Genomic DNA, 72,089 nt, shown 5'->3' with positions numbered 1-72,089 from the left:
TCAGTCATCTTGTACATTAAAGCAGTCTGTAGATGCTACCTGTTCTAATACAACACTGAACATGATATCTATATGATTGGTGGCTTTTCTGTCTCACTCCGCTCTGTCCGTGCAACGCGGCCACAGAGAGCTTAAACAACTCGGCACATCCACATAAAAAAACGACAAGGCATGAGCGAGCTTTCTTGAAGACTTTTACTGGATGTACCTCGTTGTAAACTGAAATATATACAAAAGAAACATACAGGCATTTACAGGTGTACAATCAAAGACAATAAAGAATGATTTACAAAGCAATACAAGGCAGACTAAGTGTACATTAAACAATAAAGCTTTAAAAGACACTTACAAGGCGAGTGATTTCCACAGTTGGATCAAGACAAAGAGAAGCGTGTAGACTGAGGTTCAAATTGCTGCGTACCACAACTAACCAGACCTACTGGTTTATATACCTTAAAGATTCACTTCGTATGTGACTGAAACAAGAGATAAAAGGGGTGCCTATGTGAGACACATAGGGTGCATTGTATTCAAATGTTTATTATGGGACCTACATGTTTTATGTGAGTTTCATAGACTTTTATAGCACCACTGTGAGTGTGGGATGTGACTGACTGATGTGTTAATAAATGACAAGTTGAAGGGGGAGCATAGCTCAGCAAATAACAGCTAACAAGATGTGGGGCAGAACAGTGGCAATGAAAGTACTTCATGAAATGAGGATTTGCTTGTTATGCTTCATTCATAATCCAAGTCTAGTTTTGCTTTAAAATCCTATATAATGCAATGCCCATAAACATAAAAACAGATGCAAAAATTTAATTAGTGATGGATAACATACTTAAATTAATTTAAAATGTGTTTAATATAACTTTAATCTGAAATATGTTTTATCTTATAAAACAAGAAAGTTTTAAAAAATGAAGAATTTATAGCACATTGTACAAAGTACAACAATAAGCTGTTAGACAGGCATAACAGGGAAATGCCTCTCCCTTTCATATGCATGTATACTGTACATAACGTTTTTGCTTCTCCATGCTTCTTGAAGTAATTAGTGAATTCAACATTTTTATGTTCCAGATCCTCCTCTGTTTGACTTATTTCCAGCACAATAAGGGGGTGACCCTAGGATATGATGCCACAGGACAAGTGGAGCGAAACTTGTCACAAGAAATAACAGGGTCAGACGACACTGCTAATGAAGTCATAGCAACTGGTGTAGAGAGCCAATCAGGAGAGGCGACAATCTGTAAATGAGGATATAATTAGTGGAGAAAAAATACCATGCATAGACCGGATTCTGAGAGCATTGGTAATGAAAGGAATTACTTGATATTGTGAAAAGAAGATTCTTCCAGATTAACACAAACATTGACTACAAAGAACTCATCTAATTAGCAACAGGCAAATCTGCCTTTAGTTAGAGAGAAACATGATTGAGCAGCGTGAAGCAGGCTTTATACAAAAATGATGCAATTTCACACAGCCAAGGATTCACATAACCAGCACATTACTGAACAGGGTTATAATACTTGAGGGGTAAATATTTTTCTGTGATGGTGAATAATGCTTTTCTGGTCTGTTTTTCTTAAAGAATATTAATGAATTAGTATCAGTACCACTCACTCTGTCTTTAGGAAACTGAAATATATATTTGATGCTGAACAGAAAATAATGTGTGATGAATTTAAGAGAGTTTCACTGTATTCTTAGTATATTCATAATTTTGTACATAGCATTTGTCATATATCAGGTGATATTCTCTGATTTCCAAAACTTCCTTGCATTGCAACCATTCCATTATTCTTATCTCAGATTTGAAATGAATTAAAAGTATATAAGCACACTACAGTGGTGTGAAAAACTATTTGCCCCCTTCCTGATTTCTTATTCTTTTGCATGTTTGTCACACAAAATGTTTCTGATCATCAAACACATTTAACCATTAGTCAAATATAACACAAGTAAACACAAAATGCAGTTTTTAAATGATGGTTTTTATTATTTTGGGAAAAAAAAAATCCAAACCTACATGGCCCTGTGTGAAAAAGTAATTGCCCCCTAAACCTAATAACTGGTTGGGCCACCCTTAGCAGCAATAACTGCAATCAAGCGTTTGCGATAACTTGCAATGAGTCTTTTACAGCTCTGGAGGAATTTTGGCCCACTCATCTTTGCAGAATTGTTGTAATTCAGCTTTATTGAGGGTTTTCTAGCATGAACCGCCTTTTTAAGGTCATGCCATAGCATCTCAATTGGATTCAGGTCAGGACTTTGACTAGGCCACTCCAAAGTCTTCATTTTGTTTTTCTTCAGCCATTCAGAGGTGGATTTGCTGGTGTGTTTTGGGTCATTGTCCTGTTGCAGCACCCAAGATCGCTTCAGCTTGAGTTGACGAACAGATGGCCGGGCATTCTCCTTCAGGATTTTTGGTAGACAGTAGAATTCATGGTTCCATCTATCACAGCAAGCCTTCCAGGTCCTGAAGCAGCAAAACAACCCCAGACCATCACACTACCACCACCATATTTTACTGTTGGTATGATGTTCTTTTCTGAAATGCTGTGTTCCTTTTACGCCAGATGTAACGGGACATTTGCCTTCCAAAAAGTTAAACTTTTGTCTTATCAGTCCACAAGGTATTTTCCCAAAAGTCTTGGCAATCATTGAGATGTTTCTTAGCAAAATTGAGACGAGCCGTAATGTTCTTTTTTCTTAAAAGTGGTTTGTGTCTTGGAAATCTGCCATGCAGGCCGTTTTGCCCAGTCTCTTTCTTATGGTGGAGTCGTGAACACTGACCTTAATTGAGGCAAGTGAGGCCTGCAGTTCTTTAGACGTTGTCCTGGGGTCTTTGTGCCCTCTCGGATGAGTCGTCTCTGCGCTCTTGGGGTAATTTTGGTTGGCCGGCCACTCCTGGGAAGGTTCACCACTGTTCCATGTTTTTGCCATTTGTGGATAATGGCTCTCACTGTGGTTCGCTGGAGTCCCAAAGCTTTAGAAATGGCTTTATAACCTTTACCAGACTGATAGATCTCAATGACTTCTGTTCTCATTTGTTCCTGAATTTCTTTGGATCTTGGCATGATGTCTAGCTTTTGAGGTGCTTTTGGTCTACTTCTCTGTGTCAGGCAGCTCCTATTTAAGTGATTTCTTGATTGAAACAGGTGTGGCAGTAATCAGGCCTGGGGGTGGCTACGGAAATTGAACTCAGGTGTGATACACCACAGTTAGGTTATTTTTTAACAAGGGGCAATTACTTTTCACACAGGGCCATGTAGGTTTGGATTTTTTCTCCTAAATAATAAAACCATCATTTAAAAACTGCATTTTGTGTTTACTTGTGTTATATTTGACTAATGGTTAAATGTGTTTGATGATCAGAAACATTTTGTGTGACAAACATGCAAAAGAATAAGAAATCAGGAAGGGGGCAAATAGTTTTTTACACCACTGTATATATTATTCCCTGATAGAGTTGTGTTTATTTATGTTTTAATTTCTCTACATTTACTGGTGCCTTATATTACTGCTTTTCAATATCTTACTTGCAGGATATTGAAACCATTTAGATCTTTACATAAAAACTCAATCATTCCAATTAGGTAAAATTGTTCTGAATGGTACAAAGTTCTTAAAAGCAAGATAGAAGTATTTAATTATATAGAGGCATAGTATGATATACTAAGTAACAAACATCTAGGTGTCTTTTCCAGGGAGCAAGATTGGTCTGGGATATCTAGTACAGTTTTTCTTAACAACTGGGTTGCCACCAGAGTGGCAGGTTATCATCATGGTGGAATGCAATTGTTCGTTCAAAGCGGGTCACGGTGGGTAACTAATGGGCTACGCATTCGATAAAACACCAAAGGGAACCCAAATTTCATCAAGGGAATTGTGTGCAGTTGTTTCTAGTTTGTCAACACTATTTTTAAAAAGGGACAACTGGGTCACAGGACCTTAAAGGTTAAGAAACACTGATCTAGTATACCAGCTGAAATTCCTCTTCTGATGTCAGTTTCACAAAAAACATTTTACTGATATTCTGAAAATCACTAGAAAACTTGCAAATACAATTAAATGTAACAACTATCATTCTGGTAATCGCTAGAAGACATGCAAACAGAATTAAATGTAACATCCACTAATGTACAAATCTGTATATGTGAAAGGAAATGGGAAATATGTTTTTTTCTTGGTGTATAAATGTTTTGAAGATAATTACTTTGTGTATGGCCTTGTATGTTAAATGTATACGGTAAGTGAGCCTACTTCGTTACTTAAGAAAATAATACCCAGAGTTCTGTGTGGCTGAAATATGAGACGATTTACACAAGAAGATAGGATAAGAAGAAGCCATATATTGTGCTGTGTTTGCTTGCAGCTGCAGCATGAGAGAGTGAGCGAGTCAGTGAGTAAAATCCTGTATTTTTATCAGTTTGAGAGAGGTGAATACCAGCTATCTGGAAAAAGAGGTCATGATCTACATTAACCACAGCTTCCCTGGATCCACTTCAGTTTGCAAAATGGCATAACAGAACTTTGGATGATGCCATCTCCCTCACTCTACACACTGCTCTGGAACATCTAGAATGGAAAAACATCTAAGTCAGGATGCTGTTCATCAGCTATAGCTCTTCCTTTAATACCATTGTGCCTACTAGTCTGTGTTGAAGCTCAGAGACTGTGGTGTTAGCAGCTCCAATTGCGATGGTGTTTGACTTGCTGACAAATAGGCCCCAGTCAGTATGGACTGGCCATAGAAACTCCTCAAAAATGTTCACCAACATCGGCATTCCACAAGGCTGCTGCCTCAGTGCACTGCTAAACAATCTATTCACCTGTGATGGTAGCAAAGCATGAGGGCCACAGTATCATTTAGGTTGCGGATGACACCACAGTTATTGGCCTTATCAGCAATGATGATTAGGCTGCGTACAGGAGCGAGGTTAAAGATGTAATTGTATGGTGGCATGGCAGCAATTGGCTCTTTTTCCTGATTTGGCTAAAAGCTTTGGGGTGGGAACCACAATCCTGGTGAATTTCTACCAGCGCACTATTGAAAATATCCTGGCCAAATGCATTACAGTGTTTGGCAAACAGACTTGCAAGAACAGAAAGCTGCTCTAAAGGATTGTCCATACTGCTTCTAAAATCATTGGGTTTGTCCTTCCTCAGTGTCATTCCACCTGATGTCTGAGGAGGGATGAATCCATTCCACTGTTTCTGTTGCCAGCCATCCAGCCATGTTTTCATTTCTGCCTTCTGGGAAACACTACTGGAGCCACACAACAAGCTCCACCAGCTTCAGGGACAGCTTCTTACCCCAGGCCATAAGGTCACTGAATTCTTGGTAACCTAAACTTAACTGCCCTGTACTGTACCTACCTGCTGGTGTATGTCTAATACTGCTGTAAGTTACATGTGTTCTGCAATCTGCAGTTTTTTTTACTGCTGTTAAAACGAGGGATTTTTATATATGTAGAGTTTGCTCTATGTACATTAGCCCATTCTTCTGTTACTCTTATTTATTGTACTTATTTACTTATACACTGTAATTACTTTCCTGCCCCATCCACTCTCTGCAACTGTGGCACAGGATTTGTCAATGCACAGGATTTCATAAATAATGCTTACAAGGGAGCGAAACCAAAAATCTCTGGCTTGTAAACAAAAGGCAACATAGAATGTTTATAAAAAGAATGTGTATTAGCAAAAATAGAAAACAAAAACAAAAGAGCCCATAAAGAGAAAAAGTTATAAAATCCAAAGGATGGTGTGCCTTGTGGCAATGAAAAAACTGGAAGATAAGCAGAAGTCAAAATAAAGAGGCCAAAATCAGTACTGAGCGATCAAAGAAACTAGCGACAAAGCCTAAATGTGAACCAAAATCATAGTTGAGAGATACAGAAAGAGAATTCAAAAACCAGGATCTTAAGTAGAATGTGAATGCAAACTCATGTAAATAACACTGGGGAATGATCCTTATACCCCAGAACCCTCAGAAGTCACTCCAGTGATGTTGCCTAAGGCGATGCCTGTCAACCATAAACAAAGCAAGTCTGAATAGTGTCTCCCTATTGGAAGCAAAATGGTAAAGAGGAAGAACAGAATACACTTCAAATCAAAGTACAAAAGTTTGCAACCACCTCCAAAAAGTAGTAATAGCTCTTGCAACCATTTTGGAAGATTAGAAATCATAACAACAAGAAGAATCCAAATAAAGTCAGTCACCAAATGAAAAATCAGTGCTGACAATACACGCCAGGCTTAACTCAATGTTCCTCTGCTGTGTTCGGTTTCTGGACAACTTTTAAAGCTGTGCTGTCAGGGTGGACCTGGATTTTGAGGTTCCTCCTACGAAGTACACAGAATGGCCGCACAGTACATAGTTAACATATAATGAACAAAATGAATAGAAATAACACTAAAACATGAGAAATAGTAATGAAATTTAGAAATAGTAATTCACAACTGACAAAAATGGCAATAAAACAGAAAATAAAAAGTCAGGGAATAAACCCTAGCTATAATATAACAATGCAAACTCACACACATCTGGAAAAAATGTGGCTTTATAGGAAATATTTCAGCTTCTTACATCAAGTACCAACCAGCTAGGAAACTAAAACTATTAAATTTGATTCTGGTAGCATAAATTTTGAAAAGAAGTGGAAAAAATTAAGAGACAGTGTGCAGACAGTCAAAAAGCATTGGGGCGGGATTTTACATGCAATACAAGACAAGTTAATCCTGAAAATTTAGAAGCAATAAGAAATTATGTTGGGTTCTCCAGAAGAGAAAAAAGGACCTAACAAAGAAATTACAAAGGAAACTTCAGCAGTATAATGCATACACAACAACCAGCTCTTATAGGCAAATAAGACTAACCATTGGAAAGCTATTAGAAAAGAAAAAAGACAGTTGTAGAAAATAAAAAAGCTGACTCAAAGTGATTCTTTTAATAATTTAGTAGTAAATAAGTATTAAGTGTATAAGTGAACGTAAATATAAAGATAGCAGCAAATGTGGTAGGTTAACTGTCACATGTGAAAAGGTCGATAATCTCTGAGCAGGTACAGAGACTATTAAGGAAGTACTGAGTGGTTTGAAAATTGCAGACAGTGAATAAATGAGGTTAAAATGAAATAAATAATCGGTGCGACAAAAGATTACTATTACACATTGTTCCTGCATGTATGCATTGAGCTATAGCACAGAGAAGATAGTTGCATGTAAATCATGGCGGCAATGTGTTTAGGCTTTAGGAAAGTAGTATGGCAACAGTTATGTTATGATTCAAGAGTGTATTCTTAAGGTACAGTAGAGGATGTGGATTTATTTTAGTTTCAGTCAAAGAACTGGAAAAATCAAAATGGATACCACTTTGAAACAGCCACCACTACAACTATGCCAACAATAAAAAAAAATTACGTAGGACCTAATGATATTAAATGGGAATTTCAACCTCTACATGGACCTTGCCATGAACAGTATAACGGACATAAGGAAGGAAAAACACTTTTATTTCTTGATTGGAAAAAGAGAGGTTTATGAAACTTTGTTCTCAGCAGACTCTGCCACTAATTTACTTTGAGTGTGCTGACAGACACTCTTGATGTGCATTGTAAATAAAACATAAAATGAGACTGTTGAGTGATTCTGATTCTTCACTAACCTGTATGACCTGGCAGAGTGGTGGCTCTGAGACTAAGAATCTGCGCTGGAAAGTTGCAGGTTCAAATCCTGTTACTGCCAGAAGGGATCCCACTCTGTTGGGCCCTTGGGCAAGACCCTTAACCTGAAAATTACTCCAGGGTTGCTGTACAATGGCTGACCCTGCACTCATTTTAATTTAATCAATTGTATCAAATCAAATGTTATAAACCAATGGAGACTTGCAGCTATTGTACCTCTAGTCTGTGGGACTATTTAGTGATATCATTCAACATGGGAGCTCTCATTAACTCACATCTGATTTTTAAGTCAAAACAACATTGCAAACTTTGTGAGTTTAGTTTAGTTCTTTTTTCTTTTATCCTTTTTTTTGTTATTGTAAACATTATGCAGTGTTTAGTGAAGCATGATGTGCCTCATCCAAGCTTCTTTAAAGTATTATTTTCTATCTTGGCCTCTCTTTTCTAAAGATGTTACTTCTAGATCAACTTCTGTGCTTCTGAACCACTTGACATGGTAGTTGATATAGAATGAAACAAAAACAATGTGCTGTGTTTTTCTGCCCATGCATGACAAAGACAAATTATTCAGAAAAAAGGTGAACAAAGTACATTTTACTTTGAACAAACAAAATGTACAACAAACATTTTACCTTCCAACATAAGGCATTACGTTTGCATAGCAGGAATGTACAAAAGGGTACCATAAGTGGGTAATGATTGAATATATATAATACAACAGCATATTTCCTTTTGCTGGCTTTCCTCAATAAAACCATTCCAAATATAACCTGTGGGAGGATTCACTTTATATTTTTTTATACCTGTTTCACAACTAATTCATTAATCTTGCTGCATACATTAGTTTTTATCATGTTGAACAATAATACACACAAATATGTATTTTTACTCAGAAGAGTTACCTCAGAATCATTGTAGCAGCTGAAAAGGACACTGTTCTGTTTATCATATCCCCTTCTGGTTGCTGAAGTTTAGTTTCTGACATTCTTCATTTGAATGTTTACATCCTGACAAGTGTTTATATTGTCCAGCCCAAACACATTCATTGTCTGATTCACTTGTAAGACATGAGTGACCTGTTTAAAATTGTGTGTTACAGATAAAGACTCAAAATGCCCTCTTTGTTAAAGAGAAAATAAATAAAATAATGAACATTGTTATTTAAAGAAACTTATAGGAAGAATGAACCTAGCATTAAATCAAGCATTATAAACAATGGACTCAGAGATTAAAAAATCTTCTAAGGGTAATAATCTATAAGGGCAATTTTATCTTTAACTTTGCAGAACTACATTCCTTACAGTTTATGACATTTTTGTGTGAAATGCACAGGATCAGACAGGAGAAGGAAGGGAGAAAACTGAAGCCATGCAATTAAAATGAACTTCAATTGAATACAGAAGGTGACGATAACTGAAAACCAGACAATACAAAGTATCCCTAGAGGAATGGATGACAAGGTTGCTGAAACTGTAAAGAACTCAAAACAATGGAATTTCACCCCCTAACAAGAACTGAAGACCTCTCCCCACAGCCCATTCTTGTTTTGTAGCCAAAGCCCAATAAAGCTTCAAACTGAGAAAACATTGCCGTCATCATCTTCTTTCATTGTATAACACAATACCCAAACTACTTGCAGTAAATAATTAAACCAGTAGTAAAGAGTCAAATCAGTTATAGCAAGAAACCATTATTTTGTACTTGCCTGAAGAAGGGGCCTGAGTTGCCTTGAAAGCTTGCATATTGTAATCTTTTTAGTTTGCCAATAAAACGTGTCATTTTGCTTGACTTCTCAATGTGTACTTTCCAAATTATAGTAGCAGGACTAAAATATAATTTTTATAATATAAAAAATAGTCAGATTCAGTAAGTGGGGAGCAGTCTGCTAAGGCACCTGCCTTCCAAGCCACAATGCATCAGACCCTTATGGCTCCAACTGCAGGTGGTGGGCCCACTGGAAGATGGACCCATGTTCATCCTTCGCATTATGCCTGCTGACAAGCCCCTTGCCCAGGCTTTACTCCAGGGTAGGGCCCCAGTTTCCCTTTCCTATGAGAGTTTACTGTGTCCTCAATGTAACTATCCATGGAAGGCAATATGAACCAAGGTCCCTCACCTAGGACTAATTTTCTTTGGGTGACCCTACCAGGGGCAATTGCCCCAGATAACTTAGCTCCTAGAATCAATGACACATGCAAAGTCCTCCACCACAATAGGGTGGTTTTTCACAGAGGGGACAGGATTAGAGATAGGGTGTGAAGTGAAGACAATCAGGAGGAGCTCATTCTAAAACTGCTCCCATGCATCAAAAAGAGCCAGGTGAGGTGGTTTGGGTATCTGATTAGGGTGCCTCCTGGATGCCTCCTTGGAGAGTTGTTCTAAGCAGGTCCGTCTTATCATGCATTCCCAACTACCCTTCCATTAATATGGCATCCCTGTCAAGACAGGTTATTATTGACCTCCCGAATCAGTATACAGTAATCTGGTATCCTTTCCTTGACAATCTTTATAATTGGTATAACTATAGATAATTTTGAAGTGGTACTTTGTTTTTTTTATAAATTTTATTTGAAGAAAATAACATTCCATACACTCATGCTGAACTTACACAATAATGAAAATAACATTACATACAATCAAGTCAAACGTAACAATTCAGAATTCAATGCCTACCTGAACTGAAGAGGTACTTTGAGCTACAAATTGCATTAATTGTCAGTCAGCAGGACCTTTCATGACCTTTGAAGTTGAGTATATTTGAACTCAAATCCATTTGAGAAACAGATGACATAAGAACATTCACGGGCATCAGTGATCACCATGCTTTTGTATAGCAATGGTTTTGGCAATATTGCATTATTAAGAATGTGCCTTTGCAGAGACGGAGGTTTAAAGGGGTCACAGAATACAGCAGAGTCTCATTCTAGAAGGGTAACAAATTGGGCTGTCCCTTTCTGTGGTGGTGGTAGTTTCGTAAACAGAAGAACTATACAATCATGCCTGCCCCCCACCCATCAGTGCACCTGTTATCCTAGTCATTGTCTGGAAACCTGGCAAGACGATGAGATAAAGTCTGTTAGAAAGACAAAATGAAACATTTTTAAACCATTGTGTGTGGAGGGGTCCTCCATGTGACTACTTTGAGTGCACTTATCTATTCTTTTTCTATAGCAAACACTAACAATAAATGGGTAAACCACCTGGTGCCCCAGACCTTTTTCTTTGTCAAGACAAGTTTATTCTTCAACATGCTACAAAATGAAGTGCGTCTTCTTGCTTGTTTCTCTGGGCAACAGATAATTCCTGTGTTCCAAAATCTCGACATGCTACCGCTAAAGGGGTGACCACACAGCTTTAAGGAATTGAGGTACCAGAAAAACTTTATTCTGTAACTTCAAAGACAGCAGTGCTGCCGTATAAATGTTTGTATAGTCTTTTCTTCTTGTAATACACATGAAAATAAAAAATATTGTATGTTATATATTTCATCATGACTAAAGAATCATAAACAATTGTAAAATGTCTTTGCCTAGAATTTTGGTTTACGTAGGCCACCATAGCAATCCCTGTAATTAATCAACTATGAGAGATAGAACACTTAATTTAAAAGAGGGTCTAGCCTACAGCAAAAGATATCAGTCAATCAGCCAGCAACTGCTTTCTTGTCTTGCGTGTCTTGCCTATGCCTAAGGAATTAGCCTGAACTGCTGCTGACCACTCGTTGCTGACCAGTCACTGTCATAGGGATATGGAGAACAATGCTGAACTAGTGTACAACAAGGTCAACAAAACCAGAGTAAAGTGTTAATGGTGATAGTGAAGTATCATAACACAGTGAGCTAAATGTGCTTATTCATAAAAGAGAGCGCATCACAATTTGTCTGCACATTTTCATCAAATTAAAACAAACAGTAAGTTGGCATATTGCTAACAATTGCTTTTTTTAACAGTAAACTTCAGTAAAGATGAAACTGTGTGTTTGTTTTTTGTTAAGTAACATAAAGTATGCTTATCTCAGCAGCACTGACTGAAAGGCAGAAACCAACCCTGTACACAGTGTCACACAGGGTCAAACACACACACAGGGCTAATTTACAGTGACCACTTAACCTATCACACACATGTTTGGAATGCAGAAATAAAACTGGAGTATCTGGAGAAAACATTTAAAATCCACACAGACAGCAAACAGGGATAGGTAGGCCTGGTTTGATCTGTGATGCAGCATCACTCACCATTCCAACTGCTGAGCCCCTAAACTGGATTAAGTGTGTTTGAGAATTTTTTGCTGTAGTTAGTTTACATTTTTGGAAAACAATCAATTAAAGTTATCAGGCTAGTAAATCAGTTTCAGACCGTATGTTCATACCTAAAACAAAAGGAATACTTGAAAGCTTAAGCCAATGTCACATTACAGAACCTTTAGTCTGAAGGGATGTTAAAACTGATGACTGCAGTTGCTGATCTCATCATCTGAGTATGTCATATTACACATCTTTACAATTGCAAGGTATGTTAAATTAGACAACTGCATAACAATTTTCCAGCACAATATTCCTTTTCCAAAATATCAGAAGCTCCATCCTTTTTTAACAGTCAATAAGGTGCTGCCTGTCAGAGTTAAGGCTTTGCAGATATGGAAAGTACAACTTTGGCCCTTTTTATTTTACTTCCATTCTGTTGTGTTACATAGAACACGCAACATCAGATAGATGAATCTCTCTTCTGATTGTTACGTCCAAAACTCTTGGCATTCCTTATTCCTCATAGCTGCATTATATGCATTGAAATTCTGCTTGAGCAGTCATTGATTGTGAGCTCTCATACACACACAAGCCTACCCCTATGACTTAAAAAAATGTCAAACTTGTTTGATTTGCAGAATGGTGGGACCAGTCACAGGGTATGTCAGACTACATGACAGCTCTCTGACTCACTAAGATTATGTAAGTAAAGTTCATGAGTGAAAATCGCCTGGAAAAGTGTTATAATATGATTTGGCCTTTAGAAGCATGGTAACAGCTCAATATTGGTGTAACTGGCATCCTGATGAAGCTTAGCATGACCTGCATATATGTTTAATGCAGTCTTTGCACTGTTCAAGAAGCTGCAAAGTTCCAGGAGGGCAGGTCCCAAACGACGTCGGCTCCAGCGCTCGTCGGGGCTTCGAGCCTGTAAAAAGAGAAAAGGGAGGGCCAGAAGCACTGCCAGGACACTCACCCCGAGTGTCCTGTCGGTCTCTATACCGGCAGTGCCCCCCCTATCGACAGCCCACGACTTGCCTGGTTGGCTCCTCTGCCGCTGGTTCCATGCCCGTCCTCTTGGTGTTAGTGGAACCGCTCTCGCAGAGGACGGCCAATCACCTGATGCGCGCACCCAGCGACACGTCCTTTCCTGTCGGAGGAACCGGCATTCACCCCTCGGTTCCTCCTTCTCCTCTTGGACGCCTTGACGGTCTGGGTCTGAGCATGGCGAGAGCTCAAATCCAGCCTTGTCTGCGTCCCTGCAGAGCGACAGGAGACTGGGCACTCATCAGCCCCTGTCCTACCAGCCCCTGCGTGCTCGCTCTCCTCGCTCCACCGGCCGTCTACACCGCCGCGTCCGCTGTTGGGGGATCGCCTACTCGATGCCGGTCCTCCTTAAGAAAGTCACGCCCTTGTTCGGCGAATCCCCCTTCATGCTTTACGAGGACGGCAAGACCTACCTTCCTCGCAGTGCTCTGCCGGCCGAAGGCTCCAGCGTCGCGCCAATCCTCCGTGTCCCACGGCATCTCTCCCGACGCGACCGCCTTCCCCTCCAGCTTTTCCAACTGGACGGCAAGAGCACTCAGCAACTGTAATAAAGCCGACTCGGCGGGCCGAAGGGACTCCTCCGGCTCACGCCGAGCCGCTGGTGAAAACAGAGAGACAGACGTCGGTGGGCTTACCTGTCGATCAGCCCCACTCGTCGTCTGCCTCCTGTGGGCCACTCCCTCTGGCCCAATCAGGTCTCTCCTCGACCCGAGACTGGCGTTCTTTGGTCCCGCCTCTGTACCGTCATTGGCGGGCACACAAGACACATGGGCCAATCCCGTGCCTGTCAGCGGGCGGGACATCCGGCCCGCGGCCATCTTGTCTCCCTTGCTCTGGGTGCAGTGACGTGCCTCCTGGCAGCTTCGCAGCTGCGGCGATTCCCCGAGCTACAGCGGCTCCAACTCCATAGCCTCCTCCGCTGCCGCCCTCGCGCTGTCGACAGCCCGTGGCCCAGCGTGCTCCTGCCACGGATGCGGATCTGGATCGTCAATCTCTGTGGAAAACGAGGTAAGTACGACCTCGAAGGGCCGATTACTGCAGGGCAGGGCACTCACCTCCCGGATCCCGTCACTCCGAGGCCCCTGCCTCGGTGTGGCCTTCTGCGTCGCCACGCTGGCTTTGAGACGGCCCATCTCTCGGAGCCCGCTGCACTCGGGCCACGCCCGTTCTCCTTCCTCCACACCCGGGGATGGCCATTCTGCAGTCCGGCGGCGGTCTCTGGGGTAAACTGCTCCTGCGGGGTTGTGCACGGTCCGCTCCCGCGGCGAGTGTGTGGGATCCGCTGCTGCGCCGGGTCATCCACAGAAATTTGTTTTAATGCAGGTCCCCACCTTGACCCAGGTGGAGCATCCTGCCGGCTACGCCACTGTGGACGCTGGCCCGAACACACACAGACGGACATCGTTATTCACCCAACACACTTTTATTTATATACAATATTTACAAAGTTTTACTTTAGTGCACTTCCCGGTGCCTCCTGCACCGTTCCCCCAAATGTCCAGGTCTCACAGTCCTTGTGCCTTTCTCCTGACCGCCTCCAATCCTCTCTCCAGCTCTGTCCACTTCCACCTGACATCCACCAATGACTGGAGGGAGGTGGCCCCTTAAATAGGAACCCGGATGGGCTCCAGCACTCCTCAGAAGACACGCCCCACGCCCTCCTCTGGTCCTCTTGGGCGTCCCGGCCGGATGCCACTATATATATATATATATATATATATATATATATATATATATATATATATATATATATATATATATATATACAGTATGTATGTATATGTATACTGCATATATATATATATAATATATTTATATATATACATACACTTGCACATACATATACTATTGTGAAAGATGACAACATGTCTCTTTTGTTCTTAATATTTGCTTTTTACTTATTGACCTTACAGTACAGTATTACAAGGTTCATTAGGTATCCTGTTCTGTAGTTTATCAAGGAATAGGCTAAACTAATGTAACCAGAATAGTGTTCAATTGTCCTTGAAACGTGTTGTTAAATTTTTTCTAAACATTAAGTCCACAGACTTGTATGTGTATTATTCATTTTCCTGGACTGTCAAGTGCCTTGAGAGTATGTGCGGAAATATGCTAAAAATATCAGAGTATTTCTATAATCATTTAACTTGCCTTCAGTAGAGTAGCTGTTTTAAATTAAGCACCGTGTCAGTGTTGAAAGTTGAAAGAGCACTGATAATGACTATTTTCTAGGGAATACAATAAAAAAGCAACTAAGTAGTTGGAGGAATCTGACAACTGTATTATTCAGATAAACCTCTACACAAATACATAGTCTTCTCAGAACAATCTTACAAATACATGTATGAAATATAGTTTACATTGTTTATCTATTTAAACTAGTTTTGTAGACTTTAATGACATTAAAGATGATCCTGCATATTCATCAGAGGACACACATAAATTATTTTTTTTGATACATGAATTTAGCCCGTTTATAGATTGGTGTTCCTAAAAGTCCTTACATTTGTAACTTTCTATATTATAAAATACAAGAATATACGGCTATATTCAAATTAACCCATCTATTGATGAAACTAATTTATGCAGCCATAGCATATCCAGGCAGCACTGATGTTGAGGCAGGATTCAACCACAATCTTGGGGGCCACACTCACACAAGGTCAGTTTAGAATTTTCGCCACATCATTTGGGATATTGTGGAAAAAAAAAATGAGGAAATAAACCTGGAGACTCCTTACAAACAGCATCTCCTACGTCCTCCTACAGTTGTCAGCCAACATCACTAACCACTATGTCGCCCATATTCAGACATAACCAATTCTTGTTCTAAAGGTCTTTTCCCTTAATCTTAGTATAATGTGCTTTAAATTCATTTTCACTTTTCCGAGATATTGATTTTTTTTCCAAGTGTATTTCTTTAATCAATGAATGAGCATATGTCAGTATTTAAATTTTGTACAGAATATACACTTTAGATTAAACAATTTTAAAGAAATATTTTGCATAAAATCAAAATTTTACATTTTGCTTCTTATCTTTTGTAGCATAGTATACCAGTGGCTAATGCTGCAGCTTCATGGATCCAGCACCCCCAGGTTAGAATCCTACACCTGGTTGTTGTGTGTGTGTCTTGTACTCTGGTCTTCTCCTCACATCCCCAAAGATGTCCGTGTTAGTTAATTGCAAATCTAAATTGTTCCCAGTGTGAGCCTGAATATGTATGTATGAGTGAGTAGACCCTGTGAGGGACTGGTGTCCTGTCAAGGATGACTACTGCCTTGAACCCAATGATTCCAGAATAAGTTTCAATTTTCTACAACCCTAAATTGGAATAAGTGAGTTTGAGAATAAGATTATTTCTTATCTTGTATAGGACAGAGTAAGGCCTCACTTTTCAAAGCAGTTAAATTGCTTTTTCATTGTCTTGCTAATTGCCTCCAAGAGAATGTCCTGCAAACACAACATTCAAGCTACTAAACAGCATGATTCTGTGAAAATGTCTTTATGCTAACAGTTGTATTATGTTTCCCCAGTCTTAGGCAAAATGAGTTACTAGTTATATCCATTTTGAAGCTAAGAATACTTTTGAGTTTTTGGGTGATACCATCTGCATTGGAAGTTATGTCACGCCATTTGTAAATCAGCCTGTACGAGTCTGTTATAAAGTGCACAAGTAAGGTAACTTTGCACAGTGCAAAGCACAAAAGTCACTTGGATTGATTTGATGTACGTTCACAATTGCCAAAGAGGCTTTATTTTCTGTTTTTCAGGGGAGGGTGAACCGACAACTACAGTAGAACCAAATTTTATATCCTGGTCAGGGAACAATTTGCTGTGGGGTAATCATCTTTCTATGAAGTAGTTTAAATATTACGACTTAGGGCTAGTAATATATTTATATGTCCATTGTTCATTTTCTGTTTATAATGATAAGGAACTTGTCAGCTGTATGCATTCCAAAAAATGCACAACAACATTAGCTTAATAATTATTTTCTTACCATAACTAACCAATATGTTATATTAGGTTTCCCACACCATTGGGTTAACTTGTGAAATCCTTATTAATGAGGTGCCAACTCTGGTAGGCTTATTATATTCATCAGACTTGACAATATTGTGTCGAGCAGAATTAAAATGTCGAGTTGGTATCAAAGTCCTCTTATTTGTTTTACACACTTATTAAAATGTTAATCAACTCGTAAAATAAATAAAACTGTTACATAAGTAAAAAAAGGCTGTTAATTGCTATTAATAAAAGTAGTAAATGACACTGCTGTTAATTGCTATTAATAAAATTAGTAAATGAAACTTGAAAAAATAATGCATAAACTTTGTAACTGAGCTTTATTTTATACTAGCAGAAATACCCAGCGTTGCTGAGGAGGAAAATAAAGTTTTCCTTTTTTTAAATTGTTTGAGAAAAATATCTTTCTATTTTACAAAAAAATCTTGGGTTGAGACGTGACCTTCTCAGAAAGACACTTTGATGACCCGTGAGAACAACCAATTTAAAACAAGATCACGGACATCTAACCTTTCAGTTGTTGGAATGCTTTTGGCAGACGCACTTCATGTGCTCTCAGCTCTTAAAAATTTTATACTTTCTAAATGGCATGTCAACGACTAATCGAAGGAGAAAGAGCAGCGCATCAAAAAGAGACCCAAAAGCGTTGGAGAGAAAAAAAAGGCAAAAAAGAATGTTAAAATGAACAATATGTGCAAATTCTGAAAATAAGGAAAGTAATCAGCCCAGACCAAGTGGATCTGAAAGCCTTTTAGGTCCAATCGGGGTCAGAAATAAAAGACTTCACATAAAGACGTTCAAAAACGTTGCCACGATACACATGCAGAGAAAGTTAAAGAATATGAAAATAGTAAAATTCAAAAGTATCAAAAAAAAGAAAGTAAAGATCACATTAGCACAAACAAACGGAAATTATTAGTGAAATAACGGAACAGCGAAAATAGATTGAATATTTTGACATAGGTGATATGTGAGAAGTATGTAGATATGGTAAGGCTTTAAAGTTTAAGTCAGAGACTTGTAGATCATTTAATTCGTGTTGCCATCAGGGAAAAGTAGTATTGCCTCCCAGTGAAGAGGCGTATGTGCGAGAATTAAATCCACAAACACTACAGGCAAAACATTCGAGTCTACAATAATGTTTTTGCGTTTGCATCATTCAATGCTCAAAATGTAGATTTACACAATAATGGACCATATACTGTACTTTAGGAATCTATGGTCCTGCAACAATTAAAGCTACGACAAGTTTAATTTTGAAGAAACCACAATTCGGTCAGGAATATATTTATGATCACGGAGAAGTGATACAACATAGAATTGAAAGAGTATGTAACAATTCCCATGAAAATAAGAATCTCTTTAAATTGTATATCCAGTTAACCAAACCCAGGGGTGAGCATGCGAAGCTAGCAGTGGGCGGAGCCCCCTAGTAATTAAAAAAAAAAACACAACTTTAAAAATAAAAATAAATAAACAAACAATGAAGACTCAGTAATGTGCTTGTCTTGCGGTCTTGTATGTATGTTATCATCCAGTTGACACTCGGAACCACCCAACTCTATGTAATTTCAAAAGCAACAGGCGCACAATGGTGCTTGTAGAAGAATGTTGCTGAGGAAGACAGGAGTGCAATTAATCAATGTTAATTTATTAAAAAAATACTAAACAGGTGAGTAGCAAGTATGGAGCTTTCTGCTTGCAAGCCAGAAAGACTCTAAATTCCCCATCTTCAAGCTGCTTATATAGTTTTACCTCTCTGTGCCCTTTTCCAAAATATTTTTTGGATTGCTTGCTTCAGTGTTTCTTCTTTTTGCATGCTTTTTTCTATGTCATTACATTTTTGTTTTTATTCCTAGACATAGAACAGTCTTTTGTTAATGGTTGCTTTTTGGAAATTACAAAACATTCTTTTGTTACAGTTGTTATCACCCTGCTCTAAATACTAGCAGTTATATTATTAGTTATGTTTCCGAGATTTTGTTGGATAGATCATACAAACTGTTAATGTTTTTTTTAAGCATCACAATTTCATTAATTAATAATTTCATTAATGTGATTTTGTACCATATTGCAAATTTTGCTGTAAAAAATACCCATATATCCAGTTCTTTTTATATTATTGAAAAGTCTCACTTATCTTGCTTGTTATTCCTATACTTAACACATTTAGTGCAGTCGCGTTGAAAGGCACCATATATCATTTTGCTTTCATAATAATCATTACCAAATCTTTATTGAAGAAATCAGATATACTGTAGAACAATGTATTGTCTTACTGGCATATATGGTGATGCTAGGGAAAAAACCATGGAACAAGATAGGGAGTGGTTCCTGATAGCCTCAAAAAGAAGACATTACTCATCAGCAGTGCTGACAAATGTTGTCATCCAAGTCATTAAAGACTATATCCTCGGGCTCCAGTTGAAGACAGAAAGATCGGCGGATGCTAGGGACACCGGATGCTATGTCAAGTTGAGCAAGAGACATTAGAGATTTGGCAAAACCTCCAGGCTTATAAAGGCATCACTCTGATGTTTGATTCTATGGACAAGAGAAGTAGCTTGGCAAAAATTGTGTGGTACCAACAGGATACCAAAAACAGAAATGGAATAGAGAAGGGTCAGGAACAATTTTATAATGATTGCCAAACTTATATCAGAGAAAACAAAAGTAACAATCATCAACAGCTTAATAACCAATGCTAAAGTTTTCTCTGTCTATCTAATCTAAGGTACTTCTCAAATGTACTATTCAACAATTTCTGATAAAACAGCAGACCATCTTGTAATACTTTACTCCAATAGTGAAAATCAGTGTGTCCTGATGAAATTATAGAATGTGAAGTAGATGGATGGCTGACAAATTGATTTAGATCTGCAAAATTGTGGATTTGCCTAATATATTATTATTATAATTATTTGACACCATTGACCATGAAATATTGCTGATGCATCTTAAACATCTTGTTGGGCTTAAAGGGGCTGCTCTTAACTGGTTCAGGTCATATTTAACTGGTAGACACTTTTCAGTGACTTTTAATTCCTCTTTTTCATCTACTGCTCCTCTTAAATATGGTGTTCCTCAGGGATCCATTTTAGGTCCTATTTTATTCTCTATATACCTTCATCCTATTGGAACAATTTTTAGGAAATTTAACATTTATTTTCACTGCTATGCTAATGATACTCAGGTTTATATTCCTGTCTGCAACTCTGCAGAGGTGCTTATAGTGGGTCCATCAGCTAAAGCCCAAATTTGTCATGGACTTCTCTGCTCTTTCTCTGTCTTTTCCAAACCTCAAGTCCGCAATCTTGGTGTTAACTTTGATAGTAACCTCTCTTTTGAGAAATAAGTAAATTCTGTAGTCAAGAGTTGCTTTTTCCAACTTCGTCTATTAGGCAAGATAAAGCCTTTTTATCTTCTAGGGATCTTGAGAAAGCTACTCATGCTTTAATTTTTTCTCGCCTCAATTACTGCAACTCGCTGTATTCTGGGATTAACAAATCTCTGATACACAGTTTACAGCTGGTCCAAAATGCTGCTGCTCGCTTTCTGGTTGTGGCAAGAAAGTATGACTCTGTTTCTCCTACCTTAGCTTCTTTACACTGGCTGACTGTCAGTTTTTGAATTGATTTTAAAATCTTGTTGCTAGTTTTTAAATCTTTACATGGACTTGCTCCTGCCTATTTATCTGAATTGTGTGTTTTATACCAGCCATCCAGATTGCTTAGGTCTTCTGGTCAGTTGTCTCTTGCTGTCCCTCGTACCAAGTGTAAAACCAAGAGGGACAGGGCTTTTGCAGCTGCTGCTCCTCGCCTGTGGAACTCTGTACCTCATTACATAAAGGAGTCGTCTACAATTGAACTGTTCAAAACAAGATTAAAAACTCATTTCTATTCACTTGCATTCCGTGATCTTCAGTAATACTGATGATTTCCTCTTTGTGATATAACATTATTTCTATTTATTATGTATCTTATTTTATGTTCATATATTTTATTTCTATTTATGTTTTTATGTTAATTGTTTTGTTTTTCTTTTATTCTATTATTGTAAAGCACTTTGGCCACAGCATTACTATGTTGTTTTAAATGTGCTATATAAATAAATTGACATTGACATTATATATATAAATCTGCGGTGGGCTGGCGCCCTGCCCGGGGTTTGTTTCCTGCCATGTGTCCTGTGTTGGCTGGGATTGGCTCCAGCAGACCCCCATGACCCTGTAGTTAGGATATAGCAGGTTGGATAATGGATGGGTGGATATTGTTAACTGACATTTTGCTTTGCTTTCTTCTTGTTGTGATCTAGCTGGTTATTTCACTTTTGTGTTATTTTCAATACTAGTTTTTAATTTATTTTTACCTTCATAATCATTGCATACATTTAATGTCCTGTTTGGTCACTATTGTGTTTGTTGCTTTGATTACTGGGACTCATTCCATGATGCCATTGATGCATAAAATGGCGGCTTTCAGTATAGTCAGGCCTTCCCTCATGAATTCCAAACACGACTTCAAAGTGGTTGTGTTCCCCAGTCCTTCCATTGCTCTGGCCTCCTGGCCAGGTAAGTTCCATTCCGGCTGGGGGTACAAGCCAATGCAAGCCATCCATTACAACAGCAATATTTAGCCAGAGGTTTGCTCTGTTTACTTTGTTTTGTGTGTTTATGTATGTAAATGTCATTAAGTTTTTATAATTAACTATGATCATGTGTTTATAACTGTTTATATCTGGAAATACATGTGTGGAAATTAAGAGGGAATGCATTGTGGATTGAATCCAGGAAGCACTTCTTTACTGAAAGACAAAGCGCTGTGGGAATCTGGAACAAACTACATAGAACTGTGGTCTAGCAGAAACCTTGAAAACCTTTAAGAAGTATCTAGATGAGCTACTGGGACAGTACAGTATAGCTGTACCTAAACAAATCAGCTTGATGGACTGAATGGTGTTCTCTTGCTTGTCAAATTTCTTATGTGTGCACTTGGAACATCTAATCAGTGAATTATAGAGTATGGCATAAGAATAAATTGAAACTAAGGCAGAACCCTATTGGCTGTCTCAAAAAGGGAAGCACACCATTGTGCTGAATAGTCAGCACATGACCACTAAATGTGAAATATGCAGCCATTTACAGTCATTTACATTGACATGGTCCGGCAACACAGTCAATGACTGTGGTCAGCTATTTTGACATACCCCACTAGAACTTGCAAAATGTGATATCAGCCTTAACTACCCCAAGACTGTTTTTAACTTAAGACAAAAGAGACTTAACAACAGAAAGACAAACAAGGCAAGACAGAGGTGATATCTTGTCTAGGGCAAAGCTAACTGGAATTATCATAGCAATCAGAGAGGACATTTACCCTGCAACCCACTGATCTTCAGTATTTCTCTCCTTTAAGTTGTAATCATCAGGGAAAGCTATCCTGGGGCCTTGGCCTGGCAGGCATTAAAAGCCAACACAATGTAATAAGCATTCTGGCACTTTTGCTGTCATGTCTGCTGGTGTGCAAATCTAGCAGCAGAATATGAGGATGACCACAATTGTTTGTTTTGACTACAGCAACTTTCTGATCCCTGGCTCCTAACCACTATTGAGTTCCGAGTCAAATATACATAAGAATTAATTATAAATTCTGCAGGTGCACCATTTAGATATACAGTATGCACACTACAAGTAAAATATTTCATACAGAGAAAAAATGATGCAAATGTAAAAAATACTTACCCCAAAACTGAATGCATAAAGATTTCTATCAAACTTCTCTATTAATGCACAAATTCATTTTAGCACTTTTATTGAGTTAACAATGGATTTAAGGGCTCAATAACAGTCAAAGAACGTGCAATACTGATACATATTAAAGCAACTTATATTTTATGGATTTTGCCAGTGGCGATTTTCACAGGCCTAGTAGAGATATTTGTAGCATAAGCCATCACATCAGTAAATTCAAACATAATAGGACTTTTATGAAATCACATGGATTCCTGATATCTTTGGGGCCTTTGATTGAATATATGTGAATGTATCTTCATAAAACTAAAAGTGCTGGCAGACAAAAGAATGTTTTCATTCTTCAACACACAAGCCATTTATAACCTAGCATGTCACCCTGCAAATGTACTACCTATTATGTGCCATCTTTATATATAAGGGCAGGTGGCTATGCAACTGCAAATTGAGATATAACTTTAATATAGATAACAGCATTTATATAATGTTTTTAATATCCCTACCCCTGGATAATGTACCCATGGTCACACAGTGGTGGTGGTATGTTGTGTTATGGCATACAGTCCATCACCACAGCCATCATGCCACACAGCACATACTTATAATACATTATTATAAAATAAACCCATTGATGTCAAGTCTAATTAAACCTTTTCTAAAACTTTTCCTTGAAGTTTATTGATGGAAAAATATTATTCTGCATAAAGTATAAGTGCACTAGGTTGTCCATAAAAGAAATCAAAATTAAATTAATGTTATATGTCTCTCTTTAATCACATATTGAACAAGTGCAGTTTTTCCCTAAAACAAGTAAATATATAGATTTTATTTTATGTTGTGCTCCTCTACTGCAAGCACCACTATAAACACACTTAAAAAAAAACACCAACTGTATTTATACATACAGCAAAAATAATGTATATAAATAAATTTACATTGGAAGCTTTGAAAAAAAATCTTTTTCAGTGTCTATGTCTATTTTAAAAAATATGCTCTCAAGTATAAACAAAATTCAAAATCAGCTATAAACAGTTTATTGTTAGCAGCTTCATTTCACATAGATAACGTTGAGATGGACAACAATGGCAGTTGGAAGCACTCTAATGGCAGTTAAAAGCATTGGTTAAAGGTTTGTATAGTAATCGTCTCACAGTTTTTTCTTTTAGATAATGGTGGTTTACAATCGTGAATAAAGTTAAAGATCTTGAAAAAGAGTGCCACATAGAAAATGACAATGCAGAAAACAATGGGATGACAGAATCCAACAAGTCTCTAACAATTCAGTGATTATAACCTCTCACTGGAGCAAACATTGTCCTGTATTAACGGTGGCCTCACTAGGGTCGGCGTCACCCAGTATGGTAAACAAGGATTAATTCCAGCACAGGGTCCTGATGAGTACATGCCCTGTATGATGAACAGAGAGTTCATCATACTTTAAACAATGCATCTCATAGACACCCAGCCATTTAATACCACACTGTAAGTCCCAATATTCATAGTGTATGGACACTCGATCATTTCATGGAGCGGGGATTGAAAACTTGCACAAATCTTTTATAGGCAGTCATTTGGATGTCACCCCCTCTGATCCGGGCGTTTTACACTTCCCCCCTAATGATGCCACTGACTAGTGCATTTTTGGCCATTTAATAATAGTTGATATTTGGAAGCAGGGAGTCTTTTTATGCCAGGCATACACTGCGCAATTCTGGCAGAATTTCAAGCCTGATTTGCAATTGCTGACAGATTTTCTGAGTTGGCCCAGATTTCAGCTTCATTGGCCATTGTTTCGCATGCAGTATGAGAGGAGTTTCAATGCCCAATTGTATCATACTATTGGGCAGTTATACAACTGGAAAAATTTCTGTCATATCAGAAATTTAAGTCAGCCATCTTGTAGTGCGAGTAGTCTCATGAACAGATTTTCTGATGTAACCAAATTTTTCCAAATTCTTTGTGGAGTGAGCGTGTGGCAATAATAATAACAATAGACATAGTTTGCATTGTGTGGTTGGAAAGCAATGATTGGTATTGTATTTCAGAATGTTTTAGTATAGTGGCTGGACATTGTACATTGGATATTGCAGTTGTCATGCTCATTTTCACATTTTTGATTTTAAAGTATCATATAGCAACACATATACAACTGAACAGCCGATGACAAAAGTATCTTACGAATTATTTACTAGAAGAACCTGAAATAACCCTTCACAACAGTATGTTACATAGATTACATACCTCCAGTTATCTATGTAAAATAGTTGACTGTATAGTCCACGTCTTCCCACTCTTCTGTGTGATTAGTTATGCCTTTTTCTTTTCTTTGTAGTTTGAAGACAGTACAGCGAGAGGACAGCTCATTTCTTTGTTGACATTTTGAGAAGCCTGTGGCCATTTTTTATTTAATTTTTTAATGTTGTGGCATGTTAATCAGACTGAATGTGTTTGTACAGTTTGAACAAATTAATGACTGGTGACTCTATCATGCAGTGTGAGTAGTCACTTGACTACCTGTATTCTCCGCTTTACAGCATACATTACCCCCTGTCATATACTGCAGTATGGTGTTCAGCCGTCCTGAGTTGATGTCTGGTCAATTAGTTGTGTACATAGGACTCTGGACTGAAGGTATAGCTGAGGCCAGCATGATTCTGAAAAATGTTCTCTAGATGGGGCTTAAAAGATCCTTCTGGTTATATTTTTGTTTTACGCTGAATTGAGAGATGAGTCATAGATAGATAGATAGATAGATAGATAGATAGATAGATAGATAGATAGATAGATAGATAGATAGATAGATAGATAGATAGATAGATAACTTTATTAATCCCAAGAGGAAATTCACATAATCCAGCAGCAGTATACTGATACAAAAAAACAACATTAAATTAAAGAGTAATAAAAATGCATGTAAAAACAGGCAATAACTTTGAATTATGTTAGCGTTAACCGCCCCGGGTGGAACTGAAGAGTCGCATAGTGTCGGGAAGGAACGATCTCCTCAGTCTGTCAGTGGAGCAGGACAGTAACAGCAGTCTGTCACTGAAGCTACTCCTCTGCCTGGAGATGACACTGTTCAGTGGATGCAGTGGATTCTCCATGATTGACAAGAGCTATCTTAGTGCCCGTCGCTCTCCCACAGATGTCAAACTGTCCAGCTTCATTCCTACAATAGAGCCTGCCTTCCTAACAAGTTTGTCCAGGTGTAAGGCGTCCTTCATCTTTATGATGCTTCCCCAGCACACCACCACGTAGAAGAGGGCACTCGCCACAACCATCTGGTAGAACATCTGCAGCATCTTATTGCAGATGTTGAAGGATGCCAACCTTCTAAGGAAGTATAGTCGGCTCTGACCTTTCTTACACAGTGCATCAGTATTGGCAGTCCAGTACAATTTATCATCCAGCTGCACTCCCAAATATTTATAGGTTTGCACCCTCTGCACACAGTCTCCTCTGATGATCATGGGGTCCATGAGGGGCCTGGGCCTCCTAAAAACCACTACCAGTTCCTTGGTCTTGCTGGTGTTCAGGTGTAAGTGGTTTGAGTCACACCATTTAACAAAGTCTTTGATTAGCTTCCTATACTCTTCCTCCTGCCCATTCCTAATGCAGTCCACAATAGCAGTGTCATCAGCGAACGTTTGCACGTGGCAGGACTCCGAGTCGTATTGGAAGTCTGATGTATATAGACTGAACAGGACCGGAGAAAGTAAAGTCCCCTGCGGCACTCCTGTGTTGCTGACCACAATATCAGACCTGCAGTTCCTGAGACACACAAACTGAGGTCTGTCTGTAAGATAGACCACAATCCATGCTACCAGGTATGAATCTACTCCCATTTCTGTCAGCTTGTCCCTAAGGAGCAGAGGTTGGATGGTGTTGAAGGCGCTAGAGAAGTCCAAAAACATAATTCTAACAGCACCACTGCCTCTGTCCAAGTGGGAGAGGGATCGGTGTAGCATATAGATGATGGCATCCTCCGCTCCCACCTTCTCCTGGTATGTGAATTGCAGAGGATCGAGGGTGTGGCAGACCTGTGGCCTCAGGTGGTGAAGCAGCAGCCGCTCCATGGTCTTCATCACATGTGACGTCAGAGCAACAGGCCGGAAGTCGTTCAGCTCACTAGGATGTGGTACTTTTGGGACTGGGGTGATACAATATGGGATAGGAGTCATGGCAAAAGCTTAACTAGTAGAATGTATTAAGACAAATAATTTAAGGGAGGTAAGAAAAAGAGTGCTTGTGGAGGTATAATCTGTAAGAATTTGTTGCTTTAATTTTTTATTTTATTTCATACTTTGCGTTTCTTCTATTGTTCATCAATCCTTATGTTTATCCAATTAATAAAAACACCCTTATTGGTGACTTTGGCTTCCATATGTTTCTTTTGTTGTTTTAGGATGGTTCAGCAGTCCTTCTAATGTCCATAATATACATATTAGAATATTTACTTGTAAAAATATTCAGAAAGGAGAGATATTGGAAACAATTGGTATAAACTATTTAAGTGACTAACAAGAGAAGCTACTTAAGTTAAAAAGAGATGCCAATACATTCATTTTATATATGCTTTCTTTTCAAAGTTGCACCAGAAACTGAAAATAAGGAAAAGGTGATTCTAGAAAAAATGATTCCAAATTACTTGCATATGCAAACAATTTTGAGAATGCCTTTAGCATTTCTCTTTAATTTTACAAAGACATTTGTGGATCTTTAATGAAGAGGAATATGTACAGTGTGTCCTTTAACAGATAATTTACAGTTAACTGACAAATGTAATGGAAGAATTGAGTAAATACAGGATACAAATTACAGTGGTACCTCGGTATACGTATGCTTTGGAATAAGTCCAACTTGGTATACGTCCTGTTTAGAGGCGAAATATTTTGCTTGGTATACGACCTTTGTTTGGAATACGACTCGTGTGCTAGAACAACACGTGTGGTATACCAGGCGAATGCCTTCAAAAAAAAAAAGTTTTAACCTGTACAGTAATCCCTCACTATATCGCGCTTCGACTTTCGCAGCTTCACTCTATTGTGGATTTTATATGAAAGCATAACTAAATATATATGTTATGTGGACAATGTGTCTTTTTACTTCCTGTACATGCTTCCTCAGTTGGTTTGTCCAGTTGATTTCATACAAGGGACGCTATTGGCGGATGACTGAGAAGCTCACCAATCAGAGCACGCAGTTAAGTTCTCCTGACTGAGAAGCTAACCAATCAGAGCATGCAGTTAAGTTCCTGCCTGCTGAATGCAGTGTTAACCAGGAAGTCTCGTCTCGCTCATTCAGCATCAAGGTATTTCGCTGTGTAAAGAGTTAACTTTTGTGCTCTTTTGTGTTTATCTTTGTGCATAGTCAAGCCCATCATTATGGCTCCAAAATGATCTGCTTCTGCTTCAGGGGCCGTGCCCAAGTGCAAACGGAAGATGTTAATGATTGCCGAAAAGGTAAACGTTTTGGATTTGTTGAAGGCTATGATTCTTTGTATTTAAAAAGTAGGACAGGAATATAAGATCTACGGCCGCAGTGTCCTTTTAACCAGGGTGCAAAACGAGTTGTAAGTGGATGTAATAAGGCAGTAGTCTGGATGGAATCTGCTTTAGGGATTTGGATTGAAGACTGCCAGAAGAAGAAGAATGGCAGTGCTTCACATTTGCCTGAAGAGCCTCCTTTGGAAGAGCTGTAATGCTCTCCTTTGTTGTGCAGTAAAATTAAACTCATTGTTATTGGACAAGTCATTTTCATTTATTTCATCTAATTGCTTTTGTATTTATGTATTTTAGTATTAAGCAGTGTTTAAATTATTTTATACAACTCCATCAATGTATAATATGCCAATAACAATAGGATTTTTTTTTCATGGGAACGAATTAATCATTTTCCCATTATTTCTTATGGGAAAAATTTGTTTGGTATAAGTCCTGTTTGGTATAAGTCCAAGGATCTGGAACGGATTAAGGACGTATACCAAGGTACCACTGTAAATTGAAATAGTTGTCATTGAAGTAATTAAGCAATTACCATCCCATGATGTTTAAGATCATGAAAGCAAAAATGTGATACTACTAATTTACTCATTATTTTAGCTACCTTCGCTTGAAGAATACATCTCAGTAGCCTCATAAGAGGGCAGATTGATAGAGCATGTTTTGCAGAAGCTTCAATAATGAAGATCAACTTGTTACATTTTCTTAAGTCACAGTGGCCAAGGTAGTGTTGGCATGGTGCTTGTTGAGAAAGACTTCATTAACTAAGGATTGCTGTGGATAAACACTCAAACTCTTCCACTACTACAAAACTACCAAATTTCCTTTTTAAAACATAGAACCACCATCCCAGTTGGAAAATCCAATCCAGACACCATCCCAATGTTTCACACAACATTGGATGAATAAAACCCAAAAATGGTGACCCAAGCATTTCTGGCAGGATTGTATCCAATCCGCAGCCTTCTAGAGTGTCTTAGTCACTTATCCAAACGATCAGTAGATTTTGGTACTGGGTGTTCCATAAGTATTTTTCTTCCCATTTTCAACAGTATCTCAGATTATGTTCCACACTTCCTCATTCACTGTTGAAAAACACCTGAACGATATCCCATGTACCTTTCCTGCATAACAGAATGGGTACCCAGAAGCCCTTAGCTGTTGATGAAAAGCCATTCTTCATGGCCTCACCTTACTTATCTCAAATCTGAGCTTTCAGTTTGGCCACTATTATAAATGCTGCCCTCTATGCCCACATCCATCTCTTACTCCAAACCTGAAATATTCCCATTGCAATAATGGCATCCTTTTACACCCTTACTGGTTCACTTTATTTTGGCATCTGCCAATAACACCGATGCATCAAGGGCTCCATGTCAAGCACTAACCATGGATACTCCTGTACAATGAAGGAGAAAATCTTCTTTAAGTGAAAGCAGAACTGTGACAAAACACAAACATGTAATAAGTGTTGTTAGGACACTTACAGTATACTGTATATTTGGGTCTTCCAGGACTTTCCAGTTGTCATGTTGAAGATTTAAAGCCAATTTCACATTAGAGTGCTCCTAGTCAGTGGGGCTGCCAGACTTAATGACTGTTGACGCTGATCTAGTTGCCATAATATGTCAATTTACATGATTACAAACTGCAAGTCATGTGAAATTATATGACTGTGTGATGATTTTTCAGCAGAGTTTCTCATTTACAAAGTATCACGAGCTCACTCCTTTTCTTGACAGTCAATAACCTACTGCCTGACAGAGCTAGTTCCTGTGCAAATAGTTTAAAGGTACGGCAAAATCAGCTGCAATCTCAGGTCTTTTTTTTATTCTTATTTTCTTTTTTCCATTTTATCATATTACGCAAAAAATGAGACATCAGAGAAACCCGCTTGTCTACTGTTTTTGAGGTCCAAAGCACTCATATCCCATAATCCTCATTGCTGCATTATATGAATTGCACTTCCAGTTGAACATTCATTGATTGTCAGCTCTCATGCACACACAACTTAAGACACCTTAAGAAACTAGTTGAACTGAGTTGCTGGGCATGTCACACTACTCGATTAATGGTTACTGGAATGCACCTCCACTGCCTCGACTAACTAAGTTTATGTAAAGGGAGTCTACAACTGAAAATTACTGGAAAAGTCATGTAATGTGTCATGGCCTAGAGTTTACTTATTAACAGTTTGATACTTCACATTTAACAGATTAGAATCTTTCTTTGAAAAGTACAAAGTCAATGGTTGACCCAAGGTTTTGCTACTAGTTACTGTACATTTTTAGCAGCCTTGTGTTGCCTTAGGAAAAGTCCTTGCTTGGCAAATATGATACACACAGGTCACTCCTCCCAGACCCAAATCCCCAGACATCTTTAATACAGTATCTCCTATGTAAGTGCAGAACCTCTAAGAAAAATAAAGTTTAAATAGTATGAAATATTTGCAAAATGAAAGTTGTTCATGCATTCGGCATCTGTCTTTGATTTTTGCTGCTTATTGGAGAAGTTTGCAGCAAAGTATGAAGCAATCAAAAGAAAACCAGCACCTCAAAATCTGACATAATAGTTCTCTCTCCAAAAACAACTGACTTGACTTCTATTGTTTAGTGGGGAAACAGCTGCCTTAGTATGGAAGTTTGTGATGCAGCTACGTGCATCACAAAGTGAAGAACTCAATACTCCATGAGAGACTTAACAATAGAGCTGCTTCTTATCTGGACTGAAAGTAGTAATGTCAGCAGGTTTGGATATCTAGTGAGAAAACCCGCTGGGGTGTCATGTACTAAGTCCACATCTCTTCTAAGTGACAAACGGATTACATTTCTTCTCTGGGCTATGAATTCTTGAGGAGGAAATGGAGGGGATGGAAAAGTCTGTTTAGACTATGACAGTCAGCTGCTATCAGAATATTCTAAAGGGCAAGCCAGTAGAAAATGATATATTATGACCCTTTCCATCAACCTGCTATATGTGCTAAATTTTCTGATTGACCAGGAAGATGATAGTTGCTGACAGAAGTTGGATATTTTCTCCCAACTTTTATAGACCTTTGTACTAACCTTATTGGAGAATCCCTAATCAGTTTTCTCCTTGCATAGTTGCTTAGCTTGTAGATATTGCCTGAGTGATATGATATTTCTTACACTCCCTAATAACAATCTTCTCCATGTCCCCAGGTGTTTTCAGTAACTTTCATATTTTTCTATATCATATCCCACCATTGATCTGTGACTTAAACTACATTATTCTGGAGTTGTTTTGAAAGTTCATTTGGTCTTGGTGGTTTGTTGAAATATACAACCAGTTAACATAGAGACCCTACTGCAGTAAATCATTATTGCACTGAGACAGAGATCATTCTAATAATTGTGTTCATTTAAAAAATGCTTTGTTTGCATGAAATAACACAACACTTCCCAAGCAAATATCCAACCCAAAAAGGTTTTTCTGTTCTCTGAGTTACTGTAAGTCTTTGTTTCATGTCTTTAAGTCACTGTTTTGTTTATTTTGAGAATTATGTTTTAACTAAATGGTTTCAATGTAATGATATTGACTTTTCAGCTTTTTTTTAATTGCTAAATTCTTATGGCTAGTTCAGAGTCCAACTGCCTCTTTTGCTGCGGCTGAACAGGGCAAATGGAATTCTATGGCCTTTATACTCTTTATGCATCACTTTACATTTTTAATCAGATGCAACCCTAATTGTACAATTAAAAAAGCAGGAATAGAGTGTATGTAAAATTCTTCTTTAATAAAAAAAATATTCTGACTAATGATATGGAACGTATTTCTTTTGTGAGAAACATAAAATATTAATGAAGATTAAGCATTTCTCCTTACAAATGGGGGTTATTTCTGAATTTGTTGATGAGATGAAAAATATATTGCTGCCCTTTGTCTGGTCCACTTCTATCCTTGCCAGCTATGGGCTAATACAGTGAACAAAGCAGTAGTTTTATGGAACAAAAAAAAAATCATCCAAGCAGAGAAAGTAACAAGGAAAGTTAAAAAATAGCAAATGTTGGTTCAAGCCTATCTAAAGAATAAAATCTATACATAAACATGTACATTTTAACACATTGATTATGCATTGTTTTACACAAAATATTTCACTTTGGTCATTGTGTCACTTTCATTCATACTGGCTGAAAAAAAATTGGAGATTTTGCATTGTCATTAGTGAATAGTGATTCTCAATGATTACTTGTCTACACATACACACACAGCAGTATTTCTCAGGTTACGATCCAGAGAAATTTGATTCTAATTTACTTCTCTGGACTACATTTCTTAGCCAGTGATTTACTTACTTTCTGTTACCATATTCAAATATTTTTTGCAAAAATCAATCTGTAGGCAGCCTCTTTCTTTTTTGCAACAACCAAGATTTTGTGAATAATCTCCAGCTTTATCCTGTTTTCTAGTTTGTCTCTAGATGTTTAGCAACTTACAGTATTTAATACATTAAAACATAAAATGCTTTTATATGTGTGTATACATGCAAGCTAAGTATATGTGTAAACATGTAAATATAGCAAAATATTACATACAAGCAGAATATAGGGTTATGAATAAGTTCTTTTCCTTCTGATTATAGTAACTCAATTTTGTATGAAGGTCTGAAGTTGCACTGAAAGTATCTGTTAATGGAAATATCAGCAAAAATGCATATTACAGTAAATTTTCACTATCCACAGATACTGTTCCCATGGATTCACTTATCTGCTATTATAAAATTTTAACCCATTTTGTGACATCCACCGTCTAATCGTGCCTATTCTTCCTGTGCACTACGTAATGGGGAGCAGATGGACAGCAGAGGGTTGTATTTGCAGCCCTGCGCAGCAGAAAAAAAAATAAAGTCTTTTGCAAATGAGCAACATTCAGGATGAACAATAACAGGTCTTTGATGTCTTTAGATGTTTGGGGGGTGCATATGCGCCACACTGAATGGATCACCATATATCTAACTGGCACAGAGAGGTGTGGGAAAGCCAATGAATACCATTTGTGGCTGGAACCAGAGCATGCAATTGTTCCCCAAGACTGAGGAATGAATTCCCAGTAAGTGGAGATAATAAGCTTGTACTGATTAAGTCCCTGCACTTTGTGCACACTGCCAGTCGCTACTACTGATTGGACGGTTTAGTGAGGTCCTCAGATCTGCCTTGCTGCAGTTGGTCTTGGCCTCTGGCAAAATGATTAAACTTGACTATAGAAGAAGTGAAACTAAAACAAGGTTTCTGAACCTGTAGAAGGATCAATACCAAGGTCTTGGGGAGAGAGGGGAGGGCTGGCATGTCCACCTGACCCTGTCTTCCACCCGGTGGTCCTATCCCCAGAAACCTAACCCCATTTTTCCCATAGAATCAATGCCTCAGTATCGCTGTTTACCATATCTACTAGGGTTTTTCAGGAACATAACCCCCACGAATAATGAGAATTAACTATAATTATTTTACAGAAAAATGTTTCAAACAATAATAAAATGACAGTAAAGCTTTATAACTGTGCTTTAGATTACAAAGCACAAGTGTGAACGGTATGCTGACCACAAGATTAAACATACTACAGTTTTTGATAATTGTATAGTACATAGAATTGGAAAAGGCATAATGATGGCATATAAATCCATCATTAACTGACAATTGATCCCTCAGCAGAGATGAGCTGTCTGTGTTTTGACTTTGTTTACAGTCTCAGACATTGACTGTCATTATTATCAGAACTTTAAAGACATTAACTTTCAATACGTCTATTAAGACTAAAGGGGAAGAACAGTCAACTGGAAGGATCCTATTTTTTCCATAATTGTAATACCCATGTTGCACTGTACATTCAATTAGATTTCAGCAAACAGTATGAACTAAGAAAGCATTAATCCATTCATTTTCTTAATCCATTCGATAACATTATAAACTTTTGGAGTGCCAAGGCTCTAAAGTATTGGACACAAAACAGGAGCTAACTTTACATTGTACTCAAGTTTATACTAGGATACAGTCATGCAGGTTAATCATACTGTACAACAAGTAGCTTAATTAACTTAATTTGCTCATCATTGGGATGTGGGAAGAAACTCTGGTATCCAAAGGCAGTGTGTTCAATGTAGATTTTTAGTCCACTGCCACATCACCAGAGAGTCAATTGTATTAATTTAGTTTTCATTACTCCAAAGCTTAAACTGAAAATAATTAAAATTTCAATTATACATTTATTCTTGCAAAGCAGTGCTTATTAAACTTTTCTTTCTCATGATCCAGTTTTGCCATATGTGTTTCTTTGAGACCCAGAATCACCACCGACCATCATCCCCTTTGGAGCATTGCCGGCAGATCATAGTAGGCAGGTCAATGGTGTTTTCTAGAACTACCCACAGCAACCCATTGCAGGACGCTCCACAACCTGAGCGTGATCCTTTGCCATTATGTTCAGACTATTGTGAATCATGAGTTTCTGTGACCCAGATTCAGACAACACTTGACCCAAAATGATTCGCAATCCATAGTTTAAGATTCTGTGTTATAAAAAGCGCAAATAAGGCCAATGCACAGTACACTAATTGCAAATTCAGTACAATCAGAATACAACAGAAAAAACATACAAAAATGCAAACACATAAGGAAGGATTAATGCAAAAAACACACTGAAATATACTGCATATAATGAATTAAACACATTCACAGCTCTTTGTTTATAAATAAAAAGTTTATTAAAGCATTGGAAGGACTAATTCCATTGAACTAGGTCAATTCACACTTATGTTGCACATTTTATCATGTTACCAGATCTCCTGTGACATGCAAAGGTACGAAATAACTTCTAGGGCTGTTTTCTTAAAGGGGGAAAGGAAGAAATTTCAAAACCAGCTATGTACCTTTTTTCTGTATCCTCTTACCCATCTCGCTGTCTGTATTCAACTCTAGGGACCACTGTTAACAGGCTGCTTCACTGACTAATTGTCACTGTCTTATATTTTCAATTCTTTGCTCCAACACCAAACACCAACCAACACCAACACCAACACCAGTTCCCCAAACCATTTTTTGAGTCCTTAAGAGGCCAAAACGAGACCATGAATTACAGTCCAGCACTTGGCTTGTTAGTAGCAATTTAGACAGAGACATTGAGTTTAAGCTTTTATTTATTTATATTTACCTGCATAAATAACAATGAATATAAGCATGAGTGGGTTCATGCAGTCTTCATTCAGTCCCAATTGACAATTTCCCAAGTGGTCCAGTTCCTTACTTACAGATTATGTATCCTTAATCAGGGCTGCTTGGATTTTTTTCCAAATAACCAGCACGTAAAAAGTGTCAATTTTTTCAGCTGTGCTAAGGTCTTTAGAAAAGTGTCAGAAAAACAGCAAAGCTAAACACCCAATTTTGGCAACAGAAAATTAACTTAATTAAACTATGATAACTATTAAAGAAAAAAAGAAGCCTAATACAAGGCAGCCACTCCCCCAGCTCACCTTCTACCCCACAAGAATATACAGTAAGCAAACACATCTGGCTCTTTCTGCTAGATAGATAGACACCTTCTCAAAACACTTTAAATTGTACTAATCCATTATCACCAAGCTCAAGGTCTGTTCCCATGAGAATCAAAAGCTGTACTTTCTAACTAAGCAAAATACACTCAATCCTGCCAGAATACAGTTCAGTTCTGCTCAGCATGACAAGACTTTCAAACTTTGGCTGTTTAGCTAAAATCTGTCAGTTGAAAATGTTAAAGCATTGTTTGTACAGCTGAAACCAATGTATAACATGCATTGTTTTCAATTTCATCTTTTAGGTTACACAAAAAAGAGAAGAAACAAAAATCAATAATAGTAATAGTAGGTCGTTTTGAATTTTAAAATAATAAAATAATCATTGCAAAATTGTGCAACAGCGACCTTCCACAACATATTCCTCTAGCACTTATTTAGCACACAGGTGACATAGGGTCTGTTTTTCCTTTTATTAAGTTAGTATGTGTTTTCACTGTTAGTCTACTGCTTGAAAACAGTATTGCATGTTTCAGCAAATCCTGGCCTCATGTTCTGATCAGTATACCATCAATGATGTGGTCCACATGAGAGTGTTTCAGCCGGTGAACCTTGACCATTCCCCCATCATTCCCTTATCCTGTTACAGAATTTTTGTACACATCACATAATGCTTGTGCTAAATATGTCCCAGTTTATATTTATATTAACTTGTGTCATCAGTGACCTTCTAATATGCTTAAATGTAGAAAATGATAGAATCAGTATACCATTAGATTTAAGAACAGGTTTTGACAAACTCGATCTCATGATTTTATTATTCAGGCTTCTGAAACACATGTTTTATACTTTAGTTCATACTTTTCAAACCTTTGTCAAGAACAAGAGAAATATCACGATAGTATTCTAACATTCCAATCTAAATTTAGATATGACATTCCTCTGAGCTCAGTTATGGAGCCATTTCTCATTTCTGTCTTAGTGCTACCTTTAGAAGGAAATATTTGCAAAATATAATTCTCAATTTTACTCGTATACATTTTCAATTGGCTGTATATATTTAACATAAAACTGTTTCTCCAATGATATTTAGTTAATTTATTCAGTAAACATTAGTTGAGTTATTATGACTTGTTCTTAAACACAGAAAAAAAACAAACAATTTTACTGATGTTTTAAAATTTCTTAGACAACATGCTGTCAGCTTTCAGGCAAACTCAAATGGCCTGAATATTAACTTTTGCTAAACCTGTATGTGATTCTGGTGTTATCTTGGAAGTTGTTATATTTTTTAGTGCTTATCTATAAGGTCATTATGCTTATGTGAAATTTGTAATTGCATATGCAAATCAAAATGCAACATGTTGCAACTCACCAGTGCCATGATTAGTGAATATAACAACTGTGATAAAGATGCCAGTCACATGTGCAATAATTGGGTTGCCCAGCCAACAGTCCCCCTTTTAATTGGCAGTTATGAAACAAAAAAGTCCAACGCAAGTTACAAATTAGCCTGTGCTGTAATGGCAATATGCCTTTTAATATTAAACCAAATGTAACTGCTGAGCGCTTACTCTCTTACTTTTTGAGGATCAAAAGATGACCCCTGGATTCATTTTTCCACCTTTATTGGTCCTGGCACTAGGTGCCTGTTGACTTCTCAGATATTTCATAGATGTGAATGTATATTACAATGTATTAGCTAGTGGAGGAGCCATTAAGTTTACACTTACACTTTCTTTCTCCCTTGACTTGGCTCCAAGGACACCACTTCTTTCTTTTTTCTAACAAGTGAGTGAATATGTCAGTGAACTTTTCATTATATATTGTTACAATTGTGCGTCAAACAATTGCATTCCAGGCATCTCAGAGAGGGGATGAGAGGGGGCCCTGTCACTAACATTATCACTTGTCTTCTCAGAGATGTGGAGGTAGAGGCACTAGTGAGGGCAATTGACTCTGCCCCTTCCTATAAAGCCAGGCATCCTTGTAAAGAAGCGTCTCATGTTGGTTCAAACCAGACTGGAAGGTGGAGCTGCTCAAAGTCAAACCTGCTCAACCAATCAGCTTTTCTACAGTAAGAGAAGGCTATGTTCTACATTTCTGTTATTTGATGTCATTATGAGCTTGTTTTTGTTTCAGTGTATTTGTTAAATTAAACAGGATAATGCAGCTGGTTTTCCAACATTCCTACTACCGTTCAACCACTATATATATATAAAAGACAGATTGATAACCCATCACATTAGCTTCTTTGAATTCAAAGAAATTCAACCATTTTCTTCAGGATAAATTTGGCAAGGTTTTTCGCTTTTATAGTAGACATAAATAATAAAACATTTGCATAATACATTGTGCTGCTGTATTTGGTATTCAATTGATAAGTCATATACTTTGCACATTTTGCAGGGCTTTTTACAATACTCAGTGCAGCAAATGAGTTTTGTTTTCAGTTCAAGCACCAATTTAACGGTTTTATTCAGTCAAGGTAGAAATTAGAAATGAAATATAAGTATGGATCTAGCTCAGAAAAACACTCCTCATAGCAAATTGCAGAACCCTTACTGTGCCTAGCTCACTTGTGCATTGTGACATTAAGTTTGATTCACAGCAAATGAGAGAAGCATAGTTAATTATATTAAAATATTTTTCATATCCTGCAACTTTGCAGGTATCTGAATCCTTTTATCCAATGGAGCAATAAATAACATTAAAATGTGAGCAGTGGATCGGGGACTGCTGTCTTCTGAGTATCCATGTGGATTCAATAAGATTTGGAAGGAAAGCAATTCATATGACAACCACACAGACTTTGATGACAAAGCCAGTTTAAACCAGACCACTTCAAATCCAAAGCTCTGTAAATTGCAAAGGAGGCCAATGCCTAAGTGGCTATTAAGGAACCACAATAAATGAGAATTTAGGCAGTGTTTGTATGCTCAGAACTGCCTGGGTTATGTATGATGTGCAAATTGGTAATTCTTCATAAACACAAATCTGCTGCACATTTTACATTATTTCAAAGTGAAAAAATATTCCACATAATACCTTCATTTGGTGGCAGCATGGTGGCACATTTAGACAGCTGCTGCCTCACAGATCAAGTGTCGTGGGTTGGAATTCTCACCTAGATATTTTCCCATTCTCTTCTTGTCTGAGTGAATTTTCATGACTGTGCACTCCATTTCTTAACCCCACTTCTACAAACATGTGTCGGTCAAACCCATGTGAGTGAGATTGAAGAATCATTTACTTGCCACCTGTAGAATGTCCTAACTACAATGAGTTGTATTCCTGTCGATAGTGAATGAGTACTGTGGCTGTTATTTATTTGTGTGGACTGAAATTGTGGTAACCGTCAAGACTGCCAATAAGCTTTTTCTCATTCTTGTTTTTCTTTCAGTATCCTCCTTTTATACCTTGACAAAGTTACTTTATATGAACATAAAATGGGCAATGTTGATGAGAAGACACTTACATTGATGGTAACAGACCATCATATAATTCAGCCACCCTCACCCACAATAGCCTGCGTTTTTAATCCTAGGCTTTGGCAGCATAGGGAGCAACAATCTGCATGACTTTGGCTTTAACTTTTCCAAGCAAATATGGGAAAGAAGAGGTTTATTTTCTCCAAAAATGGCACAAAATGATGTTTTATTATACATTTACTTTACTGGCTATTGTCTCATAATGCATAACATTACTTTTCATTGCTTTCCAGAATTTGGAGTGATAATATTTTGTTGTCTATTAATATTTACAGTATATGGATATTTTTATATGTGTACGTTATGTAGAGTCTATTTTTTTTACAGTTTTTTTTTTAATATCTCCAAACGTATGTATGTGTTTTGCACTTGTGTTCTAATAAATCCTCTATACAAGAACACATTAAATTGACACTTCAATGGAATGTTTTTGGAACTGGGCCTGTATTTAATTTGGGAAAGGTGTGATATCTAATATTGGGCAAGAAAATCAATACACAATTGTACTGCAATTTTTTTGTCATCATATATCATTAATACACTGAGGACAAGTACTGGAGTTTTTTGTTTTTTGAGCCATCTTTAGAAATATAGAAACCATGCTTTATTTGGTTCTTACATAGCAAGATACAAACAAACTTCATCAGAAATCACTTATCATATTTGGTGGCAGTCTCTACATGCAATATGTGTGACCTTTATTTGTTCGGCCCAGGTTAGCTAATATTCCTCTTTGTGACCTGTAAATATGGCTTGATCGGTAGCAAAGCATGTGGTAAAATGAGGTCCACGGCTGATCAGCATCTTTTCAAATAAATAATTGCCACACTAATGTCTTGGTAGGAGGGAGCGTTGTAGCGTGTCAAGATTGGTTCTCAGGCATGATGCGGGAGTGGATGGCCCAACACTAATGTAGGATGCAACACAGGTGTAGGATCATCCATGACCCTAATTGGCGCCGGGAGCTGCTAATCCACACAGCTGCCTTGTCCACATTTTAAAGTAAGCCAGTGATTATTGAGAAAAGCAAGTGGGCAGGGTTGGTGCCCCAGGATGCAGCATGAGGCCAGCGCTCAGGAGGGGGCACGAGGATCACTCCTGCTGAGCACCCAGGAGCAGAAGTAATCTCTACTCTCTGGTGTGCCCTCTTGTTGGGTGGAGCCTGGATTGGCAACAGTGGGTGCGGGAGAAGGGTCTGGTGGTTCCCTGCGAAAAACGGTGTATTGGGCGGTGGGGACAGTGGCCTGGTTTAATGGATGTCTGTGCCTGCTGATGGGCATCTCTCTGTGCTTCAAGGCCTGGGAAGGATAAGCTGGAGAGGTGTCACTTTTAAGAGTAGCATCAGCGACTGAGGATTTTAAAGACTCCTGCCAGTATTTTAACATTGTTTTTATCAGATTTGTTTCAGATTATTTATGGATGTTTTGAGCCCTGCAATTTCTTTTTGAACACTGTTTGTTGAATGTTTTTTTTTAATGTAAGCTCTGAGCACTTTGCATCCTCCCCTTACTTCATGTGGTGTCCTCATTTGCACAGCTCATCCAAGTCATGACTATCGACGGTGTCCGGTTCAAGAGGTTCCCAAATGTGAAAAGGGAGCATGGGGCCGGACCCAAACCATCACAAAGCATCATAAGCAAAGGAAAAAGAAGCATCATTTGGTTAATTAACAAGGAGGTTTTATCTTTATTTAAGAACCAAACTGTGTTATAATTTATTGTAAAAACACCATGCTATTATCAATTTACGCTAAGTAGCTCAGAAAATATGCAACATACTGTATATTATATTAGGACTCATGTCAGTCTCAAATATTTGCTTGACAACACTTTTATAAATCTGATGAGTTTAATGAGTTTATAGAATTGAAGTCCATTTTGAACAGCACTAGAATCAGAAAATGGATTGTAAAAAATAACTAGCCAAGGTCAGAATCCATAAGACAAGATTTAGCAGCTCAGCCTATTATGTGAGACCAGAATATTAAGAAGAGAAGAGTGCCGTGAATGTCAGAAACCAAAAATAATAATTAAAGCGTAATTCAAAACTTTAGATGTTAGTCTTAGTCAGGGGGCAGAGAAGATTTCAAAACCAGCGATTCCACTAAATGCTTAACCAAAAAATATTTAAAAGCAAGGCATTAGGTTGTATCGACAACCTTGGACGACGAACGCAACTTGTTGTTGGCTATGAGTGGTCACACCAATGATTCATTGAGTATAAGACCAGCCATAACAAAGTTTTACTTATTTTAGAGGCCAAGGAAACACTTAAAAATAAACTCCAGATGATGACATTACATATGACTGTTTATCTCATAAGGACTCATGAAAAGCTAGGGTTAGATGGCTTAAAAAACAACCAGGAAACGGACACACAAAACTCTGGAATTCTATAGCCAGAAATGTAACCTGCTATCTCTACCTTATATAGTTGCAACAATAATGACACAATACATCATTACGTCATACAGCCACACCGATTGTCACAACACAAAAAAGTATCACAAAATGCTGTCACCAGAAAGACAGTATACAAAAGCTACTAAAATGAGTACTAGAGTTTCTAGAAACTCAGATCACAAATAATTTTCCTAATAAGTATATGATTTTAGCTTTAACTACCGCAAAGGTGAAACCAAGAATAAAAATTTAAAATATATTGCTTAAACGTATTACAATACTATATATCATTAACTTAAAGCACATTAATTAAAACCAATCGGTTTTATTTAGCATTATATTTCTGTTTTGTTTGTTATAATGCCTTTGCCTTCATTTTGGAATATTATTTTGTTTTGGGCATAATTCCATTTTGTTTATTGTTTTTACCAAAGGTACCGAATGTCAGTCATGTGACTCACCCGCGCAGTAATATTGGTCATCCGTGTGCCATGGCTGCTTAAAATGAAGCTATGCTGATATGAATATCCTTGTTTTGGCTTGATTTTTCAATTAGAAAGCATTTCTGCCATAGAAAATGGAGAAATGATATGAGAGGACTAAAAACTTCTTCTTTATCACTTTAGACTTTGATTTTTTTTTTTGTTTTTAGCTTTGACAATCGATTTTCTTGTGTCTTTTCCAAACTGATTCAAGTCTAGATCCTCACTACTCACTTGTCTTGCCCCTAAGAAAGACCTTCATTTCAGTCCTTTTATTTTTGTCCTCTTGGTTTTCTTGTTTTATTTACAAGTTTTAAGGTGATATTCTTGATGCTCTTTCCATTTGTCACAATAGCTCTTTAGTATATTAGCATTTCTATCCAAAACCTATGAATTCTATGAATTCATTGGTTGATTTGTTACACTGTATTAATGTCAGTAGAATTACACTTGTAGAGTCAGTGCTATCCACACTTTCACGTGGACCTTTTGAAGCAGGATTTGATTCAGAACTGCACGTATATAGTTCTAATCACCTGCATTAAAGGTTTTGCAATGCTTCCGTTATTCACTAGTCTCACACTCTGACATTTACTTGCAGCACCAACAGACTCTTGCAGATTTACAGATACCAAATATGCAGAAAGAAACAGCAAGTTTAGAGAAGTAATGCAAAAATATTAATTAATCTTGAGCTAATTCAGTATATTTTTCCTTAGTAAAAGCTTTATTGCTTTGCCATAGTATTTACAAGCAGACAGTTAAACATATAGACTTATAGGTTTTGAATGCAGCTAAATGAAATTTTGAAGAGTATTGTATTCTTGTATTTCAGCCACCCAGAGTTTAGAGAGATAGAGATGATGACTCTCTGAGTCAGCAAAATAAAACTCAATGGCTGAGCAGAAAAGGTACTCTAACTAATGAAGAGTTTAGTATAACTATGAAAGGTACATTTTAACATTAAAAAGCCATATAGATGATAAAATAAACTCACAATCCCCTTTCCTCCAATTATTATATGATGAAATTAGCAAAGGGTGTTATACATATAGAACTAAATTATTATTTGTTTCAAATGAATGTAATTGGAAAACATTTCTTTTTAAGGACAGATTATCTTGCTTCACTGCAGGGTGAGCAGATGGCTTAAAGTATATATTTCTGACAATTAAAAAAAAAATACTGGGCAATGTGACAATAATAAAAAAAATAAAATGATTTTTGAATGTTAATAGATAAATGTGAAATGTACATATTTTTTTGAATTTATTTAACAATTTAATTATTTATTTATCTCAATGACAGCAAAATTATTCTGAAATAAGCCATGAAATTTAAATTAGAATGGAAATTAAAAGTAATGCATAGAGTTTGTACACTATAAATATAAGATAAGAATACTAAGTCATGAACACACCATCTCTCCAAAGGTAAGGGTTAGTGCATCACAAGCAAGATAGAAACTTAGATAAAAATTACCAGGCAAAATAATATTTGTAATTTAATGCTTTAAGCCTTGAGTTGTAAATGTCATGGCATTACCTTCAACACATACTGTACGTTGTGTACGTTACATACTGCATTTACCGTACATAAGCAGGATTCAAAAAATTTAAGTATGCAAAAAATATGCCTACAATTCAGTTTTACTGTAAAGTCTAATTTATAGGATGTTTATTTATTAAACCAGTAAGTTAATCTTAGTTTTGACACAAAATTCAGGTGTGTTTTAACAATTTTGTGTCTTACATTGGCATAATTCTCAATTCGTTTTTCAAGTCTGTAATTTTAGGAAATGAATATTATAATCATGAATTCATCATTTCATGTACTGTTGTAAGGAGAAAAAAAAATTGCATTGACTTAGCAAAGCTACTGAAGAAAAAAAAAAAAGGTTTTGTCTTTTTATTTTTTCAATGTTTAAAACTTCTCGTTAAGGTGCACTTCTCAGATTCTTAATGAGAGGCCAGCCGACCTTTAATCTAAAACTGGCAAGCGCCCCATTCCTAGATGTGAAAAGGCCAATTTCAAGTTTTGCAACTCTTCAGTCTGCCTGTGGCCCTGTGCTCTTGACCTCCCATAAGTACATTATAGCTGAGACAGTGTCATTGAGCAGCTTAAATCTTGGATGCTGCTTCTGTGTGTGTGTGTGTGTGTGTGTGTGTGTGGCGTCCTTGTGTGTGAGTATGTGTGCTTACACTCTCAGTGGCTCTAAGCTAAGGGGCATTTGCGTGAAATAAAAGAAGCCTAATTTGCATCATATCAAATATTTGGAAATGACTGCTTACTTTCAGTTAGTTTGTGATGAATGATTTCAGAAGTGTGTCACAGCCTACCTTTGCCTGCTGTCTAAACTGTTGGAATTTGAAATGAACCAGTACTCACGACGCAGACATTTGGCTTTGCACTTGACTGTGAGTTCATCAAACCTAAAAAAGGCTAATTAAGTCATTATTATGCTTGTTTATTTGAAATAAAATAAAATCATATTTTAACCCCATAACACCCTATTTAATTATCCTATGGATTGATTTATTTTGTGTATACTATATAGTATACTATAAAGTACTGTAGTAGGCTTTTCTTCACTTGTGCCACTGAGGTCAGCATGAATTTTGAAACAGTGGTCTAAATGTTCTGCTGACCTTAAAAACAGTGATCTAATCAAGGATCAACTTCCTTTTAATGACTCTCTTATCTGCAAGAAGCTGATGGGATTCTAATTACCATATCATCCCACTACTAATCAGTTGGTTCCACTGTTCCAAAATGTGCACCGCGCAGCAACCTAATCCTGAAACACTTGATGGAAGCTGTGCGTTTACAGCATCTTATCACCAAAGCTGCTTTCTGCCGCTGATTTATTGACAGGAGCACACCTACCAACGAATGGCAGCATACAAAAGGACCTGCATAATGGGAAAGGGGGGATAAAGTCCAAATAATAACAATAATCATAAAAAATAGGTGCAGTACACAGTAGAGCTGCTACCGATTACAGCCCACTAATTTGTTATGCACTTTGGCAAATCAGCTGCGATTCATATGACAAATAAGGAGAAAAAATTAACAGCTGTCATAGTGTGATGTGTTAATTTCCTGACAGTCTCAGCACTGAAACCAATTACCGATTTAAGGGCAAAGAAAGAGAGAGAGAGAAAGGGAGAGTGAGAGAAAGAAAGAGAGAGAGAGAGAGAGACCTGATCCAGCTCCTAATTAGGCTCCTTCAAAACTAAAAAAGGATAAAAAGCAAACCAGAAGAAAATAAAAAAATGAAGAAGCAGGTAGACATACATACCGTAGGAGCTCCATAACAGAAGCATTTTCCTAAAGACGTGGTTTTAAGCTCTGGAAGCTTAAACCATCTGTGTTTTAAAACAAGAATTTAGAAACATTTATTCACTTTCATCTGTGACCCAGCATTGTACGGCTTCATGTTGTAATTGGGAGATACATCGAGCCCCAGGGTTTACAGTGCCCTCTTTATGAAATAGCCCTGCCTCTTAGATGTAATCTACTAATAATACCTTTGTTTAATAGTGTCAACACCCATTCATCACTGCATTTGAGATGTAGACACGCCAGCAGTCCCCAAGTTCCAGAGCTGAGGGAAAAAAAAGAAAGAAAGTAAGGGGGAAAAAAAAGCATTCAGCTTCTACAAAACATAAGAATAAATGACTGCATGTGACAGGGCTAGTATTAAATAATACATTAAAAAAGATAAATAACAAATGTGTGAATGAGCGACAGTGGCTTAGTTAAAGGGATTGAAGAGCTGTGACCCTTGTTGGCTGAGATTTACTTCAGAAAGGGTACAATAGACTGCTTGCATTACAGTGCCAAGGAGAAAAAAAAAAGCAAAAAGTTTCAGTATTGCTGATCCATCAAACCATTGGGGCTGAGAGAGGTCTAGCTGTAGTAACAGGCAGCGACAAAAAGATCCGACTAAGGCACGTACTTCTATAGGCCAACAATATGCAACAGTATGTATTCCTTTTTAGACAAAGCTTTTTTAATTGTCAGCCGCCCCCACCAAACACCCTCAGCCAAGCAGTTTGCATACACAACACAGGCCCAGTCATCAACTGCATACTGAATGAAGCGCGACCCTTCTTAACAAAGACAATGTAACCTCTAGACTGCTGATTGTGCCTGCTTGTAACAGAGGTTATTAATGGCTTATTGAGTCTGATCAATGGGATATCCCATGCTACTGTCACTATCATAGCCTTGTAATAATGCTCAAACTTGAGTGTTGCTAGGCTCTGGGTAGGAAAGGATTTAAAAGAAAATTGTCAGAAGGATATTTGTTTTCAAAAGCATTGTGAAATGAATTAGTAGTTGCAGCTCTGGATACCTATGTGAAAACCTTCATAGCTAAGAGCTACGTTGGATGAAAACTAGAACTAACCACTGAACCACAAACTTAATATTCAAAAAATGGTGCAGCACTTTAAAATGTAAAGTGTTTTAAGTATTATCTTGCAGTTGTTTCACAGACAACAGACCTTACCAGACTAATTCCTAAAGGAAAGACCTTCAGCACAAGAACTGATGATTCGTCGCAGTAAGGAGCTTTATCCTCTGACCCAGAATTCACCCAATGCCTCCGCCTAATGACAGGGTTCACTGTACAGAAGGTGAAAAATGAGGGAGAGAAACATAGAAACGGCCTTGACTACCATGTGACCACGAGATGTAGCCCTGCACAAATTTTACAGCCATTAACACTCAGTGTAACAGAGCACTGCTGGCTAAATGTAAATAGCGTATTTGGCGAAACAATTTGCTGACAAGATTCTTTTTTATTTCAGCCCTTTCAAGCTGAACTCATTTTTAATGCTTTTTTGTCATTTTGTCACTGAGGTAAAGAGAAAGGATTATAATTTACATGGAAAAACATCAAAGTAGATTGATGCAAGTTAGATATTATTAGCTTGTACACTATATAAAATGCAAATTGGCTAATTGGTTTATAAGCGGCACGGTTGCGCAGTAGTACCTGCGTGGAGACCTGGGTTTGCTTCCCGGGTCCTCCTTGCGTGGAGTTTCTTTGTTCTCCTTGTGTCTGCATTGGTTTCCTCCCACAGTCCAAAGACATGCAGGTTAGGTGCACTGGCAATCCTAAATTGTCCCTAGTGTGTGCTTGGTTTGTGGGTGTGTGTGTGTGTCCTGCAGTGGGCTGGCGCCCTGCCTGGGGTTTGTTCCTGCCTTGCGCCCTATGCTGGCTGGGATTGACTCCAGCAGACCCCTGTGACCCTGTGTTAGGATATAGCGGGTTGGAAAATGACTGACTGACTGAGTAATTGGTTTATAAGCTGATAAGGGATATCCTATTGATAATTTTAAATTAATAAATGAAGTATTTTAATCAGTATTAGAATGGTTTCCAGTTCTTGTTCATGTGGCACCTTTTGCAGTTTATCCATTTCATACAAGTTTGAAAGTAGAAGTTAAAGCCATCCTTTATCATGTACCATTTGAAATGTAAAACAAAGATGTGAAGAACATTTGCTTCAAAATATATATTTTCTGGAAAATATGTTTTAAAAGCTATGGTTATAGCATGAAAAAACTGTGTGTTCCTACTGTCTGCCATTCTGTCTGAGGGTACATTCTAAACTCAGGCTTTTTTCTCCAGAATTTTAACTGATGCCATGGATGCGATTCTGGGGACCATCTTCCAGGCTCTGATAAGGAAAGCAATACCACCCCAGAACGATAGGAGGTGCTGACACTAACATTATCTTCTCCATCCTGCTCCACATCCAAGAATAAGCACCTAAGAGGTACGAATGACCCCACCCACCTCCCAAGAAAAACTCTGCCCCTTCCGGTACCTAGCAAGTTGTCCCGTACTCAGAAGGTGGCGTCAGATGCTAAGCTGACTACACCAGACTAACACTCCTACTGCCAACCACAAAGTTTTCTGTTGAGCATTTTTTAGTGTGTTTGAGCCGTTATCGGCTGTCTTTTGATTTTATGATTAAATAGGGTTACCAGGCTGGTGCCCTAGCTTACCTTGGCTTTTCCAGATTGTTTGCCTGACTGGTTGCAGTGTTCATACCTGTAACTTTAACCTCTAACTGTCAGTTCATACCATCTATGCACTTGTGTCCTGTTTTCTTAACAACAATCTTCAAAGTTGGTTTTCATTGTGTTTTTCTAGTCTTGAATAATCTTGCAGTGCTTCTAGTATCTGTCCTTTAAACTGTACCTGTAACACTTATTGTAAAGGCGAGCTATGGATCTGTGAGAGGAATGATATAGTATAAAGACTGATATAAAACATCCGGGAAATGATTGGTTTGTTAATAGATTGAAATAGCCACTATTTTTTATAAATATTTAAATACTGGTCTGCTACTAACATAATTAAGATATATGGCTTTTTCAGAAATTCAGGACGGTCTAGAATGTCAGGAGCTGCAGCTTAACCTCAAAACACTGGGTGCAAGTCATTGACCCAGACAGAATGAGATGCTATTATAGGGTATACACAAGTTCAATCACTCACAGAAGAGCAATTGACCCAAAGGTGTATGTCTGAAGGGTCAATTATATTATTCATTCATGCATTCTCAAACCAGTTCAGGATTGTGATGGGCCACAGTCTAACTGAGACGCACTGGAGAATAACTCTGAGAGGGGCACAATCGTACTTAATCATACAGGGCCAATTTAGCATTTCCAGTCAACTAAGCATGGATGTCTTTAGAATGTATGAGGAAAACCAAAATTCACAGATATTATATATGGGGAGAACATGGAAGCTCTGCACAGTCAGTGTTTGGACCTGGGAACTTTGAAGCAGCAATGTTAACCACTGTTAGTTTATTTCCACAGTATATTTGTCAGACATCTTTTCCTGAATTCATTATGTGCATAAGGAGACAAGACACTCTACAATGATGCAGCACAGATTGTGTGTAGAATTCTTTCTGAATATTTTGCGTATGGTGTGAGTAATGTTTATTGTTTTCAGCCACTATTCTATGAAAACTGATTGTTACCTTGTGTATTTTTTTAATTTGTGAGGAAAATCTACTTGAGCAATTTGTTTATACTTATTAAGAAATTATTCATTTAATGGGTGTTGGAGCAGCAGATAGAACCATCTCCTCACAAAACCAGTGTCCTAAATTTAACTCCCACAACTATTTGTTGTTTGTGTTGAATTTTTCACATGGTGTATGTGTCTTTTTTCTGAAACTACTTTCAAATCCCACACCCTTGTAATTACTGTCTTTAGGAGGGTTTTTCTTTAGGTTGTCTGGTTTTCCACAAAAATATCAAAAGACATGCTTGTTGGGTGACTCTAAATTGGCCCATTTTGTTAGTATGTGTGTGTGAGTGGGCTCCCTAATGAACTGGTGCTCCAGACAGTGTTTTATCTTTCCAGGTCTAATGATATCAAGCAGATTGGGAATGGGAATGTTATCTTGTGTTATGTATTGTTAATTATGGCAGGACTGAGAAATTAAAGCGGAAATACTGTGAGTAAATACTATGCATCTGACACTGATCTGATCTGAAAATGTCAATAATTTACAGCTACTAACTCAGGGTCATTTAAGTTTCTAGTATCCATGATTAATCTGTATTTGTAAAACTGCATATGTAAACAATAACTTATTTACAGTAAAATAGCAAAAATGGCAGAATGCTTCTTCAAAGATTACAATCTTGACCGACCAAGCATATTTCTAAAATTGGTTTCAAAAAGTCATTGTACCTTGTTATCTTTTAAGGTTCTAAGGAAGTCTACTATTCTATTTAAAGTGTTTTCTCTTTGTTTACTAAAACAGAATTATCAAATTAAATCAGTTTACTGAATATAATAATATTTTCAAACCCACTTATTGTTGTTTAGAGTAAGGGGCTCAAGGCAGGAACCAGGCCTCAGGAGCTAACCAGTGTAACACTGTCCACCACCCCTTTCGTTATTCCGGCACATTGTTGACATCTGTGAGTAACAACAACATACTAAACTGGAAGGTGTTCTATGCATGCATGGAATTCGTGGACAAACAAAGATCAAGATCTAAATGAAGATCTCTTTAGTTAATTTAAAGCACAACAATTTGTTTAGTTTGAATGTCTGTGTTTTGAGGTGTGACTGGAGTACTACAGTCTTCAATAGTATAAGCCTGGAGGAGATTGTTAATGCAATGCCTATGTTTTAGCTATCTCTCTACTGCCATCTAGTGCTTCTTCTTCTAATTTATTCGCGGACAAACAAAGATCAAGATCCGAATAAAGATTATATATAGAGATAACACTGTACATCAAAGTCTATGACTTTTGATTTTCTCCTCTGCAAGTTAAAGTATCAGAAACATAAATTAATTGGCTCAAGTTCATACATTATACCTTCTTGAATTAAGAATGCTATAGATTTTTTAGTATACAAAGGATGGATGGTGCAACATAGGCTAGAAAGTCGAGGACTGAGCCAAACGGAACTGTAGTCTCATTGGTTTAAAGACTTTGTGCAAAGGACCACATAGATACAAGTGAAAGACTGAACGAGATGTGCTCCACATTACTCAGGGAGTCAGCGGCCGAGCATGGATTAGAACTGACAAACCTCCAGCTTTAAGCTCTTTTCTTCAGTGACTGGAATGTTGTTTGTTTCTGGAATGTTGTTTGTTTCTCTGTTAAGAACAGCGCTTATAAAGTTGATACATTTAACACAGATTATGACAGATGGTTTATACAGCTTGTAACTCAGTAATGGCCATGTATGAAAACTCAACTTAATAAAAAAGACTCTGATCATGATAAAAATGGTAGACGTGTGAACACAAATGGTTACTTTCTCAGATATGTTGGTTATTATTAAATCAACTATAAACTGAAAAAAAAAACAAAAAAAAAGACAAGTTTTTATAATTGAAGTAGTTTTGGAGGATCGTGTGAGTGTTGATGTGTGCTTTAGTTAACCCAGTTTCCTGCCTTATGTTTAGAGGTGCCAGAATAGGGTTTGGCTCTGTACAAGCCTGAACTGGATATATTATAAAAAGTCTTTGGGAGCATGTGCTGATAGCGTGTTGCCACACTCACCACATGACGGACCACCTGGATTGGGACCTGAGTGCAGCCGGTGACACCTCAGTACCACACTTTCTTACACTAGCTGGAGTGCCAATCCTGCCACCAACCTCCCAAGTTTTCCCTCTAAGTTGAAGGACCTGCTTGCAGGTCTGGATGCATGTTAACATCATACCCAAGACAAAGCAAATGCAGGTTAAGGGCCTTGCCCAGGGGCCCAACGGAGTTGAGTCACTTCTGGCATTTATGGGATTTGAACTGGCAACCTTCTGATTGCTGACATACATTCGTAGCCTCAGAGCCTTAAAAAGACAAACTGCAAAATGGTGCTTATCGATACACTATATTATTAAAAACAGGCATACCAAAAGTGTACATTAATTTTAAAAATCCACTGGACATTGACTTTAGACAGTTTATGCAGCTCATCGAGAGTTCAAAGTTTTTGTTTGCTCTGTTTTTGAAAAAAATGCATTTTTGTTAAGCACTTCAATTACTCAGCAGTTTTATTGCCTAAGTTTAGAGTTTTTCTAATATATTCAATCTTAACAAACTTTTGCACCCATATTCCACTTTGTCAGGAAGCAACCGCAGGCTACTTTGGTATACAAACTTTTGACCCTGGGGGTACCTTTGTGTTTTTTTTCCTTTTCACTTCAGTGAGTTTTAAGGACAGCGCCACCTATGGACTTAGAGCAAGTCAATCAACATTTATTTTTTATATAGCACACATTCATACAAAAAAATTTAGCTCAAAGTGCTTTACAAAATGAATAGAAAAATAGAAGACACAATAAAAAATAAACATAAGTCAACATTAATTAACATAGAATAAGTAAGGTCCGATAGCCAGGGTGGACAGAAAAAACAAAAAAAAAACTCCAAAAGCTGGAGAAAAAATAAAATCTGTAGGGGTTGCAGACCACGAGACCGCCCAGTCCCCTCTGGGCAATCTACCTAACATAAGTCAAACAGTCCTCTTTGTATTTAGGGTTTTCATGGAAGGATCTGATGATGATGGTCATGTAGACTTCTGGCTTTCAGTCCATCAATGTTGGAGTATCATGATGCTTTGAGTAGGTGGTGGTGGCGCAGGCCGCCACCACAAAGAAACCGTAAAAAGAAATAGAAGAGAGAGTTGGGGTCAGTATGGATTTTAGAGCCACTATGAATAGTTATTGTGATGAATTGAACATAGTGAAATACCAGAAGAGACTGAAGCTGGACTAGCAGAGCAAAGGACCAGAACTTAAAAGGACTTACCTGGCCAATGCCTGGTGCTCCTGCTAATGTGTAAAAAGTTTAGGCAGCTGGTGAAGTATTATGCATATTATTATGTGAGTAAAGAGGTGTGAGTGCCCTATAACAGGCTGACGCTCTATACAGAGCATGTTCCCACCTTATGCCTAATACTGTCATGATAAACTCCTATTCCCCAAAACCCTAGAATATGGATCACCAGTGAGTATCGCAAAGCATATTTCCCATTTTTGTTCATTTTCTTAACCCACACAAAACATTTCCGATTTTTTCTCATTTTCTTATCACATTTTTTAATAGTGGTGTCTCTGATGTGGCGGCACGGTGGCGCAGACGGTAGCGCTGCTGCCTCGCAGTTAGGAGACCCGGGTCTTCCCTGCGTGGAGTTTGCATGTTCTCCCTGTGTCTGCGTGGGTTTCCTCCCACAGTCCAAAGACATGCAGGTTAAGTGCATTGGTGATTCTAAATTGTCCCTAGTGTGTGCTTGGTGTGTGGGTGTGTGTGGGCTGGTGCCCTGCCTGGGTTTGTTTCCTGCCTTGCGCCCTGTGTTGGCTGGGATTGGCTCCGGCAGACCCCCATGGCCCTGTGGTTGGGATGTTGGATAATGGATGGAAGGATGTCTCTGATGTTAGGATCAAGTGCAAAGCTGGATTCCAGTCATTCACAAGGCATGAACAGTAATGACAACTGGGATACGCAAGTCTGACCTGCATGTTTTTGAAATGTACCTGTCAAAAAGCCACATGGATATAAGTAGAACAGACTAGTTATGCACAGACAGTACATGATGAGATTTGAACTGAGGACTCTGAAGCTGTGGGGGAACAGATGTAACCAATCCACCATTGTCCTAACACATTTTCTTATTAAACAATCTGGTCTTTCCCACATTGTAAAAGTGTGCAGGTTAGGTTAATGGGTGACTCTGAACTGGCCTGATATGAGTGAGTAAATGTGTTTGTGCAAATGAGTTTGTGCTATGCTTGATTGGTGCTCCTTCCAGGGTTGGTTGCTTCTCACTTTTAATGTGGAGCACTGCGACCTTAAACTGAAATAATTAATAAATGAGTACATATGCTCTGTGGAGAACTAGCATCTAGAACTAGAGGCTGTACCCCCACAATCATACAGTCAGAAACATGGGTTTAGAAAATGCATGAATCGATGATAATAAATTCTACCAGAAACATTTGAGAAAATATTTTAAAAAGCCATTTTTGTTTTGCAGAAAATACACAGAACACTGAGCAGTACAATTTTAAATTTATAAGAAATTAAGTTATTTTGCTGCAAGAAGAATGGCACTTGAATATCAGTTTGAAGTCTGGCTGGGGGTTTGTCTGTGTGATGTTTGAATGAGGGGTGAATCAGAGCACAGTGGTTACCTTCCACAGTCCAAAGACATGCTGTCCAGCTTTTTTGGCTCTCTACATTGCCTTCATGTGATTGTGAAAGTGGCTGCCCCTGCGAATACTATTTGGACCTGAAATCCCACCCAGATAATTCTGGAAAGCACAAAATGTCGATTTAAATAGTGGTGAAAGTAATAAACTGCTGTCACGTAAAACTCTTGTTATATTCTTTTTATGGGGGCAGGGTAAGGCATCATTAGAAATTGGCATTCTTATTTTGTTGGACTGCACCTAAGATATAAAATACTTAGAATAAACAGTTCATTTGGTTCCCTTGACTTTCACTGACTTCATGTATGCAGGTGACTGCAAAAACATGAGTAAAACGTGCAGATTAATTTCATTTTTTAACCTTCCTAATGCATCTGCTTGCAGGGAATCGCAGACAGCAGATCATCACATGATTTATTGTAGTGACCGCTGCCTGCATCTCTCAGGCTAATGACACATACACTAAAGTCATTGATTTGTATGAATAGCCTCCGCTCTTCATTTATCACAATTTAATGTAAGGGTTTGCAATGCAGAAAAAAAAATTTCACTAGGGAAGCTTTGGACTAGCGGCTCAGCTGCTGTGCAGTCATGAGTCATTTGCTTCTTTTTTAATGTATAGACTATTTAAATTGCCAATAAAAGACTATTTACTTTTAGTAAACTGAATTTTAAATATTTCTCATATTTCACTCAAAAATCTTACAAAATGTCTGAAACAATAAAATATTTAACCTTTGTTCTTTAAGACCAAATAAAAATGTTGATATGAAATTGTAATCTAATTTTTGAAAATCTAACAGTTGCTTAGCTGGAATTTAGCTATTCATAATTTCAATTCAAAATTCTTTTTCAATGAAAATGTTATGCTTTTAAAATTTCTCGGTTGAAGGAACAATAATAATCTGAACAGCGGTAATAACTGAGTTTTTCTGTTTCAGATACAGCATCGCGCCTTAACTTAAAATTTCATATAAAGAGAAGGCTTACTCGTTTATAATATATAGCCATCTAATAATGATTAGGTCAATATACACATTCATTTCAACTTAAATTTCTTGATCTTAGTTCTTAACATTTATGGTTTTTTTTGTTTCTGTAAATGTGTAAACACACTTTTGATTATTTAAGCCACTGAATGTGTGCTCTGTTCCACGAATGCAGCACATAAATGTCCTTCATGGAACTTATCATTAATACCACAAAATAAGCTATTGTAACTGAGATGCCTAATAACATAATTTCTTTTTGTTAGAGCTATGGATGTGTTCCCCCACAATGCCTTATGCTACTGCATCAGCAAATCAAATATTCTTATTAGAATTGGCCTCCAACTTTAATGTTAGAGTGATGCAGGTACATATTGAGTTATATAAATGATCAGAAAGGATAATAGGATTGAGGTATGCTTACATATGGGGATCATTTAGCTCCCAAATGACAAAAGCCTGAAAAATACTCCAAAATTCCTCTGTTGTGAACTGACATCAAGGCTGAATTAAGACCCCCACATGCCCCAAGGTATCAAAGATCAAATGCCCCCACCACCTCACTACTCCTATCAAAGACACCCCCTATAGGTGCATACATACACCTACACTCTGTGAAAATCACATACTGAATGTCAATAATAAATCAGGTGAAGTGAAAAAAATCCACACTACTATGTTTTCAGTTAAAAAAGAAATGGTGGTAAACAAAAACGATTTCCGTCCACACTAACATTTTCACATCATTTACTTAGGCATTGTTGCCACACTAAAACAATTTCAAATGCCTATGACATAGACATTCACCTACAATGGGCATGGGTACATTGGGCAGAATATCTCTGAAGGACTATATAGTGAAAAAATTAGAGCCTCATGAAAATTAGATTGATTTCTGTGATTTCAAGAATATCAGCATGCACAGAACTCTCATAACACGTTCACAGCATAAAAAAGACAGAAATTATTAAAGGAGTCACAGTGAATAGTGCCAGTGTCATAGTTCCAGTCTTCAAATGTGGCGATGGTCATCTTGCCATTAAATAAAAACACCACAAATCTTAAAGCAACACAAAAAAAGTGATCAGCTCTAAGTTCGTTCATGAAAAGATCAGAATGCATCTTGTGCCAAACTACATTTGTAAAACTAACTCAACAGAGACAATAAATAAATGCATGCATGTGTCTATATCTTTGCTTTACTGCACTGTGTTTTCGTGTCTATCCTTTATTCTTGTGAGCTCGGCTACATTCTACATATCCATACCTTAGTTAAGCACCTTGTTAATTATTTTTAATGTGGAAAGTGCTCCTTCTTAGTGAATGGATCATATTTAAGTAACAAACATGGATAAGAGGCTGTCAGTGAGTTTACACAGGACGCTGAATTTTTCACATCAGTTACGTCACTGGCCATGACATTTATCGCAAAACAGTAGCAATCGATTAGTAAACATTTTCCCTTATGCACATGTATGCAGCAATCGAACTGAACAAAACACAATTTAGATGCATACAGGCAAACAGCACAACATGCGCTATGGAAAGCAACTCTTCTATGCCTTGTGGTTGTGACAGCTTCATAGAATAAATGTTGGAGTGCCAATCCAGCCATCACTTGTTATTTCAGTGTCTCTTTAAAGAGCAAAAGGGATGCTCGATGGTGTGAGTAACCAAAAAAAAAAAAAGAAATTCAACAAAATAACCTTGCTGAGGCTTGTAGCAATAAGGCTTCTCTATCGCTTTTTCTGGGTTTAGTTAGACAGCTCCGCCTCATAGATCATTGGTCAGCTATTGATGCCTCCTTCTGGGCGGGGACCTGAAGGGGCAGAGTCAGTTGCCCTCACTGGGCATCTTTTCCGTGCTATGGAGGGAAATGGAGAGGACATGATTAGCGCCACTGCCCTTTCTGGTCCTGGAGGGATAGGATATCCTTTGACAAGCCCTGATGGTGACCTTTTAAGGCTTAGGTTAGGGTTTGTAGAGATTTGTGTCCCCCTAGGGCAGGGGTCCTCACTCACGGTCCTGGAGAGCCACAGTGGCTGCAGGTTTTTGCTCCAACCCAGGTGCTTAATAAAAAGCACTTATTGCTAAAGTAACACTTCTGCTTCACTTTAGTGATTTTGAGCCCTTATTGCTTAATTTTGTCTTAAACAGCTATTTTAATTGCTCCTTATTATCAATAACATGCAAATGACAAGAGAGAGCAACATTTCTCCATTTAGCTTATTTACATTTACACCTGTGTGTATTTATCTGCACTATTGGGTTTAATTAAATACTTGGAAGAAAAATGAAGAGAAAAAAGTGAAGAACTGAGAATTACTCGTCCATTTTAGCCTTCAAATCATTTGCATGATAGAAAGGGAAAGAAAATCTAGGATATGAGAATGACCTGACAGAGTTAATTTAATTTCATAGCTTGTTAGTGCTTTATTGGCAAGAATTGCTTTCTAATTAAGCAACCAGGTCAGAACAAAAACCTGCAGCCACTGCGGCTCTCCAGGACTGGGATTGAGGACCCCTGCCCACGGGGGACAATGCATGGGTACACTGCCTATGGATGTAAGTATTTAGGGTTAGGGTGACTGACTGATATGTTGGAATATGTTATTCTTCTGTGAAGGTGGACCAATTAGTGAAAGACTCATTGTAATGAACAGAATCTAATCAGAGAAGGGATTCGTAATAGCACAAACCAGCCAGAGCACTGGTCAGTTTTTGCCCGTTTACACCACAATGTTAACGTTGTGTTTAGAAAAGTATTCAGTGCTTTCTGAAATTTGCATTTTTAGGGGTTGAACGGGCTGGGGTAGCATGGACAAAATTCTGGGTTTTTAAACAAAAATGTACTAGTGTGAATGGAGCCTTTATATCAGGCCCAACAGTACCTACCTTTACATACATTTGTGTATTAAAATGAATGCAAGAAACTAATTAATGAGTGCAATATTACATCTGCGGGAAGTCAACTTTCATTTGTTAAAGCAGTTGCTGAACGTCAATTTAACATTTTTAAAATGCTTATATAATGTAGTGTTTTGTGGTAGCATATTTGCACCATATACAATAAAGAAAGAGGCTTCTTCATTCAGGTGTGGTGTTGTTTGGCGTGTCTTATCTGCTGCCTCATGGTATACTGCATTATTGTTCACATCTGTGTTTTTTGTTTTTTGTTGTGGAACCCCCCAGAAGTGGAGTGCACATTTCTGCTAAAGCTGCTAGAAGTGGTGATATCAGCCCTCTTTTTTAAGGTCACTCTCATTAGTCGTAGCTGCAGTATTAACAGCTTGCTCGAAGTGCATGCTCAAATAATCATTTTTTTTAATGTCAGATACAATTTTGAACACAACAACGTCCTTTGCTTCTCTTTCTTCTTTAATTTTTCTATTAATGCCACACTGGGCTCTAGTTTTGAATGACCATATACAGTATGTGGACTTTTTCCTTTTGGTTGCTTGCTAACAGATCAGATGTATATAAATGCTAATAAAAGTGACCAATTAGACTGCTGCTCTGATTGTTCCCCATCCATATCAACCAATCGGGACTCCTATTTTTCTTTAAAAATCTTTTTATTTAGGTTGGATTGGATAGGTTTATAATTGTAGGGAACAAAGTAAGGTAGAGATGAGTGCTAAATGGCAGACTGCTGAGTGCCAGTACTATTGATGAAAACTTAGACATTTTCTGCTTTTAGGCATTATTTTTCTTTCTGTCATATGCACATTAAAGTCCCCTTTAATAAAAACAATAATAAACTTTACTTATATAGCATCTTCCCCGTGCTGAAGGTGCTTCACAAAAATTCAAAATGAACAACAGGGAATATACAATATTATAAATTAGTATTCATATAAAACAAATAAAAACATTAATACAGGGAACATAAAGCTTAGAGGGTGGCATGGTGGCGCAGCGGGTAGCTGGGTTCACTTCCTGGGTCTTCCCTGGTTCTCCCTGTGTCTGTGAGGGTTTCCTCCCACAGTCCAAAGACATGCAGGTTAGGTGTATCGGTGATCCTAAATTGTCCCTAGTGTGTGCTTGGTGTGTGGATGTGTGTGTGTGTGCGCCCTACTGTGGGTTTGTTTCCTGCCTTGCACCCTGTGTTGCCTGGGACTATCTCCGGCAGACCCCCATGACACTGTAGTTAGGATATAGCGGGTCGGATAATGGATGGATGGATACAGCTTTGAATTAGAATAAGATACAATAAATCAGAATAAAAATGCAGAATACTACAAGAAAAGCCCAAACAAATAACTAACCATTATTAGCAGGGCCCCAGGGTGTGCACCTAATTCAACCTGATGGTAGATCAGGTTATGACTGAAACACAATTATTTTAAAAGCGTAATTCCAAAAGAACTAAAAGCTGGTGAAAAAGTGAGTACCTATATAAACAACCTTTCACTTTATTTAAGCTTCAGCAGAAAACAAATAAAATTTAATTTTCTTTACCAACGGAATCAACTGTTTATCTCTCATTTCTTCTGAGAACTGACTGGCATTTTATACGTTTTTGTTCATTATAGATATATATATTTTGTGAAGCTAATCCCGACACAGACAGGCAGGAGACAGGTTTTGCACCCAGCAAACATGGTTTATTTACAGTGCACAGATCACCAAAACACAACACAGTCTAGTCCCTTCTCTGCTGCCAATCCATCCACCTCCACTCTTACTAAGGCTTTGTCCTCCTCTTCCTCCTGACTCTGGCTATTGAGTGGTGGTGACTGGCTCCCTTGTAATCTTCTCTTGCAGATGTGGTTTTATATGAATTCAAAATGTTTACATTTATATAGCATTATTTACTGACAAAGAATAGAATTGCCAAATGCCTGCAATCAAATAAATATTGCTCTCTGAGACAAAAAAACAGATTTCACATTTCAGGATCATACTAATCAGATGCATTTATTGCAATTTTTAAAGACAAATGATTTAGCCGTTTTCCAGAGTTATATTTTAAAGTTAGTACTAGGACACTAAAAGTAAATAAAAAATGACGCATACGCATAGATTAGGCTGATAAAGTCCAATGAGTAAAACAGTAACATGTTTGTGCAGATGTTAGTATTGTGGCCTTTCAGTTTCAATGACTTGAGTTTGATTCCGGCAAAGTTCATGTGAATCATGTTCTCCTTACTTTCCTTGTTGAATTTCACCAAATTACTGCAGTTTTCAGTCATTACAAGAAGATAGGTATGTTAGATTTGGGTGGCCTACTGTGGATGTGGATTTGTGGGTAGCCTGCAATGGGCTAACCTCCTGGACAAGTTCCTTCCTTGTGCATGTTGTTTTAAAGGAGAGCTTAAAAGAAAAAAAAATAACATTTGTTATTTATATTTTGGTTTATTTTGTTTATCTTTCTTCAAGTTATCAAGTATCACCATTTGGAGGCTTGGTTACTGTGACACCATGCGTTGAAGGGATGTACCCTATGTGGAGACACTGTCACTGGGCAGTGATCACATGATTTTGGCAGCCATCTTATTTAAGGCAGATTCACATGCCAGATTCAAAACCCAAAAGACAGGCAAATTCTGATTGATCAAGAAATGCTTGTTATAATGCAAAATAGCTAACCTGTAATTCCTAAACTTATTATTATCATTTATCCTTAAGAAAAGACAAGTTCTCTTAATTTGATTTATGGCAGGCATCTGCTAATTCTGCCCTTAACTAAGATGGTGTCTGTTTCATTCTCCAATAAAATCAGAAGTTTGACAAAATACTCTTTTGAGAATTCCATTCGCTTCTATGGGTGGCACGGTGGCGCTGCTGCCTCGCAGTTAGGAGACCCGGGTTCGCTTCCCGGGTCCTCGCTGCGTGGCTTGCATGTTCTCCCCATGTCTGCGTGGGTTTCCTCCGGGCGGTCCGGTTTCCTCCCACAGTCCAAAGACATGCAGGCTAGGTGGATTGGCGATTGGTGGATTAGCATTATAAAAATGGTCAAATTGAAAATTTAACACTGACAGTTGAGGGAGAATGGATGCATTTTCAGGGTTTAAGGATGCACTAAGATGATATTCCCTGATTGAAGGAATCATTTTTTTTTTTTATTTTATTGACTTCAAAGTTTCATTAAAACGTACATATTATAGATAAGTAAAATACTATTGCATTTTAAAATCTCCATTTAACAGCTACTTGTATATTCTGATATCCTTTACCCACCCAGGGAGTATCAAACTGGAAAAGAGTTAACATGATGCAATCATTCAAAGATACTGAAATAGCCTTTAGCAACAGTTCAGCATGTTCAATTAGTTGAGAACAATATTAATAAAGGCCTGCCAGATTCGAAAAAATGAAGGTGAATTCAGCACTGTATCAGCGTAACTAGTCTGCAATCTTGACAGTGCCTCAGGATGTGACAGAGACCTGTAATAGTGCTCAAGAATGGCTCTGGACAGATGGCAACACCTCCAAAAGCCCTTAAGGCACCATGTGTGCTAACAGTCAAAGGAGAAAAATGGATTCACATCAACAGTTTCAGATACATAAGATCAAGAGATTAGAAAATGTCATCAATATTTATTTTATAATATTGTACAGTGTTGCGGTTATTTAATCTTTTTATTTTTTTACAAATCTTGTTTTTTGTGTGTGTAAGTTGCCAAACTTTTGTGTCTTTACAAATTAACAACATATTTAAGTTGTTTTCATTGTTCCTTCCTCATTTATTAGTGTACTTTGTGTAAAAGTTAAAAATGTATTTACATAAAATAAATAACATGCAGTAAAAACTGTAAAAAAAAATATAAAGTTAATTACATCACAGTTCATAAAGATTTTACAAGAGTTAAAATAAGACACCCCAATATTTTTTTTATTTTTTGCTAATATTTTCTAGTGTTTTGAATGTAAAATTCATGGTGCCTGGTGCTTTGCTTTGAACATTGTGCCAAGGAAAATACCCAAACAGGTCACTAGATGGCGCTATCACTAGAGAGGAACCCTAAAACACTATAGAGGCATAAGTGGCAGATTAAATCCTGCAGCCAAGCTGAACACAATTTAAAGTTTTGTGCCTCTTTGTTTCTAACTACAGGGTTTAGCAATACACTTCTCCTTGACACCCACCGGGCCAGGGAGGGTAATAATTCTGGGGGCTCGTCCGGGATTAGCTCCATTTCCTAAGGGGAACTAATCACGAATAACTGAAAATGACTTCAAGTTCCTGGGCTAACGTGCTGCACCACAGATTCCAGTGGTAAGGAAATGTCTGCTCTATTAGGATTACGACGTGGAATCCAGAGGCAGCTCCACAAGCAGTCCATTTGAGCTGATATGCATTGACTATCTCCACCTTGATCAAAGTCAAGGTTATGAGTACATCCTTGTACTTATCAACCACTTCACACGCTTTGCTCAAGCATACCCAACAAGGAACAAATCAGGGAAGACAGCTGCAGACAAGCTCTTCCAGGACTTCATCCCTCATTTTGGATATCCTCAGAAACTCCACCATGATCAGGGAAAGGGGTTTGAGAACAGTTTGTTCATCAGGTTGGAGCAGCTGGCTGGTATTGGTCATTCACGCATCATGCCATACCATCCACAAGGTAACCCCATGGAGAGATTGAACCGCACACTCCTTCAGATGCTGCGCACTCTGGAAGAGAAAAAAACAGCCATTGGAAAGATTTCCTACCTCATGTTGTGCATGCCTACAACTGCACATGGCACGAAGCCACTAGGTTTTCTCCATTTTTCCTCTTATATGGTCAACCTCCACGCTTACCTGTTGATCTACTGTTCCCACCCAAAAAAAATTCTGAACCAACTGACCAACAGACATATGCACAGAAAAGGGCAAAGAGGATGCGTACTGCATGTCAAATTATAACAAACAACAGTAAGAAATCCTCAGCTAAAGGGCAAAGCCAATATGATCGAGCTGTCAAGGATGCCGTTCTTCAGGCAAGTAACCGAATGCTGGTGAAAAACATGACAGAGAGAGGTGGACCTGGCAAACTGCGGGCTTACTGGGAGCAAATAGTGTACCGTGCTATGGAGAGAGTTGATGCATATCAGCTCAAATGGACTGCCTATGGAGATGTGTACCATAGGAGCTCTCTGTGGAAGATTGAGACGTTTCTGTTTAATACAGGCACATCATTAATTAACATAGTCCTCTATCTCCTGCTGCAGGTTGGGCCAATAGAACCTCTCTCGTGCAAGATGAACTACTTTCTGGGAGCCAACATGGCCCATGGCATTGTGCAGGGTTTTGAGCACCATGGGTTTCTGTTTCTCAGGAAAGACAAGCTGCCTGTGTTTTCAGTCTGTCGATAGAGGATCCCATCATCCTCCCGTAGCTTTTTCGGTTCTTATAATTGTTATTTCTGTTGTTTTATCAGTCGGAATAGCTTCTTTTCCTTTCCTATTTTTTATTACAAATACACCACTGAGGAAGGATAAACATTCCAAAACGTCTGGTAGGTTTTATTTTTCAATTTGTTATAAAGTTTTACTTTGCTTTACTTACTTACTTTTTTATCGTTCTTTCTGTATCCTGGACATTACATTTCCATGGATTCTTTAGTAACTTTCAGAAGCATATTATTGCCTGCAGTCTAGCATTTCTTACATTAATACACATTTAGACTCTCATGTGTTTAAAGTCTGTTTACGTTGTGAAAACGACATATCAGTTTAGCAGAGCACACCTCCCGTTGTTCTTTTTTCTCTTAAGAAATATTATTTAGGAACTAACATAATGAAAGTAATCAATCAGCAATGAAATTTAATGTAATTTTTGTGTGTTCTTAATCACATTATCAGAAGTGTTTGTTAGTCTTTATGAAAAAAAAATAACTGATCCAGCTGTTGTAGGAAGGTGAGACAGATGCACTCTCTTTCTGCCTCTAATGTCTGGCTTTAAGAGAGGCAAATGATGCAGGAAGTGTTGTGAAAGTGTTTGGCCAAATGAACTCTTGTGTATTTCTGGATAATGTCTTAAACACTGTCATTTAGTAAAGACAAGGGTGGGTTAGGAACAATGCATGTGTATTACTAATGCTGGACCATGTGGTTCAATTTAAGGAACATTTTCACCGGAAACATGTTCTTTCACAAAAAACAGGACCAAAAGAGAAACGCCAATAAATGATTTAAGAATATTTACACTTTGAATGCATATTAAATGAATGCCACGTTAGACTGTGATAATCTGTAAATATAACAAATTATATGTTTTATTACATTGCATTTTACGTTCAGGGGATGGTTTATAAATGATGTTAAAATAGCAGGCCATTGCCTATTCACAGTAATTTTTGTGATTTAGCCATCAAAACAGCTTAGATTTCGATGTTACACAGAATATGTAATGTATTTCACAATTTCTCACTCTATATAATTTAATTCACTCTGCTTATATGACACAGTTATTATATTTTTAACACTACAGAAAAAATAATTTGCTTAGGAGTTCCTTAATTTTATTTTAGTTATAATTTTGAAATTTTGCTACTGATTTCAACTCAGACTTACTACATTCATAAGAAACACATAATTTAATGTTAGACTGAGTTACACAGACTCACTCATTAGGTTTTTACAACTATAACTACTCAAATCTACTATATAATTAAACACTAAGGTCTGTGTATACAGTCTTTCTAAGCAATCTGATTGGTCAGTTTGGCTTTGGCATGATTGGTCAGTTTGGCTTTGTTGATTTGACGAAAGAGGAAGTGTGAGTGTGAGATGCACATGGAGGAGTAAAGGCATATGAGACACAATGAGAGAGTTGCCTTCAAAGCTACTGCCTCAAGAATAATGACAGTCTGAGAAACAGGTCTTACAGAAACATGCTTGGAAGATAGAGTGCTAGTGAAAAGATGTTTACACACTTCAAAACAGAGGAAGTCTCTGAAGGTACATGTAGGGTAAAGGATAGCAAATATTGTTAAATTACTTCATTACCTGTTGTTGACAGGTACCATGACTAGTATTACCATAATATGGTAATTCTTACCTCCAACACTTGTTAACAACATTAAAATTACCTGGAGTCAGATTTATAAATGTTCTGCATGCAAAAAAAGAGGTTCAAAATGTGGGTATGCAGCTTTTCATACAAATGTTGGGATTTATAAGGAAATTTGACTGGAAAACGAGTATATTTAGTGTTACTAAGCAATCCATACGCAACATTTCAGAAAAAACTGGGAAATGATGATACTCTCAATAAAGTAGTGCAATGCAACCAAACCGGCTACATGACAACTCATGTGAATAATAATCATATAATCAAGTCATTATCAGAATGTGTGTTGACTTGACAAATATTAGAACTCAAAACTGTGATGTGCAGACTCTATTTTAGTTCTTTTTTAAAAGGGCAAATTCTGTGTATTTGGTATAAAAAACTTTATTTGGTTTTCATCATTTTATATAGCTTTCCTGTTGTTACTACTCAGAGGCACTGCATTCAGTTTTCATTTGATGTGGATGTACATACATAAAACTACAGGTATTTGCAAAATAACCCTATATTTTTCCTGCATGATAAAAATTAAACCCTCTGTGTATAATAAAAGTCTTTTTATAAATGAACAAATTTTAAATTTTTCCTCTAGATACATAAAGATTCATACTTAGAGAGATCACAATAGTAATTGCTTAGAATATCATGTTACACAATGTATGCTGGTTGTTGCTTGTCAATATGAAACATATATGATCATTACTACTACACGCTTCATGAAGGTACATTTAATTTTGTAAGGTCTCAGTTCCTAGGAACTCTCAGGCATGTTTTGTAATGCTAAATAAATAAAATCATTTAAAACAATCCTAAAGACACACTACTTTCTTGTGTCATTATACTTTTATAGGATTAACTCCCTGAAGTAGACTCTAAGATGTTGTACTGTGACATATTCTTTGTTTTACTTGATCTCTCTGCAGGCGGGTATTTCTGTTTAATGCCTTGATTATTACACTGTAAACCACAATATAATCGGTTCAACTTTCACTTCCAGTTCACCACATGACAAACATTTTGCAGTCTGCTTATATTACAAGTGATATACTGTATATATATACATATATATATATATATATATAAATAGGCTATATATATATATATATATATATATATATATATACATATATATACTGTATATATATACAGTAATCCCTCGCTATATCGCGCTTCGACTTTCGCGGGTTCACTCTATCGCGGATTTTAAATGTAAGCATATCTAAATATATATCACGGATTTTTACGCTGGTGCGGATTTCTGCGGACAATGGGTCGTTTAATTTATGGTACATGCTTCCTCAGTTTGTTTGCCCAGTTGATTTCATACAAGCTTAGAAGCTACCCAATCAGAGCATGTATTACATATTAACTAAAACTCCTCAATGCTATAAGATATGCTTCCCACACGGTGCTTGATTGTTTGCTTGTCTCTGCCTCTATCTCACCCTCTCTGACATTCTCTGTGCCTGACGGAGAGGGTGTGAGCAGAAATGCTGTTTGCACAGAAGCTGTTTGCCTAGTGGATACGGATGCTCCTCTATGAAATGCCGCTTTATCGAGGTGGTTCCGCATACTTAAAAGCACACTTATTGATTTTTTGATTGTTTCTTTAATCTTGTGCGCGCTCTCTCTCTCTGACGTTCTCTGTGCCTGACGGGGGAGATGTGAGTAGAGGGGCTGTTTGCACAGAGGCTGTTTGCTTAGAAGATACTGACACTCCTCTAAAAAATGCCGCTTTATTGTGCTTCTGAAAAAGACACGTATTGATTTTTTGATTGTTTGCTTTTCTTTGCGAGTGCTCTCTCTCTCTCTGAAATTCTCTGCTCCTGATGCAGACACTCCATTGAAGAGAAGATATATTTGCATTCTTTTAATTGTGAGAAAGAACTGTCATCTCTGTCTTGTCATGGAGCACAGTTTAAACTTTTGACTAAAATGTGTTATTTCATGTCTAGAGGGCTCTAATAATATTAACAGTGTGGGAGAGTTTATAAGGGCTTAAAATATATAAAAATAACCATACAAACATATGGTTTCTACTTTGCGGATTTTCACCTATTGCGGGGGGTTCTGGAACGCAACTCCCGCGATCGAGGAGGGATTACTGTATGTCACATAGTTAACTGTCAAATAATGCAAAGAGTACGCGACACAAGTTTCGCCGTAATTTGGGCTCATCAGGCGTACACATTCCACTGCATCCCTCACCAGGGATCGAACCTCGGACGTCACCCATACAATCAGATTGTGATTCAGACTTTGAAGGAAATGTATGTAATTAGCCCGATCTCCAGGCTGTCAAGTAAACGAACCACACGCCATGGCACAACATAAATAGCATTTGCGTCCGAGGTTCGATCACCGGTGAGGAGTGCAGTGGAGTGTGTAAGCCTGATGAGCCCAAATTAGGGCGAAACATGTGGTGCGTACTCTTTGCATTATTTGGCAGTTAACTATGTAACATTCTATGATCTGGTTCTCGCAACTGAGAGGGCACCCGTGGCAGATGTTTTCCGACTTGCAGACCAACCACACGCGTTACCTGGAAGGAACCACCCATACAATCAGATTGTGATACAGACTTTGAATATATATATATATATATATATATATATATATATATATATATATATATATATATATATATATATATATATATATATATATATATATATATATATATATATATATATATATATATATATATACTGCTCACAAAAATTAAAGGAACACTTTAAAGAAACACATTAGATACATCAGATCTCAATATGAAGTTGGATATCTATACAAATAACGACAGGGCAATGTCTTAGGAACAAAAGGATGCCAAGTCTTTTAATGGAAATAAAAGTTTTCTGCCTACAGAGGGCTCAATTGTGTAGACACCCTAAAATCAGAGTGAAATGAAGATGTGGCAGGCTAGTCCATTTTTTCAAAAACTTAATTTCTGCTACTCAAAATGCTTTTCAGTATCTTGTGTGGCCCCACGAGCTTGTATGCATGCTTGACAACGTCGGGCATGCTCCTAATGAGACGACGGATGGTGTCTTGTGGCATTTCCTCCCAGATCTGTATGAGGGCATCCCTGAGCTGTTGTACAGTCTGAGGAGCAACCTGGCGGTCTAATGGACCGAAACATAATGTCCCACAGATGTTCTATTGGGTTTAAGTCAGGGGATCGTGAAGGCCATTCAATTGTTTCAATTCCTTCATCCTCCAGGTACTGCCTGCATACTCTTGCCACATGAGGCCGGGCATTGTCGTGCATTAGGAGGAAACCAGGACCTACTGCACCAGCGTAGGGTCTGACAATGGGTTCAAGGATTTCATCTCGATACCTTATGGCAGTCAGAGCACCATTTCCTACGCAGTAGATGTCTGTGCGTCCCTCCATGGATATGCCTCCCCAGACCATCACTGACCCACCACCAAACCTGTCATGTTGAGCGCGTTGCAGGCAGCATATCGTTCTCCTTGTCTTCTCCAGACTCTTTCACGTCTATCACAGCTGCTCAGGGTGAACCTGCTCTCATCTCTAAAAGTACAGGCGCCAGTGGCGGACTTGCCAATTCTGGTGTTCTTGAGCAAATGCCAGTCGAGCTCCACGGTGCTGGGCAGTGAGCACAGGGCCCACTACAGGACGTCGGGCCCTCAGGCCATCTTCATGAAGTCTGTTCCTGATTGTTTGGGTAGAGACATTCACACCAGTGGCCCTCTGGAGGTCATTCTGTAGGGCAGTGCTCAGCCTGTTCCGCCTTGCACAAAGGAGCAGGTATCGGTCCTGCTGATGGGTTGAGGACCTTCTACGGCCCTGTCCAGCTCTCCGAGAATAACAGCCAGTCTCCTGAAATCTCCTCCATGTTCTGGAGATTGTGCTGGGAGACACATTAAACCTTCTTGCTGCAGCGTGTGGATGTGCCATCCTGGAGAAGTTGGACAACCTGTGCAACTTCTGTAGGGTTAAGGAATCGCCTCATACTGCCAGTAGAGATAATTACTCAAGCCAAAACTAGCACGAGTGGAAAACCAGCCAAAAAGATCAAGAGGGAGAAACTTGAAATGACCTCCACATGTAAAACCAGTCCTGTTTTGAGGGTTTTCTAATTGTTGCCACTTTAGTGCACCTGTCGTTAAGTCCATGAACACCAATACAGCTGAAAGTGATTAACAATGACCTCAGCTGCTTAACCAACCAGAAAATTATCAGACAGGTTTAATTGATTTCATGCCAGGCCCAATAAAAAGTGTTCCTTTAATTTTTGTGAGCAGTATATATATATATATATATATATATATATATATATATATATATATATATATATATATATATATATATATATCAAAGAAGAGACAAGTGAGCACAAAAAGAGTTGTGGCAGCCACCAGTATATTGTTTCCTAGCTGCAAAAGAGTTAAGTGTTGTGTACAACTGAGTACAGATTTGAGTCCAGAAAAGAACTGTCATGATGAGGCAAAGATTGTGATTTTAAAGGAGAGAACTCGAGGTGATGTCATTAGGGTGGAAGTGACATCATCAGGGCCGGAAGTGGCATCCTCAGAACCTGGTGGAATTTCCCGTAATCGGTCTGCAGTGGAAAGAGAAAGGATCAGTACACTCTGCCACCCCCTGGTCTGTGCTGGAATTACCCTCATTCAGGCCCTTTAACTACCTCCTATGCACAAATGTGTGACAATATACATATATATATATATATATATAAATATACATACTAGCTGCGTTAGCTCGTGCTGTAAAAAGCCTGGGCTCCTAGAAACTACTGAAATCGTTTTGCGGATGTGCTCGCCCCTCTTGTCTATCTGTGGCCAAGCGAGTTTCTTTCTCATTTCTCTTTCATCAGTAATTTCACTTTGGTGACAGAATCTCTTTCTTTCAGCTTCATGTTATTGCCTTGTACTTCTTTCTTCTTCTGACTTGTTAACTTGGGCCACCTCACACTACTGGGCTGGACAGACAGACACACAATATCATGCATAGACATTTATATAAAAGAATATACATACACTATAATTTTTGACATGGATGGACTGGCATCCCGGTGGGAATTGATGATGTTGCTTTATCTGGCCGGGACGCTCTGATAATATATGATTACAGAAAATGGAAGAACATTCCGTCTGAGATGGTTTCTCTTTCCTTTCCTGGTCTGGATTATGGTATAGTATAACGAAAGGATAGAAGAGACTCCCTTTTGGGGCCAAAGGTTCCTCCAGTATGCTGGGTAGTGGCAACCCTCTGGAGTAGCTCCCATTTGCTCACCCGCATGACTACATGGAACCTTTAGCTCTGGACAGCAGCCCTCTTGAGGTCTTTGATTGCCAATAGCAAGGGCTGCTAGGAGGAGACTCCACTGTCAACAAACAACGCTGATTTTCCAGAAGCATTCCCAGGTCTGGGTTAAAGAGGAATATTCCGCCTCACTTAGGGAAGTCAGAATCGCAACTGCAGGAGGAAAAGAAAGAAAATGGAAGTAGCAGAGTCATGCTTGTGCTGGTATGAAATGGAAATTCCTTTGAAATTGTTAACAGCTTAATTAGATGTACTCAACCCTACTAAATAACCTTTTGGACCTGAGCTTAAGTCTGGGGTGTTGGGTGTGAGATGCAAATATACAGGCCACAATACTTAGTAACATACGCAGACCTCGTAAATATAAGGTGGCATGGGTAAAAGCATCAACCCATTAATCAGCAACAAGAGTAATAATCACAACTGTTTCCATGGTGCATTCATTTTCGTTGTCACATCATCCATTTCATGTTTTTGATGTCTGATCATTTATAAGCTCCACATCCAGTGCTACATTCCTGTTCCTACCTGACCTGTTGTTTTCAGTCTTACTGCATTCATGTGTTTGTTTTACTTGCTCTTTAAAATACTTTGCAAAGGTGCAAGAAGTTAATGGTGCTAAAGTATTAACTGCTGCTTGATAGTGTGGTGATGTGCAAGCTAATTGCATTTGTGATATTCTCATATCTTCTCATATCTGATATCTGTGATCTTATTTTTTTCGTTTTGTTTACCTTGCATTATTTCCATTTAACTTAAAAGAAACTGATGTGTTTTATTTGTTGTGAGGGTAAACCCGATGGCTTAATACACAAATAAATTCTGATGTTATTCTGTGCAAGTTCAGACTTGATAATATGCACACTATTAGTCTTATTATAGTGAGTTTTGTTGGATCTGGCACAGATATGTCAAGACAGAGAGAAAAGTTTTTCTCTGACATTTGGATTTGTATCAGAAGTTCCAGGATTTCCCAAGGTTTTTCACACTATACAATACCTTAATTCATCAGCAGATTACATTGTGTGTTAGAGTGTAATGTGGTTAATAACATTAATTTAGGCCAAATAAATTAACATTTAAAAACATGTCCAAATTGTTATCTGTTCAGAGCACAGGTTTATTGAGATGCCTCAACAATATTTTAATATTTTAATAACAAACACTTCTTTGTTTGCCGATGCTGTCATAAGCAAAGGGTTCATTATAAGGTCACCAGTGTTGAGTTTCAAAACTACACGAGAACCTTCACAGGTATTTGGATGCATGCTGCCAACATTTTACACAAGTATGAATTTGAGAACTAAAATCTTTTGCGCTTTGTTCTTTTCAGTTACAGCTGGTGACTTAGCAGAGTATATGATAAGCAAGGTCTTTTGGTGTGATTCAAGGGTATTCATTGATTTACACAGGAGACAACAAATCTCAGCCACCACATACAGAGGTGAAAAAATATCTACAGCTAGTTACAATAACTAGACATTGATTCAAATCTGTGGCCTGCTAATAATTACACTTCTCAATATTGGAACAGATGTGACTAATGCTTTTAGGACATGCTTAGAGAAATAGTGATAATACAAGAGCTAATGTTAGCTAAAGTGTAAGCTCAAGTTACTTAGTATTAAGTCTCTTGTTGGTGCAAAATTAATTGAATTTAAACTTACACCAATATTAAGGTACTTATTGTGTTTTCAAGGTTTAACAAAGATACAAAAATAAATAAAACAATGAATGGAAAAATATGAAATACAGTAAATACTTAAAGGGTTATGGCCTCTTATAAATTACAGTACAGTGATTTCATGGTTAAAAGTTGTCTTATACTGCAATTTGCTGTTTTGTATTGTAATTCTCTAGACAATATGTTCAGTTAATCATCTTATAAGTAGTTCAGTGCAAACTGATTGTGTTTTACGTTTT

This window comes from Polypterus senegalus, chromosome 9 (genome assembly GCF_016835505.1).
Source record: "Polypterus senegalus isolate Bchr_013 chromosome 9, ASM1683550v1, whole genome shotgun sequence".
In the NCBI taxonomy this organism is placed as follows: Eukaryota; Metazoa; Chordata; class Cladistia; order Polypteriformes; family Polypteridae; genus Polypterus; species Polypterus senegalus.
Note: the sequence above shows the minus strand (reverse complement) of the source record.